We start from the raw sequence: 72,089 nt of genomic DNA, 5'->3' as shown, positions 1-72,089 counted from the left end.
AAATATGTAAAAAATGAAGTGGAAGATATAAAGAAAAGCTGAGTAGAATAGGTAAACCTATTTACTGAGATGAGAAATGATCTAAAGTGGTCACAAAGCTGACTAGACATTGCAGAGGAATGAATTATTGACTTAGAAGACAGGACAATAGAAAGCATCCAATCAGATTGTCTACAAGAGAAACAATTGAATAAAGCATGAGACCTAAGGGATAATAAAAAGCATGCCAATCATGGCATGATAGAAATCCCAGAAGGGGAGAAATGATCAAAGGGGATTGCAAAGGTGTTTGAAGAAATAATGACTGAAAACTTCCCAAACAGATACAAGGAATCAGATATCCAAGTACACTAACCTCAGAGTGTCCCAAACAGGAAGAATGCAAATACCAACACCAAGACATAAAATTAAGATGTCCAGAGTCAAGAATAAAGAAATGATCCTAAAGGCAGCAAGAGAATAGCAAAGAGTGAGTTATAAGGGAATCCCCATAAGGCTCCCAGCTGATTTCACTACATCAATACTAAAGGCCTGAAGGGAGTGGAAAGATATATTCAATGTCCTGAATGAAAAAAAGTTGTATCCTAGGATACTTTAATCAGCATGTTTATCCTTCATGGTAGAAGGATACATAAAGAAATTCACAGACAAGAAAATGCTACAAGAGTTTAGCAACACTAGACCCATGCTAGAAGAAATATTTAAAAGTCTACTCTAAATAGAAAAGCAGCAGGATACAACAAATATGTGAAACTCACAGCAGGAAAAGTGCTAACTCATGAATTACAAATAAAATACACACAAAATTTTAAAACAAGTGATACAAATCATTGAGAATGTGAGAGGGAGGCAGGAAAAGAGAGAATTTTTTTTTTGTTCTTTCTTTTTAAAATATTTTGTTCTCTGTAGGATGGGTTTGAGATCATGTTACTATAAGTTTAATAAAATCACTTATAATAATGGTCTAAAAGACTTATAAAAAAGGGTAACAACAAGACAAAAACTTATCAGGGTGTCAATAAAACTAAATAAAATACATGATAATACAAAGGAAAATGACCAAGCCATAAAAGGAAGATAAAAGGAACAAAGAGGAAATACCAAATCAACTGCAAAAATAATGTCAAAATAGCAATAAACACAAACCTATAATCGATTATTTTAAATGTTAATGGACTAAATGCTCCAGTCGAATGTCATAGAGTGATATGCTGGATAATAAAGCAAGAACTTTCAAAATGCTACATACAAGAGACCCAATTGAGAGAGAAGGACACATAGAGATTGAGAGTGAAAGGATGGAAAAGAGTATTCCATTCAAATGGAAAAGCCAAAAAAGCAGGTGTTACAGTAGTCATTTCAGATAAAGTAGTCTTTAAAACTAAGGCCATAAAGGAAGGTAAAGAAGGACATTTTATTCTGATTGAAGGAGTTATACAAGATGAGGATAGCACACACGTTAATATATATGCACCAAATAGAGGAGCTCCTAAATACATAAAATAATTACTAACAGATATAAATGGGGATACTAATGGGAATCTAAACATATTTGGAGATTTCAACACTGAATTAACATCACAGGACAGATCACTGAGATAAAAAATAAATTAGGCAACAGAGAAGTTAAATAATACAATAGAAATATTACACTTGGTGGATATTTTCAGAGCATTGCACCCCCCACAAAATAGTATATACATTCTTTTCAAGTGCACATGGGACATTTTCCAGGATTCATGATATACTTGGGCACAAAAGAAACCTCAGCAATTTTAAGAAGACAGAAATTACCTCAAGCATGTTTACTGAACACAATGCCATGAAGCTATAAATCAACAACAGAGAAACAAATGATAACAAAAGGAAAACATGGAGATTAAAAAATATATTATTAAAAAACCAATGGGAAAATAAAGAAATCAAAGCTGAAATGAAAAAGTACCTTGAGACAAAAGAAAATGAAAGCAAAACGGCACAAAATTTATGGGACACAGCAAAAGCAGTGCTGATAGGGGAGTTTATAGCGATACAGGCCTTCCTCAAAAAAGAAGGACAATCACAAAAAAATAATTTAACTCACCAGCTGAATGAACTAGAAAAATAAGAACAAAAAATCGCCAAAGACAGCAAAAAGAAGGAAATCATAAATACTGGGGAGGAAATAAAATAGAGATTAAAAAGAGCATAGGAAAAAATTAAACCAATCCAAAAGGTGGTTTTTTAAAAAAGTAAGTAAAATCGACAAACCTCTGGCAAAACTCAAAATGAAGAAAAGAGAGAGAGCACAAATTTGCAAAATAAGATAGGAGAATGGAGAAATTACAACAAATAAAATAGAAATACAGAATATCATATGAGAATATTCTGAAGACTATATGGAATCAAACTGTATGACCTAGACGAGATGGACAAGTTTCTGGAAACATACTGTCCACCAAGACTGAATCTAGAAGAAATTAACCCCTTGAACAAGCAGAGCACTAGAAATGAAATCAAAATAGCAATATAAAACCTCCCTATGAATAACAGCCCAGGACAGGATGGCTTCACTAAGGAATTCTACCAAACATACAAAGAAGGACCCATATCAGTTTTACTCAAACTCTACCAGAAGATTGAAAAGGAAGGAATACTCCCAAAGTCATTCTATGAAGCCACATTCACCCTGATACCACAACCAGGCAAAGACACTACCAAACAAGAGAATTAAAAGCCAATATCACTGATGAACACAGATGCCAAAATCCTCACCAAAATAGTAGCAAATAGAATCCAAAAACACAGAAAAAAGATTATACATCTTGACCAAGTGGGGATCATGCCAGGGACACAGGTGTGGTTCACCATATGCAAATCAATCAATGTAATACAGCACATCAAAAAGAGAAAGGAACAAAACCGCATGATCATCTCAATAGATGCAGATAAAACATTTGCTATAATTCAACACACAAGTATGATAAAAATTTTAACCAAAGTGGACATAGAGGCAACATATTTCTGCATCATGAAAGCTATAGATAACAAATCTACAGACAGCATAGTACTCAACGGTGAGAAAGTCAAAATCTTCCCACTAAAAACTGGGACAAGTCAATGATGCCCACTCTCACCATTTCTATTAAACACAGTATGGGAAGTCCTAGCAACAGAATTCGGACAAGAAATAAAGTTATTCAAGTTGAATAGAATGAAGTAAAACTGTTACTATATTAACTTAGATGACCTGATCATCTATATAGAGAACCCTAAAGATTTTCCAGAACAAAACTACTAAAGCTAATAAAGACAATTCGCCAAGTAGCATGATTCATGATTAATATATAAAAACTGTCACATTTCTTTACCCTAACAGTGAAATATTCCATAATTTTAAAAAATTCATATGAAATCAGGTCAAAAAATGAAAAACCTAAGAAAAACCAAGATAAAAAAATCAATAGGATACTGATAAATAAATTTGAAGATGATGCAAAGAAATGGAATGAAATCTCAAGGTCTAGTTGAGATTAATTAATATTGTTAAAATATGCATACTACAAAAGATGTCTACAGATATAAAGTGATTCAGCTCGAACTACATGATATTTTCCTCATAACTAAAAATACTCCTAAGATTTGTATGGCACTGAAAAAGAACAAGAACTGCAAAAGTAACAATGAGGAAAAAGAAAAATTTGGAGGTATAACCCTAAACCCTCCCAGATCGCAGAATATATTGCAAATATACAGTAATCAAAACAGCACAATACTGGAAAACATACAAGCAACTATATCACTGGAACAGAACACATAGGCAGAAATGAATCATCACATCTATGGTCAACTAAACTATGACAAAGGAAACAAAAATATACAATGCCTAAAAGACCATCTTCAGCAAGTGATATTGATAAAACTAGACAGCTACATGTAAATCAATGAAATTAGAACACTCCCTCACACTGTACACAAATAAACTCAAGATGTTTTAATTATCTGAATCTAATACATGACACAATAAAACTCCTGGAAACTAACATATGCAAAACAAGAGAGAAATTGTAGTAAAATTTTCTTACGTCATTCTTCCAAGCTGAAAACAATAAAAGCAAAATAAATAAAAGCAAAAAAAATAAACTTAAAAGCTTCTACACAGCAAAATAAACAGAATGAAAAGATGAACTTAAATCTAAGAACACATTAGGAAACTACGCAATCAACAAGAGGCTAATTTCTAAAATACACACATCGTTCATTCAACTACATTTCAAAAATCTACAAACAACTCAGACAGAAAATGAGCAGAAGACAATTCTCTAAAGAAGACACACAGATGACAAATAGGAACATAAAAAAACATGTTCACATTGCTAATCATTATACAAAGGCAAGACAAAAATAAAATAATGTTTTACCTCACACTAGTGAGAAGGGCTGTTATCAAAATGTCTCAAATAATAAAGACTGTGGAGGTTGTAGAGAAAAAGGGACTCTCCAACGCTCTTGGTGGGTATGAAAATTGGTGCAATAACTTTGGTAACAGTATGGAAGCTCCTTTAAATAATAAAATTAGACCTATCATATGACCCAGAAATCCCAGTCCTGGGCATATAAAACATAAAACCTGAAAACAAAGAATCCTAGGGTAAAACATAAGAAGTACACTTGACTTAATTTGATACTTTATATGTCTCCTCTGGCAAGGGAAGCAGAAGCAAAAGTAACAAAATATGATTAGATCATTCTAAACAGATTTACACTGAAGAGGAAATGATCAATAAAACGAAAATTCAACCAAAACAATGGGAGAATATATTTTCAAGTGATATTTTCCAATCAACTGTTAATATTCAAAATATATGGCAAACACATACATCACAACAACAAAAAAGACCAAACAATCCAATTTAAAAAAATGTCCATAGGAACTGAATAGATAGATCTGAATCAATTTTCTGAAGAAAACATACAGTTGGCAAAATGACACATGAAAATATGTTCAGAGTTATAAATTTTTAGGAAAGTCATAAACCAAAAATGAGACAAGACCTCACACTTCTCAGAAGGCTCTCATCAAAAAGTAAAGAAATAGATGTTGGAGAGATTGTGGAGAAAAAGAATAACCGAGGACACTGTGTATGCAAAGAATGCAAAGTATTAATTCCATTGCATATAAACATCAAATTTTCTTCATCTAGTTTTTTTCAAGGGATGTTGGGTTTGTAGGCCCCTGTCTGAAGGCTGTAGAGATTAAGCCCATCGGCTGAACTGATAAACAAGCTGTGAGGAATGTCACATATTCAGGCTGGATAAGAAATGGCCTACTCAATGTATCCAGTATAGATGGCTGGATACCCAATGATGGGTAAGTTCCTCAGAGGAGGACAAACTACGGCAGGCACAGCCGCCGGCTGGATAAGAGATGGCCTGCTTAATGAAGTTCCGTGATGAACTTGAAAACAATCCTTGATCATTTAACATCCTGTGCTTTCTGCAGGAGCATCAGGACATAAATAGCTTAAGATTATTAACATTGTTATAACTTAGATGATATATGAGGTATTGTGCATGTCCTATATAAACCCTTTTTCTAATAATCAATGAACAGAGAACTGCTTCGCTTCTCTCCACACAGTGTTTTTGTATATATGTTATCGTGCCACTGACAGGGTTAATTTAATTTGTTGGGAGTGTCTTAAAAGGATGTTGCATTATATACAATGCTCTTTCTGCACCTATTGAGATGATTATGTGAGTTTTGCTTTTCATTCTATTAGTGTGGCATGTCACCTTTATTGATTTGAATATTTTGAAGTCTCCTTAAACCCAGGGATAAATCCCTTTACTCATGTATGTGTATGATACATTAAATGTGTTGTTGAATTCATTTTGCTTGTGTTTTGTTGAGAATTTTGGCACATATTTTCATCAGGGATAATATTCTATATTTTGCATATAATGTCTTTTCTAGCATTGTATTGCAAATAAAGCTGGCACCATAAAATAAGTTTGGAAACTTTCACCCCCTTCAAATTCTTGGAAGATTTGGGGAAGACTTGGTGAAAAATTGTCTTCAAATTTATGACAGAATTCACCAGTAAAGTCATCTAGTATATATTTTCTTGTTTGGGAGGTTTGGATTTCTGATTTACTCATACACACTTTTGCTCTATTTAAATTTCTAATTTTTTCTTGATTCAGTATTGGAAGACATATGATTCTGGGAATTTGTCTTTTGTTCTAGGTCATTCAAATTGTTGGCTAGTGGTAATTTCTTATGATGCTCTGTATCTCTACACATCTACAATATCTTCTCTTTTATTTCTAATTTAATTTCAATCTTTATTTTCTTAGCCAACCTAAATGTTTGTCCAATTTATGTTTAAAAGAAACAGACTTATGTATATTTTATATCTTTTCAATTATTTCTCTTGTTATTTCCCTTACTCTGATTCATTCAATTTTCTCATTATTCTTTCTGTTTTCTCCTAGATTCTTGATGTGTAAAGATAAGTAGTGTGAATATTTGTATTTCTTTTATTATTAAATATTATTTATATAGTTATTATTTATTCATTTACTTACATAATCATTTACTTATTTACTTATTTATTCATTTATTTATCAATGAAGTACTACCATTTACAATGTGTCAATCTATGGTTTATAGCAGAATGTCCAAATTCATGCATATGTTTTTGTGCCTATTAAAATAAACTTCATGATATTTACATACAGCCCTGTGTCATACAAAAGGCATTTTGAAAAAATCTATTGTTATATATAGTTGATAACATATATAACTCTACAGCTCCCAAATACATCGTCTCTTAGCCCCTTTCTTCAGTAACCATGAGATTATTAAGTAGGTCTGCAAGTTTGTTTCACTTTTGTAAATGGAATCATAGTGTTCTCATCCAAAATTTTTTTAATGTTCTACATATGTGATGTCATGTATTATTTTTCTTTCTCTTTCTGGCTCACTTCAATTAGAATGACACTATTTGGGACATCCATTTTGCTGCATTTGTCATTGTTTTATCATTTTTTATGGCAGAATAGAATTCCATTGTGTAAATATGGCATAAATTCTGCATATTGTCATCTCTTGATGGACAATTAGTGTGCTTCCATGTCGTGGCTCTTGTCTATAGCACTGTTAAGAATATTGGGGTGCAGGTGTCTTTTTGAATTAGGGTTCTCTTTGATATATACCCAGATGTGGGATTGCTGGATCATATGTTAAGTCTAGTTTTATTCTTTTGAGGAATCACCGTCCTGTTTTCCACAAAGACTGCAACAAACTCTATTCCTACCAACAGTGTAGGAGTGGTCACTTTCTCTACAGCTTCCCCAGCATTTATTGTTTGTGGAGTTTTGAATGATGGCCATTGTGACTATTGTGAGTTGATACTTCATTAAAGTTTTGAATTTCCCTTCTCTGATAAAGATAGTGAGCAATTTTTTTTCATATTTCTATGTGGTATTTGTATGTCTCTAATGGAGATTTGCTTGCTTAGGGCTTTTGAAAATTTTCATATTGGGTTTCTTGGTTTTTTTTTTATTATTATTAGGTTGTATGAACCCTTTATATTTTAGAAATTTAGCCTTTTTCAGTTGCATCACTTCTAAATATTTTCTTTAATCCTGTAGGTTGTCATTTTGACTTGTTTATGGTTCACTTTACTGTGCAAAAGCTTATAAGTTTAATTAGGTCCCATTTATTAAATTTGCTCTTACATCCATTACCTGGGTAGGCTGTTCTATAAGATAATTGCTGAGATTCATCTCAGAGTGTTTTGCGTATGTTTTCTTCTAGGAGATTTACTGTGTCTTGGCTTATGTTTAAGTCTTCAAGTCATTTTGAGTTTATACTTGTGTATGGAGTGAAGGAGTGTTCCAACTCCATTGCTCTGATGCTGCTATCCAGTTTTCCCAACACCAGTTGGTGAAGAGATGGAATTTTCTCTGTCATATTCTTGGCTACTCTGTCAAATATTAATTGAACATAGGCCTGTAGATTTACTCCTAGGCTCTCTATTCTGTTGCATTTGTCCATATGCCTGTTTCTGTACCAATATCATGTCATTTTGATTATTGTAGCTCTGCAAAAGTGTATGGAGTCCAGGCGGGTTATTCCTCCAGCCTATTTCTTTGTCTTCAATATTGTTTTGGAAATTATGGATTTTTTTTTGATTATATATAAGTCATATAATCATTTGTTTCATTCCTAAAAAGAAATGTTTTGCATAATTTGATAGGAACTCCGATTAAGTCTGTGGATTGCCTTGGGCCATTTAAACAATAGTATTTCTTCAATTATTAGACCATTGGGTATCTTTTCAATTCTTCAAATCTTTCTTGATTACCTTAATCAATGTTTTCTTGTTTTCTATGTATAAGTCATTTGCTTCCTTGGTCAGAGTTTTGATTAAACATTTTATAGTTTTGGGTGAAGTTATAAAAGGGGATGTTTCTATACTTTGTTTTCCTGTTGATTCAATGGTAGTGTAAAGAAATCTAAATGGTTTGTACATTACTCTGTCTACCTTTCCCATTTCCTTTTATTGCCTAAGTTATATTTTGTGAAGCTTTTACAATTTTCTATATATAGTGTCATGTCTGAATATCGTGACAATTTTACCTCTTCTTTCCCAGTCTGAATTTTTATTTCTTTTTCTTGCCTGATCGTTGTGGGTAAGAATTCCAAGACTATATTGAATTGAAAGTGTGAGAATGGGCATCCTTGTCTTGTCTCAGGTTTTTGTGGGAAGTTTTCCAGTTTTTCACCATTGAGTATTTTGCTGGCTATAAGTTTGTGGTAAATAGTTTTCATTATGTTGAAATATGGTCCCTCTATGCCCACTGTGATAAGAACTTTTATTGCAAATAGGTGTTAAATTATATCAAATGCTTTTTCTGCATCTACTGAGATGATCATATCGTTTTTGTCTTCTCTTTTTTTGATATGGTGTTTCATAATTTATTAATTGATTTGCATATGTTAAACCATCCTTGTGTTCCTGGGATGAACCCAACTTGTTCATGGTGAATGATCTTTTTTTTAAATGCTGTTGGATTCTGTTTGTTAATAATTTCTTAAGGACATTTACATCTATGTTTATCAATGATATTGGCCTATAGTATTCTTCTTGGGGTAGTGTCTTTGGTTTTCTTATCGGTTTGATTTTGACCTTATGGTGTGAGTCTGGGAGTACTCCTCCATATCAATCTTTTGGAAGAATTTGAGTTGGAATTGTATGGATTTTTCCTTCTATGTTTGGTCAATTTCCTCAGTGAAGCTATTTGGGTCTGAATTTCGTTTGCAGAGATTTTTTATTTAATTGATAATTCTATTCCAGTTTTGGTGATCTGTCTATTCAAATGGTTAATCTCTTCTTGATGCAATATTGCTGGGATGAATGTTTCCAAAAACTTCTCCATTTCTTCCTGGTTATCCAGTTTGTTTCCATACAGTTGCTTATGGTATTCCCTTATGATGTATTGTAAATTTGTTGTGCACTTTGTAGTTTCTCCATTTCATTTCTTATATTATTTTTGTTCTCTCTCTTTTCTTGCTGGTGAGCCTGTCCAGAGATTTGTCTATTTTGTTTACTACTTCAAAAAAGAGTTTGATTGATTTTTTTTCTATTTTTTAACTTTATTTTATTCTTCCTCCCTTCATCTTTATTTTTTCCTTCTTTCTGCTGACTTTTGGTTTTGTTTGCTCTTCTTTTCTTGATTAGTTTACATAGAAAATTAGATTATTTATTACAAAATGTTCTTCTACTTTTAGGAGGGTCTTGTCACTCTGAACTTCCCTCTTAAGAGTGCTGTTACTGTATTCCATAGACTTTGTGTAGTGTTTTGTCATATTTCTCAAGATATTTTTTAATTTATTCTTTTATTTCATCACCTACCCCCCTTGTTTTAGTACCATGTTTTTAATCTGGATGCTGTTATTTTCCTCCCTGGTTTTCCGTGATTGATTTCTAGTTTCATGCTATTATACTCAGAAAAGCTGCTTGAAATTATTATTATCTTCTTAAATTTGTTGAGGCTTCTTCAGTGCCTGAGTTCATAATCTTTCCTAGAAAATGTTCCATGTGCACAGGAAAAGAATGTATATTCTCTTTTGGGGAGAAGTACTGTTTTGAAAATGTCAACCATCTCTAATTATTTTATAATGACTTTTAGTATCTTTGTTCCCTTATTAATTTTCTGTGTGAAAGACCAGTCCAGTGGTGGTAATGGGAAGCTGTAGTCTCCTACTGTGATTGTGTTCCCAGGGATTTCTCTCTTTTTATCTATTAGTATTTGCTTTTCTTTTAGGTGCTCCTATATTGAGTGCATATATCATAATGAGTATAATATCCTCACGTTGTATTACTTCTTTAATCATTATGTCATGTCCTTGTTTATCTTTCTCTATGGCCTTTCTTGTAAATTCTATTTTGTGTGAAGTCAGTACTGCTAGTCCTGCTTTCCTGTCAAGTGCATTTGCATGGAATATAATTTTCCATCTTCTGATTTTCAATTGATGTGTGTTCCTCTTACTAATGTGGGTCTCTTGTATGCTTCATAATGTAGGGTCTTGTTATATTATCCCATCTGACAATATATATCTTTTTATTGAAGCACTAAGTCCATTAACATTTGTGATAATTATTGATAGACTGGTGTTTATTTCCATTATGAACTTCATTTCCCAGGTGATTTGGTATTTCCTTTTTGTTAATTTTTTTTCTCCTTGTGGCTTGATAAGTTTTCTTTTACTATTTTGGTTTCTTTTTTCTTTGTGACTTCATTGTTAGTATTTGATTTATGGTTACATTGTTTTGTATTTATACTGACCCGTACTATATCTGTTTATTTTAGCTGAAAAGAACACAAACTCAAATCCATCCTACAGAGAACAGAAACAAGAAGAAAACTCCCTGTATTGTCCTGTTTCACTCTGTGACACTTAAAAATTTTAATGTCCTGTTTTACAACATAATATTTATTCTGTTGTAAGTCATTGAATCTATTGCCTTTCTAATTATGCCTTTCTCTTCTTTATACTGTCCTGCTTCTATTTTATTTAGAGTAGATCTTTCATTATTTCTTTTTCTCTTGCTAAATTCTTTTAGTATTTGCTTGTGTGCAAGTTATTTATCTCTCCTTCAATTCTCAAAGATAGCCTTGCTTCATAAAGTATCTTAGAACCCAGTTTTATTTTATTGATGACTTTGAATATGTCTTGTCACTGCCTTCTGCCTGCTGTATTTGTGTAGGAAACTAGTTTACAAATTTTATATATATAATTATATATATTTATGTAAAGAGCACCTAGAAATGAAGTTAATATATAAGGTGAAAACCTATACATAAAAAAACAGAAAACATTGATGAAGAAATTAAAATTTATCCAAAGAAATGAAAAGATCTCTTATGTTAACGAAGTGAAACAATGTGGTTGAAACAACCATACTACCCAAAGGAATCTACATTTAGTGTGATTCATATCAAAATACCCATGAGAATTTTCCATTAAATAGATCAAATAATTTCAAAATTTATATATAATCACAAAGACCATAAGTTGACAAAATAATTTTGAATAAGAGTATTAAATTTAATGGTGTAAATTTCTCTGATGTTAAACACTCCTACAAAGCTTTAGTAATTAAAACAACATGTTACTGGCTCAAAAACAGACACCAATCAAAAGAAGAGAATAGATCAACCAGATATAATTCCTCACACCTATGATCAGTTAACCCATGGTAAAGTAAGCAAGAGTACAAAATGAAGACATTCTCCTCAATAATTAGTGCTGGAGAGATTGAACATGTAAAAGATTGATTAGAATATTTCCTCACATTGTATACAATCCATGAGCAAAGAATATCATTCTATTTATTTTGTTTTCTTTTATTTCTTGCACCTGAAATTTATAGATCTATGTTAAGATCTTTTATTTCACATACCAAATGTATTCCTATATTATTCTATTTGATATAAGTTAACACACAATTGTTTTCCTAATTTCTCTTTCTGATAATGTGTTGTTACTATACAAAAATGCAATGAATATTTGTATATTGATTTTGTATTCTGCAAGTTTACTGAGTTTGTTGGTTATTTCTAACAGTCACTGGAGGTGTCTATGGAGTTTTCTATCTATGCATAATTATGTCATCTGTAAAAATTCACTGCTTTTTTACAAGTAGGATGACTTTTATATTTTTCTTGACTGATTGTTCTGGCTAGGACTTCTAGTAATGTAATTTAGGACTTGTGTAAGTGAGCTAGTTTTTCTTATTACTGGACCAGAGTAAAACATTCCTGTATGCTAATATTGAAATTGATGTTAGTCATGGTTTTTTCATATATGGCTTTTATTATGTTTAGTTACATTCTTTGTAGAGCAAATTTGTAAAGAATATTTTTATAAAATAGTTATGATCAGATCTGTCAATAATTTTCCTACATTTTTTGAGATTGTTATTTTTGAGTTCTTTGTTTTTTAAGGGATGATATCACATATATTGATTTGTGTATGTTAAATAATATTTATGTATCAGGACTAAACACAACTTAACTATAGTTTATAATACTTGTAATATGCCATAAATTCAGGTTGCTAATATTTATTTAGAATGGAATTTATAGATACTGAAGGAAAAATTTTCTTTGTAGCTTGAGTGTACATTTATTTATTTAAAAATTTTATCACTCATTTTGAATTTGGCTTCAGTTTAACGGAATTTATTACTAAATAAAAATATAAAGTTTTGTAGAACAGCATTTACTTCAGTTTACTGATACAGAACATAGCTATTATTTACAATTAGTGAACAAAACACTTGCCTTAAAATGCCGTATTATACTAACAATGCCAACTGTTTCAGAACTGAGAAATGTACTGCTACCTAAAATGAATTGCCTGGTCTTTTTCACCCCAAACCACATATACTGTTGTTTCTTTGTTTTTGATTGTTTATTTCTTTGCCCCTTAATGGAGGCACTGCTTATTGAACCAAGGATCTTGTGCATAAATGTATTTATCAACATCATTTTGGAACACATAACAGAACCCACAAGAGTATGGATAATAAACATGACAAAAAATTTATTTCTTCTAGTGACTGAAAAACCTCTGAGTGAAAGAATGGCAAACATAAACATTTGTAAATATACAATAATATGTTCTCTTTTGTAATTTTAAAGTAGAATATTAAATTACATTTTTTTTACTTATAGCAATGAAATGAAATTTAAAACAAAAATTCCCCACTTTGGGATTTCTTAAATTTGATTGCTTATTTTAACCTAATTTTATTTCATAAATATTTACCATTTATTTATAAACATACCAAATAAAAAGATATTTATTCTGCTAATATTTTGAATATAGAGTTATTTATTGTAAAGTACACAGATAAATACATACTTCCATTTCCAAATCAAATTATTTTTTACCTTAATTACAACTGATCATGAAAGTGTTATAAATTTTATGTAGAGGTTTTAAACAGTTTTCACTGTAAATTCCAAAATTTAAAATTATTTTATATATTTTCTGCATTATTTATACTCTGTTCCCCAATCTGGTGTAAATTTATGTACAAAAGGATGGATATTGGTTTTATTTCATAGACCCCAAAATTAAATTATTAAAAAGATTTTGTGTGGATAATATTTGCAGATCACACTATAAAAATAAACATCCTACATGTTTCATTTTAACTGGATAAATGAGAAGTAAACACTGACTGAACATTACACTTGAGTTGCTAGGAGACCAGTCGTTTTGTGATGTCACAGCTACTCAGGTTGAGAACCATTGTGATGGCCTAGCAGTTTATCTGTGCAGGCCTACCAAAGCAGCATTTGAAGATGCAGTGCTCAAAATCATGCAGAATAAAAAGGTAGCTGTAGATAAAGTTACTTTAGATGGCATATTTTTCTTCAGAAATTCAAGTTGTGTCTCATAAAGATGGACCAATTGGTTCAGGAAACCCCGGTAGATCTCTATTGTGTAATCAAACATTCCTTGTGGACTTGGACTTGAAGACTATGATTGAAGAAAATGCTGTTCAGTATTTGTCTGAAAGATCCTTGATTAAAAGACCATGTTACATACATTGTGTCTCTGAACCAGATGAAGATAATGATTTTCGTTCTCTGTCATTTCCAAGAAAACTCTGGAAAAAAGGTGCGAGTGACAAACTTAAATCCATCTGGTGGGGTGATAATGGACCTTCCATAGTGATTGATGAAGATGTCTTTAAGAAGGAAGTTTTGGAAAGAAAGCCCCCTTTCAGAATATTTCAAATTGGAAGTATGAAAAGTTTAGTTAGACAGCTTAACCTTTATGGGTTTGGTAAAGTGCAGCAGAATTTTCAAAGATCTGCTTGTCTAGTTGACTTTCTGGCAAAAGAAAAAGAAGTCTCTGTTTTAAGAAAGGTATACAGAAATTTTAGATACCACTTGGTAACTTATATATAAAATTTTATTCTGTACATCATCCTATGGTAATATAAATGTTAAGATAGATTTTGAAAATTGTATTAAACTACTAAGGCTAAAATACTTTATTTTTTCTAAAAAATGAGGACAGTACCTTAAGAAGTCAAAATTATGAGAAACTTTGCTTGAAACTCTGAATCTTAACAGAAATCAAAATAAAGGTATTAATGCTGCTTTTAAAACGTGGCATAAACCATTACTGCAAATACTACCTTCTTAAATTTGATGACTATTCTATTTAAATGTGTAGTTTCCAAACAAGAAACTTAAAAATATCGTCAGAAATGTTCATATTTTGATGATATTATCTTTGCATTGTAAACGTGAAATCTGAGGATTTACAGGTTAGGCTAATTTTTGGCTTGTATTTTGATTTAAAATATTACTAAAAATTTTCACCTTTGGTTGTAGCTGCAGTTCTATCATAATCCAAATTTTAAATGAGGCTGTCCCCAGATTTTACTTAGAGTAAATAGAAGAGTTGGGATTAAAAATGATTCTCTGGTATCTTCATTGGCTGAAGATTTCAAAAAGAAGCACTTTAAAGCAGGGGGTAATGTGGATAATCATAATTCTGGTTTTGTGGCTAACGCTAGTGGAGAAAGTGCTTTTTAACCTACTGCAAATTTTAACATGCCTCTAATAAGAAGGCCCTCTACCACCCAGATAATTGGTGATACAACTACCCTTATCAGAGGTGATTTTTCTCCTCCATCATCAAGGTCAGTTAACCAACAGAACAAATTGCAGTGGATCAACGTGCTATTTTAAATGAGTTGACCACTGTCCACTGGCACTATCAATGCAGCTAAATTGAAGCAAATGGCCGTGTTGTGAACTTCATTACAACTAAATATTCTACTTCTCTGTACAGCATATTGTCTCCCATACAGAGCAATTATTTTGGACTGATGGTGGAGCCTTATACTTTTCCAAATACATATCACAACATATCTGCCAATGAAGGTCGTTTTTATAAACTTCAACCTGGGAGCAACCCACGGATTCTAGTGCCAGTGATAGCTGATACATCAGCTACCTCTCTTTCAAGGCCAACTCATCAGCCATCTTCAGTTTATGAACGTCATCCTAATTACAACTGATCTACCACAGGATTACCATATTATACAGGTAACAAAGATTAAAATGATGTTGAAAAATGTCGACAAATATCTGCCAATTTCTTGTTTGAATGATAAACATAGATGTGTAGCTGTATTTTCCTTTTATTTTTTAATAGAATTAAGAGTTAAATGGGGAGTAAGTTACCATTTAAAAAAAAAGAGATATTTGATATGATCATTTGATGAAACAATATGGGAGTAAATTTAAATAATTTCTTGTAAGGAAGAAGAGAAAATGGAAGAATTTGGAATAAGACTAAAACATGGAGAGTGGGAAAAGTACTAAATGGTTTCTGGTTCATACTGGAAAGTATTAAAAGTGTTAAGTTAGGATAGGTTGGAACAGGAGATAAATGCAGGTATCGGCCCAGGGATCATGGTCTCTATTATGTCATCCCTGGAATCATAAAGGTCACATGATGTAGTCTCAGATGGCACATTCAGCACGTGGTAGAATTTAAGAAGTAATTTTATCAATGGTCTTCTTTGCGCTGTTCTCAAAGCATTCGAATGGGTGCTTTCATTCCCTGCCCTCAAGATTCTACACTATATTTTCTAGTCAATAATTTATATTGCTTTTCTGTTCCAGCCAAAGGCCAGCTTACATCCTCAGGGTGGCACTTAATGCTTTTCCAACTCTAAGCCCACAAACTCAACTTAGTTTAGTCAGTTCTTCATAAATTGGCATCTGACTACCTTGGCATATCTTAATGTTTCACTGTATCTGGAGATACATCCAGGCAAATGCTTGTCAACTATTTTAGCTCCAACCTCACCACTTTTGCTCCAGCTCATCCTTGGAAGTTGTGTGTCCTCCTTTTACCTACTTACACTTTTCCAGTCTCAGCACAGAAACCACCTCCTCCAGATGTTTTCTGTCTATCCCACTTTCCTTGTCTAACTTGTATACCAGCAAAGTAAGCACAGCACATGCCAAAGGATGAATTTTACTATTTAGTGAACGAAAAATACATGTTGACTTTAAGCAAAATCTACTTTCCTGAAACAACAAAACTCTCATGGTTTTCAAAATATTTCGTTATGGTCTTTACTCTTCACCACAAACTAGTTCTTTTCATAGTGCAAGGACTAGTAACTCAAGAGAGTAAGTGGAAGTAGGTACAGGAGAAAAAGTATTATTTTCTTCTTAATTCATGCCTCCAGAGGCCTAAAGCATTCCATTCCCATTTGCTGGAATTTTTCCTTTCTCTTCATCACCCACCCACCCCAAAATAGCTGATTCTCTTCCCCTTACCAATAACTATACTGACTTCTAATTAATTTACTTCTTAGAATCAGAAATTTACACAGAAGAGACAGTGCCATTGCAAATATTTAATGTATGTTTATACACCCCACATAAATTGTGCCCCTTCTAACTTTCACACAGGAAGCATCTTAGAGGTACTAGCCCGTTGGTTGGAGTGGTCATATTCAGTAACCCAATTGCAATCTAAAATGTGTGGAGTAGGAGGAAGTGAGGGTAGTGGAATTAAAGATTTATCTAACTGCAAGAACACCAAATTTCTGCAGATATTAGAAATATAAAATATTCATGGAAGACTCTGACTTTTTCCCATTATATTAAAATTAAAGGTGAAGCATTTTCAGAATGTGAAATGCCCTGAAATGCTGGAAAAATTGTAGGCAAGTTCAGGGAGCCTAAGGCTTCTGCTCATAATCATGCAGTCAGTGTCAGCTGATAAGACTGAAATGGCAAGATTCAGTCCTGAAAATGCGTCACCAGTTGTGAAGAAAGCCTTTGATAATCTGGAGAAAAGGCAAATGGGCCAGGGTAAGCTGTAGCAACATCCCACCAATATGAAATTTACCAAGAGAAGAAAATAGCCCACTTGCAGCAGGAGAACTTTGTCTGGACAGCAGTGGTTTTTTCCTACAACAGAAATTTCAAGCTTTTAAGTTTGTGAGCTCAACTCTGATGGTGGCTATGTTTTTGCTTACATTAGCAGTCTGGGGTTCAGATGGGCTGGTTCAGCAGCTAGTTTCCAGCTCTCTTATCAGACAGTGGTTCTTACCACGATCATATTAACAAGGTTCTATAATGAAAAGTGAAAAGCTACAGTTTACTTTCAAAATTAGAAATCCTAAATAAGAATATTGTTTATTTGTCCATCTGTAGTATTCTACCTTGCAAAAGCTAGACTATTGGCAAAAGTAGAAAAGTAGTCTGGTGTTTGAAAACTATTATCTGAGACCTGCCCACTGAATTCTTCCCACTAAGTACAACAAATATGTCTACCATTGTGTGTGTGTGTGTGAAAATGGATTGTTAAGCAGCAACTGTTTGTCTTATTTGAGTCATCAGTGAATTATTCCTCTGCATCTAGCAGAATCTCTGTGAGTTAAGAGTTTCATTGAGCCACCAGATTTCCTTCCATTCAGGGATAGGTAGTTTTTATTTCTCCCAGTATACTAATTGTTACCTGTTCATTGAATCCCAAGCTGATATTAGGGCCATTATAATGAACCCTTGAATTGGACTGAGGTATATACATTTTCCTGTCCCCAGAGCCCAGCACAGGACTGTGTCTCCTTTTTAATTTAAGCTTATGTCTAATTTTTTTGTCTTATTCTCATTGTTGACACAATTTATTATGGCTTTGAACAGCCGTTGTCTTATTTATAGCAACTGAGCCACTGACTTATTCCCGTTCAACTAGAAATTGCAATAACCTTTCTTTCCTTGGACTACCTGGAATAGAGTGAGCGTAGTCATCATTTTGAAAGCAGTCCTCAGTCCTAATAATGGGGAACCTTTACAGTTCTTTGCCCAGCACTTGAGCGAAAATGTTTGTTGTGGATCACAGGGATTATCCTCACATCCCCTGTTGCAACCATGAGAAAACACCACATTGTTATCCAAAATCAAGTCTTAGTCAGTATTGCATTCCCATTGCAAAACAGTTAAGAATTGTAGGAGTTCTGAGATTTTACCATGCTGAGATTTTTAGCAACCCAGCAGGTTCCTTTATTACAGATGCTGTCGTGGAGATGAGACTTTCGGTCAGAGACAGTGAACTTTATCACTCACAGCAAAAGCAGCCAGGGTTACCATTTGTTTCCATTCTCTAATCTTAGATGAATATACAGAGTGATATTTTGTTGCCTACAGAAGCAGTGGGCTTTTAACATGAAGAAAGTTTAAGGCATGACAAAACACTAATTTTATTAGTATCTTTATGTATAATTTATTAGAATCACTTATTTATTAGTATTTTTACCTAGGATAAGTATATCATGACTCAAGATTTCTTGCTGCAAAAACAATCATGAGAAATGACATGGGAAAAAATGACCATTGGTTTTCCATTTTTTCTTCCACTTTTTTTTGAGATATAATTGGCATAAAACATTGTGTAAGTTTAGGTGCACAGGATAGTGATTTGATTTACAAGTATCATGAAATAAATATCATAGCAACTTTAGGGAGAATTCATTATCTCTTTTAGATACAATTTGAAAGAAATACAACTTGTCTTTTGGTTGTGATGAGAAACATTATGGTCTACTCTCTTAACAACATTCATTTAGCACATAAAGCACTATTAGTTGTAATTTTCATTTTACTATGGGACATCCTTACAACACGTTTATTTTATGGCTGGAGGTTTGTAGATTTTGAGTGCATTAATCAAATTCTCCTTTCCCAACCTCTGCCTCTGTTGACTGCAAGTCTAATTTTTTTCTATAAAAATGTTTCCTTGTTTTTGAAGTGTACTTTAATCTAAACACTGTGTTGGTTTCTCTTACACAACATACTGTTTGCAGTTTTTAATACATTTCAAGCTGCTCACCAGAATATACCTAGTTATGACTTGTTGCTATGTAAAGAAGTTTTATTGTTAATTACTAATACCCATACAGTATATTTCTTGTCCCTGACTCATTTAATTTGCAATTGGAAAATTTTCTCTCTCAACTTTTTCTTTTCCTTACCCCATTTCCCTCCTTCTTGTGAACAACCTGTTGCTTTCTATAACTATAACTCCTTTTCTGTGTTGTTTTGTTCATTTGTTTTAAATTCCACATATGAATAAAATCATTCAGCATTTGTCATTCTGTTTCTGACTTATTTCACTTAGCATATTACCCTCTTGATCTACGAATTTGTTGCAAATGACAAGAAATTATTCTTTTTAGAGCTGAGTAATAACTCATTGTATTTTTATGTGTGTGTGTGCATATATATAGTGCATATAAATATATATTGTGTGTATGTATATATAAATATTGATAAATCTGCATTTAAGTTGGGTAGATATATATACTATAAACACACATGTTCTTTATCAATCATCTATTGATGAGCAATAAATATGCTTCTATATCCTGTCTATTGTGAATAATGTTGCAGTAAATATAGGTTTGAATTTATCTTTTCTAATTAGTGTTATCATTTTCTTGAAATAATTATCCAGATATGGAAATGTTGGTATATATTTCATTTTTAATTTTCAGATATATCTCCATGTTGTTTTCCACAGTGGCAGCACATATTTACATTCACTCCAGCAGTGCATCATGGTTGTTTTTCTTACATCCTCATGAACACTTATGTTTGTTATCTTTTTGATAATAGTCATTCTGACAGGAGTGACATAAAATCTCATTGTGTTCTGGACTTGCATTTTTCTGATGGTTAGTGATGTTGATCGGTTTCATATGCCTGTTGGTTGCCTTTCCCCCACTGTATATTCAATTTTTGTAATGGGATAAATGACCATAAGTGTCTGATTTCATTTTGAAGCATTCTTTGTGTTCCATTATTCTGTTTGTTCTGTGCCACTACCATATTCTTTTAATTCTGTAGCTTTTAATTGTAGTTTAAAATGAGGGACAGTGATACACCCTCTTAGTTCTTTGTCAAAGCGTTTGTGTTTTTAGTTTGTTTTCTTTTCTTTCTTTTTTTTAATTGATTTCAACTATTTTGTGTTTACATGTAAATTTTAGATTTATTTATTGTAAATTCTGAAAATGCCCTTGGTATTTTGATAGGCACTGAATTTAATTTGTTTATTTTCTTGGCTAGTACTGTCATTTAAAGAATTTATTTTCTCATCTACCAACACAGTATATCCTTTCATCTGTTTGCATTATCTTCAATTTCTTTTGTAAATATTATACAGTTATCTGAGAACAGGTCTTTTAACTCCTTGGTTGGAAACATTTCTTGATTTTTTTTTTTTTGTAATCCAGCTGTAAAAGTGATATTTCTCTCACTTTCTCTATCTATTAGCTTGTTGTTAGTGTGTAGAAATGCAAGTTTTCTGTATGTTAATTTTACATTCGGAAATTTTACCAAATGCGTTGATAACTCCTAGAAATTTTGTGGCACCATTTTTAGGATTTCTGTTTAAAGTATTTCATCTGCAAACAGATACTTTTACTCCTTTTCTTAATTAGTTATATTTTATTTACTTTTATTTTGGATAGCTATGGCTAGAATTTCCAGTACTATACTGAATAAAAGTGGTAAGAATGAGCATTCTTGTCTTCTTCCTTCTCTTATTGGGGATGCTTTCAGCTTTTAATCAGTGAGTGTCATGTTAGCTGAGTTCTTGTCATATATGACCTTAACTATGTTGAGGTATGTTTCTTTATACCCACTTTGGGGAGAAATATATTCTTAAAAAGATACCAAATTTGTCAAAACATTTTATGACTCTATTGATGTGACCATATAATTTTTATTCTTCAGGTTGTTAGTGTGGTGTATCATACTGATTAATTTGTGGGTATTTAATCAATTTTGCATCCCTAGAAAAAAATGGACTTATTCATATTGTATAATCCTCTGAAAATATTGTTTGATTTGCTAACAATTTAGTGATGATTTTGCATCTATGCTTATCAGTAGTATTTAATCTCTAATTTTTTGAGGTATTTGTTCCAGTTTTACTAGTGGTGTGATACAGAAATGTGGGGTAGAAAGCCTTCCTTCCTCTCGAAATTTTTGGAATACTCTGTGAAGTATAGGTGAAACCTCTTCTCAAAATGTTTGGCAGAAATCACCTGAGAATCTGTGTAGTCCTGTAATTTTGTTTCTTGGAAGATTTGGTTTAATTACATATTCAATTTCATTAGTGATAATCTGTTCATATTTTCTTTCTCATTCCATTCTGGAGATTAGTTCTTTCTAAGAAATTGTCCATTTCTTCTAGGCTTTCCATTTTATTGGCATATAATTTGTTGTATCATCTTATGATGCTTTGTATTTCTTTGAAATAAGATGTAACTTCTCATTCATCTCTGAGCTTATTAATCTGTAACTATCTTTTTTGCTCTTGTGTCTGGTTAAAGTTTATCAACTTTATTTATCTTTCAAAAGGCATTATTTAGTTTGATTATATGTTTCTATTTTAATGTTTATTTTATTTAATTATGTTCTGTCCTTTCAGCTGTCTTTCCTTCTAGCAAAAAGTTTGTTTATTATTTTCTACAACATTTGCTGGTAACTATATTTTATAAGAGAGAGATATTTCCTATTTGTATAAGTGGGATTATTTTGCTATAAGCATCCCTATTAATACTGCTTGTGCTATACCCCATGGATTTTGTTTTGGTTGTCATGTTTTATATATATTTTTTCTTTCAATTATTCAGCAATCCATTTGTTGTTAATATTGCATGATTTATCCTCCACACTTTAGTATTTTTCTCAGGTTTTTTCTTTTAGCAAATTTTCATTCTCACAGAATCCATAAGTTTCTTCAAAAAACAAGGAGAATAATACTAAAATTTATACATAAATCTGAAAGACCCAAATTTTCTAAAAGTATTTCGAAAAATGAACAAAACTGTGGGCATTACCCTCCCTGACTTTATAACATACTACAAAGCTACAGCAATCAATACATCAAAATATGGTACTTAAAGAAACACATAGATCAGTAGAACAAAATAAAGAGTCCAAAAATAAACCCGCACACCTAAGGTCAATTAGTCTACAATGAAGGAGGCAAGAGTATACAATGGATAAAAGGCAGTCTCTTCAACAAGTAGTTCTGAGAAAAGTAGACAGTACATGTAAAATGAAGATGTAAGAGCACTTCCTTCCAAAGTATAAAAAATGAGGTAAAAATGGATTAATTTCCCAAATGTAAACACAAATTTATACAATTTCTGACCAAGAACAGGAGCAGAAGTGACTCTGAGATAAATCATAGCAATGTTTATTTTTGATTTGTCTTCAAATTTCAAGCATAAAGGAAAACTAACAATTACAGTTTTTAGTTTACTGAGGAAAAAATAGATGTAATATGTGACACAGGGATTCTAATTCTTGTATATGTGTGATGTGCAAAACCTTTTCCAGAGCAAAGGAAACCTTCAACAAGACATGATATCAGACAGAATAGAAGGAAAAATTTCAGACAATGAGACCAACAAGATGTTAATATTCATAATATATATATAGCATATTAGACAATATATTTAATAAACAAAGACCCCAACTTAAAAACAGTTGAAGGATCTTCATGGAAACTTTTCAAAAACAGACATGTGGATGATTTTCATGCACATAAAAAGAAACATATTGTTGGTATTCATTAGGAAATTAAAAATCAAAACCAGAATGAAACATAATCTCACAACAACCAAAACGGCTTTTAATAAAAACTCTACAAATGACAAATATTAATAAGAATATCAATAAGAGGGAACCCAGGTGCACTGTTGGTGGAAATATAAATTGATGCATCCACTATTATAAAAGTGTGGACAGTGCTAAGGAAACTAGAAATAGAAACATTATATGTAGCCACAATTCCAGTTTTTGTTATAAATCTGATAAAAATGAAAACATTAACTTTAAAGGATAAATTACCCACAGAGTTCTTAACATCATCATTTATAGTAGCCAAGGATAGAAGCACAACTCAACTGCCTATCAACAGATGATTGGCTCAAGTAGATGTGAGATATAGATAACATAATAAATACTAAGTCATTGTCATATTAAAAAATAAAACTCTACAATTTGGAAATATGTGAGTGGACCCAGAGATTATTGCACATAGTAAAATAAGTCATACAGAGAAAAACACACTATGTTGTCACTTAAATGAGGAAAATAAAGATATAAGAGAAATAATCATAAAAAAACAGAAACAGAATCACGTATATATGTGTAGTGTACCAAGTAGTGGTTTCCTGTGGGGACAGGGAAGAACGATGGAGAAGACAGAAATGTGCAAGATACTGGTAATAAATTAGAAAACCTAAAGGGCTATATTTACAGCACAGAGAAATATTTTAATAATTTAATTGATTTTAAAGATGTTATATGGATATATTATAGTAAAATGTGTATGTGGGTGTAAAAAACATTGAAGAAAAACCCCAGGAAAAACAAAATATTTTGTAGTTCTATGATATTAAGGGATGTGATTTGTTCACTTTCTTTACTGTTCTTATAATGTCCTTAGTAGAATTTAAGCTTTCATTTGAAAAAGTATATACTTTTAAAAGTGACATAAGTTTAAATTATTTTTGTCTCTCCCCTTACATCTACAGTCAGTAAAGCATTCACATCTGAAGAAAAATAACTACAACACAAAGCAATAATCCAGAAGGCATGTGAACAGGTAAAGTTTGATGGACTAAAATACACAAATGAGGCTGAACTAAGGGAAGAGCAGATTTGGTGTCTGCAACCAAGGCCCACTGACTAAGATATCTTAGTCCACAAGTTCAGAGAACCCAGTAGAAACAGAGTCACAGTGGTTCGCACAGATTCGACCTCCAACTTCACCAGTGCTCATGGTCACATGTAATTAGGAGGGACCCACAATGGAGACAGAATTTCCATCCTTCAGACGCTCAGACATTCATGACACTGTCCCTACTCCCCATTCACAGTGGTGGAGACATGTTACCTTGCAATACTGGACATGGCAAAGGCACTTGCCTGATTCCAAATACCCACCTGTCTTTACATGTTTCCTCACTGAGTACACTGAGTTTCAAGGGATATCAAATAAAAGGAAGTGTTCACAGTCCCAGTGACAAGAGTGGCATTAACTACCAGAGAAGTCTAAGAAGTGACAATGAAAACATATCTTTATCCAGAAAATAGTGACTGGAAAGTGCCAGTTTGAAATATTATCACAGGTAGCTCAGGTAAGTAAAACAAAATCTGTGCAATATTGCAAACAACCAGAAAACAAAAACAAGGACTCCAACTCAAAATCTGTTATTTAGTGTCATCAGAGAAATAACTTATCAAGACCATGACAAATCACAGTAACATTATAGGGCATGCACACACACAGATAGACACACAAAGTCACCGACACAGACACAGTCAAACACGCACATGCAACTGCACACACACACACACACAATGTCAACCCTGCAGCAAACAAACTTAAAGTCATGGTATATTGCCACATTACTAATAGAGAATCCAAATAGGTGTCATACAGAATCTCAATACAAAAAACAAAACTAAGAAAGCAGTTTAGTGAGCTCAGGAATAAATGAAATGATGATAAGGAATACATTATCAAAGAGACTGAATCTATAAAATAACCTAATAGTATTGGAGGACCAGGAGAATTTAATAAATGAGATGAAGAAAGCAACAGAAAGCATTGGAAGTAGACTGTCTTTGTGGAAGAGAGATTAGCAAACTCACCAATACAAAACTAGAAATGATAGGAGAGGGCAGAGATTCAAGATATTAAAAAGTGAGGGAATTCTACAATAGCCATCAGACTTCTTCAGGAAGTACACATTAGACTGGAATCCTGGAGGGAGAAGAAATTTAGAAGGCAGCTAATGGTTTATTTAAAGAAGTAATAGTTGATAACTTTCCGAACCTGTGTAAGAAGCTGATATACATGTCCGTGAGCCAACACCAATAACTATAAGAAAAAGGGACCTCCTTCAAGATACGTCATATGCAAATTGGCAAGTCAATGACAGAGTAAAATTTTAAAAGCATCCAAAAAAGTTATGATAATCTACAAATGAACCCCCATTAGGCTATCAGCAGATTTCTGAGAAGAAAACATAGGCCAAGGGTAAATAAAATTACATTTTCAAATACTAAAATACAAAATGTCTCACCCATTAATACTTACACAATTATCACTTAGAGATACAGTGAAAATAAAGACTTTAACAGACAAACAATACCTGAATGAGGTAAAATAAACAACCGAGATAACTTATAATAGGTGTAAAAAAGAAGCTTTCCAAGAAATATAAAATGGCAAAAATATGCAAAACATTGACCAAAATGCTAAGGAGAGACCACGAGAAATTTGCAACTGTTTCTTTGGGTATGTTTTTAAATGCTACTATAATATATGGATTAAAGAGAGAAAAATAGGAAATCAGTTGCAATAAATATAGATACTTCAAACTGGTTACATGTTCATAGCAGTAAAAGAAATAAATTGAAACAGTAATCATAAAAGGTAAAGATTAAAAATAAAATAATATTTAAGGAAGCTTCTATCAGCTGATAAAGGACTAAATTACACATGAGATGTTTTATTTTTAATTGAAGTACAGTAGATGTAGTATATTGTGTAGTTTCAGAAGTAAAGCATAGTTATTTTTACCAGTTTGTAGATTTTATTGCATTATGAATTATTAAAATGATTGTAACATACAATTATTTTAAGCCATTGTGTATAATTCCCTGACCTATGCAGATTATTCTTGTTGCTTCTCTCCTTTATTTATACTAGTTTGTATCTGTCAATGTCCTACCATTAAATTCTCTTTTCCTTCCGCTTTGGTAAACATAAATATTTTCCCATATCTTTGAGCCTGCTTAAGTCTTGTCTATCTAATCTCTTTACCTCTCCATCATGTCTCTGTCTATTTATCCATGTATCTATCTATCTATCTATCTATCTATCTATCTATCTATCTATCTATCTATCTATCTATCTACCATGTATGTATGTATCTGTCCATCTATTTATCTGTCATCTATCAAAAGATAACTATAGATTGATGTAAACTGATAATTGTTATTCTTTATATTCCACATATAAATTATGTTATATTCTTTTGTCTTTTTCTAAGTTACTTCACTAAGCACAATATTTACTAGGTTCATTCATGATGCTGAAATAACATAGTGTTATACTTTTTCATCACTGAGTAATATTCTATGGCATATTTATAGAAACATCCTATCTTCTTAAGTCCATAGTCTACTGTGGACGCTTGGATTGCTTCCCTGTCTTGTATATTATAAACACTGCTATTGGGAACATTGGTTCCTCTCAATTTAGGGTGTTTCCCCAGATTTTTTCTATGAGAGGCATTACTGGGTCATATGGTAGTTAACTTTTTAGGTTTTAAAGAAATCTGAATACTGTTTTCCATAGAAGTTGTAGCAATTTACATTCCTGCCAAGAGTATACAAGAGATTTGTTACCACAACATCATCTCCAACACTTACTATTTGTAGACTTTTTGATAATAGCCATTTGACCTATGTGAAGTGATAACTCATTTCAGTTTTGATTTGCAATTACCTAATAATTAGTTATGTTGAGCAATTTTATCACTTGCCTGTTACTCATCTGTAAGTTTTCTTTGGAAAAATATTAACTCAGGTACTCTGCTCTTGTTATTGATTGGGTTTTTGTTTTTCACCTTGTGTTGTGTAATCTAAATACATCTTACATCTATTAACATACATCTATTAACCCCTGGTCACTTGCATTGTTTGCAAATATGTTCTCCTATTACACAGGCAGTGTTTTCATTTCATTGATATTGTCCTTAGCTGTGCAGAAATTTTCAAGTTTGTTTAGGTCCCACTTGCTTATTTTTGCTTTTATTTCTTTTGCCTTAGGAGATTGATATAAGAAAATATTCCTATGATATATATCCAATAGGGTTTCACCTACATTCCCTTCTAGACGTTTTATATTATCAGGTCTTATATTTAGGTCCTTAATATACTTGGAGTTTATTTTTGTATATGATGTCAGGGAATGCTCTCATTTCACTGTTTTACATGTAGATGTCCAGCTATCCCAACACCATCCATTGATGAGACTGTCTTTTCTCCATTGTGTACTCTTGCCTCATTAATCATAGATTCATTGCTCATAGGTGTGTGGAATTATTTCTAGGCTCTCTATCTGTTTCTAATTGATTATATCTCTTTCCCAATGCCATACTGTTTTTATTACTGTAGGTTTGTAGTATAGTAAGGTGTCCGGCAGGGTTATACCTCCAGATATGTTGTTTTCCTCAAGATCATTTTGGCAATTTTTAATGGTTTCATGTAAAACTTAGAGTTATTTAATTTCTGGTCCTGTAGAAAATACTACAGCTTCGTAACAAGAATTGCACTTGATCTGTAGGTTTCTTTGTGTAGTACGGCCATGTTAACAAGACATCTTTCAATCCAAGAGCACAAGACATCTTTCCATTTCTTTGAAACATTTCAATCCAAGAGCACAAGACATCTTTCCATTTCTTCGAAACATTTTTAATTTCTTTGTCAATGTTGTGTAATTTTCAGTGTGTAGATATTTCACATATGTTGCTACATTTAATCCAAAATATTCTGGGGAATGGGGTTTTAAACATTATTGCTTTCAATGTCCATTTTATGGTATCTCTTCATTAATGTGTAGAAATGCAAGAGACTTTTTTACGTTAATCTTGTACCCTGCTCCCTTAATGAAATTATTTATTGTTCATAATAGTCAGTGTGGAGCCCTTAGGACACTCTATGTAGATTTTTATGCCATCAGTACTGGTGAAAATTTGGCCTCTTTTTCCATTTTGCGTTTCTTTTACTTTTTTTCTTTTCCTCTTCCTTTCTTGTATTAGTGTGGAACACAAGTGGTGACAGTAGGAGCCCTTGTCTTGTTCCCGAATTTACCCAGAAGGCTTTCAGCCTTTCCCCTGAGTATTATAAATTGTTATAAATGGCCTTTAGTATGTTGAGAGATGTTCCCATTTTACTCACTTTCATGAGAGTTCTGAAGGTTAATGTATGTTGAATTTTCATGTGCTTTTTCTTTGTGTATTGACATGGTCTTGTGAATATTGTCCTTCCTTTATTAGATAATTGTCATACTGATTGAATTGTGTATGTTGAACCATCCTTGTGTCTCTGGAAGGAATCCAACTGATCATAATGTATAATCTTTTCTATGTATTGCTGGATTAATTTGTTGATGTTTTTTGAGGATTTTTGAATATATATTCATCTAGGATATTGGATTTTCATTTTCATTTTTTTTTGGTATTTTCTTTGACTGGTTTTGTTATCAGTGTAATGGTGGCCTCATAGAATAACTTTGGGAATTTTCCTTCTATCTTCATTTTTTAAAATAGTTGGGGGGAAAGTGGTTTTAGGGAATGCATCCAGGCATTTTGTTCAAGGGGTGTTTTTAAAATTACAGATTTTATTTAACTTATACTGATTGCTCTTTTCAAGTTCTCAGTTTTCCCTTACTTCACTGTTGGCAGGCTGTACATTTCTAGAAAATTGTGCATTTCTTTTAGGTAGTCCAGTTTGTTGTCATGTAAAAGCTCATAGTGCTTTCATAACCTTTTTTTTTTTGTATTTCTGAAATATCAGATGTTATTTCTACTCTTTCATTTCTTATTTTGTTTTGGTCCAGTCTCTGTATTTCTTGATAAGCCTGGCTAAATGCTTACATGTTTGTTAAATTTTTAAGAAAAATTAAAGATGTTGATGATATGAATTGTAATTTATTTTTCAACTTTTACTTTATTTATTTTCAACTTAATCATTAAAGATTTCTCTTTCTATTGCCTTTGGGTTTTGTTTCTTTTATTTCTTGTTATTTTTGGTGGTATGCTTTGTCCTTTCTATGAGGTTTTTCTTGTTCCTTGTAGAAGCCCTGGCTTCTTCTCAACTTCCCTCTTAGATTTGTCTTTGCTGCAACCCATACATTTTATGAAGCTGTGTTGTCATTGTAATTTGTCTCCAGGTATGATTTTATTACCTCTTTGATTTCATCATTGAACATGTTTTATTTTATTTTTTTAAAGGATGTGGTTTGACCTCATGTTTGTGCTTTTCCTATTCTTCTTTCTACAGTTGATTCATAGTTTCATACTTTTGTGTATGTAAAAATACTTGCTGTAATCTATATTTGCTTAAAGTTCCTGAGGCTCATTTCATGACATAATGTGTGGTTAATTCCTTAGACAACATCCTGTGCACACTTGAAAAGTTTATGTGTTCTGCTTTTCTGATGCAGTGTCTAACATTTCAGTTAGGTTCAAATGATCTAATATGCTATTAAGACCTCTGTTTTCTTACAGATATTCTTTCTGGATGATCTGGCCATCATTATAATAAGATCTTAAACTCATCTGCTATTATTGTTTTATAATGAATTAATTCTTTGTTGTCTACTAAAATTTCTTTTTATACATAGGATCTATGGTGTTGGGTCCATATATAATTTAATGAGTGTAATACCCTATTTTTTTATTGATCTCTTTTTCTTTATATAATCTCATGTTTCTTTCATTTTGGCCCTTATTTTAAAATGTATTTCCTATGAGTTGAGCATTGCAATCTGCACTTTCTTGTCATTTCCAGGGAATATCATTTCCATTTATTTCCAGACTATGTTTATCTTCCACCATAAAGTGAGACATTTTTGGGGGGGAGGCAAAGATGTTAGAGCAGAAGGATGCCCGTAGCTCACCCTTTCACACAAATGCACCAAGACTCACATCCACAGACCCACTCAGCTAACCAGAGGACCTGCAAAACTCTGCCAGAACATTGTCCTCTTCAATAGATAAAGGTGCGAAAACTCTGGTAGGAGAAATGAAGAAAGAAAGAAGAAAAGGCAAAACATAGTGGGACAGATCCCACGGGGAGGGAGCAGCAAAGAAGGACTGGTGCTCATTCACTGTATCTCCCCTCTACAACTTAGAGTTTGGCAGGACGGAAGGGGAGCCTCCAAGGTTTGACCTTTACAAAGTATAATTTGACTGACAATTCTAAGTTAACAGGCACAGAGGATCACTCTGAAACACAGCCAAAAATGCACCCCAGATGCAGGGGGCAGGGCCTTGCTGCCCGAGCTGGGAGGAAGATGGGGATGGCTGCACTGAGGCATCCCAGTGGAATGGAAAAGGCTTTGTGCCATTGCTGTGGGTGCAAAGGGCAGAACAACCTGGGCCTTCCATAAAACGACAGGGCAGATGTGCCCTTTTGGGGGGACGGGTACTATCCCCATCTCTGGAAATCTGCAAAAAGTTCTAGGTGAAGAGAGTTGGGGCTAAGACACAGCCACCATAACCTCTGGTGTTTTGCACCCAGGTGACAGTGGGGGCAAAACCTGCATCTACACCTAAGAACCTAGATGCCTCAAGAGCCAGATGGAGACTTGCCTACAGCCTGAAGCAGATAGGATACTACTGTCCTGGTTTCTCAGAGATCTTGTCCACCAAGACAAACAAGGAGCTGGATTTTGGCCCAGAACAGGGACAGGGCAGATACTCAGTCTACCCTGAGCCCACTTCTGTTGTGCAAACCCGAGGCAGAAAGTACAGTGTCACAGTGCAGCAGAGTGACCGGCACCCTGAGGGTGCATGTGGCCCCCTACATTTTGGGCTGGAATGCAGCCCCTGACCATGGTGTTGGGAAAGGTTGTGATGCCCAATCCTGCCTTGTCAGTCTGCAACATCTGACTGCAGCATCAGGCAGGGCAGTGATAAGCCAGCCCATAGTAAAGAGAGCTGAACCTGACCCAGTGTTGGGTTTAGGATCTATCTGCTTGCCGACATGCCCTGGGAGCACCACAGATGAGGGCTCCAATGGAGGGTCTCAGGAAACAGCAGGCTGAGATTCCAAAACAGGATGAATACAGAAAAATTTCACAGTCTCCAGGAGGACACTGACCACCCCCATGTTTTAATCTGTTTTACCTATTCCATTTTCCATTACCCTCCTAATTTTTACTTCTTATGCAATTATATATACCCCCATTTAAATCCCTTTGAAATTTTCAAAAATATTTTTATTATTATTATTTATCAGATTTCTGCTTCAACTTGTTTTTCTATTATTCATTATACAATGTCTTCAAAGCTTTTGTTCTCCCTTCTTTAAAATTCTTCATCTCTCTCTCTCTTTTTTCCATTTTCTAACTTGTATTACTACATAGGTATTAGGTAGATAAACTCTTTTAGGACCGCAGTAGATAACTGATACTCCATAAATCACAGTGCCAGAGAGGTAGGTGCAAGATGAAGAAGCTGAGAAACCATTCACAATTAAAAGAACAAGAGATATCCCCTGAATTAATGATCAGTGAAATAGACATCAATATCCTACAAGATCAAAATTTCAAAAAAATAGTGATCTTATTATTGAAGGAAATTAAAGATAGTGTTTAGAGATATAAAATATGTTTAAAATGAAATGAAAGGTATAAAGAAGAGCCGAGTAGAATTAGTAAACCCATTGACTGAGATGAGGAATGATATAAAAGCATCACAAAGCTGACTAGACAATGCAGAGGAAAGAATTAGTGACTTAGAAGACAGGACAATAGAAAGCACACAATCAGAATAGCTACAAGAGAAACAATGAGAAACAAATGAAAAATGCATGAGATCTATGGGATATTATAAAGCATGCCAATCTTGGTATGATAGAAGTCCAAGAAGGGGAGGAAATATCAAAGGTGATCGCAAAGCCGTTTGAAGAATTCATGACTGAGAACTTCCCAAACATAAAGAAGGAATCAGATACTCAGGTACAGTAAGCTCAGAGTGTCCAAAACAGGAAGAACACAAATATACCCACACCAAGACATATAATTAAGATGGCCAGAGCCAAGGATAAAGAAATGATCCTAAAGGCAGCAGGAAAATAGCAAAGAGTGAGATACAAGGGAATCCCCATAACTCTCCCAGCTAATTTCACTACACAAGTACTACAGGCCTGAAGGGAGTGGAAAGATATATTCAAAGGCCTGAGTGAAAAAAGATATACCCTAAGATACTTTAATAAGCAAGTCTATCCTTTTTGGTAGAAGGAGACATAAAGAATTTCACAGACAAGAAAATGCTTCAAGAGTTTAGCAACACTAGACCCATGCTAGAAGAAATATTGAAAAGTCTACTCTAAATAGAAAAGAAGCAGGATGCTTCAGAAATGTGAAATTCACAGCTGGAAACGTGATAACTCATGAATTACAAGTAAAATATGCACAAAATTTTAAAATAAGATATCCAAATCATTGAGAGTCGGAGAGGGAAGCAGGAAAATAGAACATTTTTTTTTTTAGTCTTTAAAAATTCTTTTGTTTTTGGTTAAATGGGATTGAGATCATGTTACTATCAGTTTAATAAAAGCAGTTATAATAATGGTCTAAAAGACTTATAATGAAGGGTGACAACAAGACTAAAACATATCAGGGAGTCACTAAAACAAAATAAAATTCATGAAAATACAAAGGAAAATGACCAAACCATAAAAGGAAGGTGATATGAACAAAGAGGAAATAACAAATCAACAGCAAAGATAAGCTAAAAATGGCAATAAACAGAAACCTATCATTGATTACTGTAAATGTTAATGGAATAAATGCTCCAGTAGAAAGTCAAAGAGTGGCATGCTGTATAATGAAGCACAAACCTTCAATATGCTGCATACAAGAGAACCACTTCAGATAGAAGGACACATATACATTGAGAGTGAAAGGATGGAACAGGGAATTACATTCAAATAGGAAATCCAAAAAAGCAGGTGTTACAGTACTGATTTCAGACAAAATATTCTTTAAAACAAAGGCCATAAAGAAAGATAAAAAAGGACATTTTATAATGATTGAAGGAGTGATTAAAAAATGAGAATAGCCCACTCGTTAATACATATGCATGAAAAAAAGGAGCACCTAAGTACATAAAATTATTACTTACAGATATAAAGGGGGATAGTGATGGGAATCTAATCATAGTTGGAGAATTCAACACTGCATTAACATCACTGGAAAGATCACTGAGACAGAAAATGAATAAGGCATCAGAGAAGGTAAATAATACAGTAGAAATATTACACTTGGTGGATATTTTCAGAGCATTGCAACCACAAAAAATAGAATATACAGCCTTTTCAAGTGCACATGGGGCATTTTCCAGGATTCATGATATACTTGGGCACAAAAGAAACCTCAGCAATTTTAAGAAGATAGAAATTATCTCAAGCATCTTTACAGACCACAAACCCATGAAGCTAGAAATCAACAACAGAGAAACAAAGGGGAACAAAAGGAAAACACGGAGATTAAAAAATATGTTAATAAAAAACCAATGGGTCAATGAAGAAATCATAGCTGAAATGAAAAATACTTTGAGACAGAAGAAAATGAAAGCAATACCACACATAATTTATGGGTCACATCAAAAGCAGTGCTCAGAGGGGTGTTTACAGCAATACAGGCCTTCCACAAAAAGAAGAACAATTTCAAAAAAAATTTAAACCACCAGCAGAATGCACTGGAAAAAGAAGAACAAAAAACAACAAAAGGCAGCAGAAAGAAGGAAATAATAAATATTGGGGAGGAAATAAATAAAATAGACATTAAAAACACCATAGAAAAATATCGACAAATCCAAAAGCTGGTTTTTCGAAAAAGTAAGTAAATTCAACAAATCTCTGTCCAAACTCGAAAAGAAGGAAAGAGAGAGACCACAAATTAGCAAAATAAGGAAGGAGAATAGAGAAATAACAACAAATAAAAAATACAGAATATCATACGAAAGTATTATTAAAAGTATATGGATAACCTAGACGAGATGGAAAAGTTTCTGGAAACATACTGTCCACCAACACTGAATCAAGAAGAAACTGACCCCTTGAACAAGGAGAGCACTAGAAATGAAATCAAAATAGCAATATGAAAGCTCCCTACAAATAAAACTCCAGGACAGGACGGATTCACTGCAGAATTCTACCAAACATACAAAGAAGAACTCATACCAGTCCTTCTCAAACTCTTCCAGAAGATTGAAAAGTAAGGAATACTCCCAAAGTCATTCTATGAAGCCACAATCACCCTGATACCACAACCAGGCAAAGACACTACCAAAAAAGAGGATTCTAGATCAATATCACTGATGAACACAGATGCAAAACTCCTCACAAAAATTGTAGCAAATAGAATCCAACAACACAGATGAAAGGTTATACATCATGACAAATTGGGGATTATGCCAGGGACACAGGGGTGGTTCAACATATGCAAATCAATCAGTGTAATACAGCACATCAACAAGAGAAAGGAACAAAACCACATGATCTTCTCAATAGATGCAGGAAAATTATTTGATAAAATTCAACACTCAAGTTTGATAAAAAATCTCACCAACATATCTCAGCATCATGAAAGCTAAAGATAAACCTACAGCCAGCATAGTACTGAATGGTGAGAAAATTAAACCTTCCCACCAAAATCTGAGACAAGACAAGGATGCACACTATCACCACTCCAACTCAATATAATCATGGAATTCCTAGCCACAGCAGTCAAACAAGAGAGAGAAGTAAAAGGGATGCAAATTGGAAAGGAAGAGGTAAAATTCTCACTATATGCAAATAATATGTTACTATAAAGAGAAAACCCTGCAAGATCCAACCAAAAACTACTACAGCTGAACGGAGAATTCAGCAAGGTAGCAGTTTACAAGATTAAGGTTCAAAAATCAGTGACATTTCTTTACGCTAACGATTCAGATAATGCTAAAGAGCTACAGTAAAAATGACAGCACTGTATTGGTAGGAAAACAGACATATAGGCCAGTGGAACATTATAGAGAGCCTAGAAATGAACCCACAAACTTTTAGTCAATTAATCTTTGACAAAGGAGGCAAGAAAATACAATGGAATTGAGACAGTCCCTTCAGGAAATGGTGTTGGGAAAACTGGACAGCAGCAGGAATATCAATGAAGCTAGAACACTCCCAATGAAGCTAGAACACCATACACAAAAATAAACTCAGAATGGGTCAAAGACTTAAACATAAGACAAGATACAAGAAACCTCCTAGAGGAAAATATAGGCAAAACGTTATCTAACTTACGTCTCCAAAATTTTCTTGCAGGTGAAATAAAAACAAGAATAAACATGTGAGACGTAATGAAACTTACAAGTTTCGGCACAGTTAGAAATCGGAAGTGAAACAAAAAGACCACCTACGGAATGGGAAAATAATTTGCATATGAAACCTATAAAGGCTTGATCTCCAAAGTATATAAGCAGTTCATCCAACTGAATAAGAAAAAATAAACAACATAATACAAAAATGGGCAGAAAACCTAAACAAGCGATTCTCCAAGGAAGACATACAAATGACCAAAAGACACATCAGAAAATGCTCAATATCTCTGATTATCAGAGAAATGCAAATCAAAACTACAGTGAGGTATCACCTCACACTACTCAGAATGGCCATCATTCAAAAATCCACAAATGACAAATGCTGGAGGAGCTGTGGATAAAAGGGAACAGTCCTTCACTGCTGGTGGCAATGCAGTATGGTGAAGCCACTGTGGAAAACATGATGGAGATTCTTCAAAAGCCAAGAAATAGACTTATCATATGACACAGGAATCCCGCTCCTGGGCATAAATCCAGAAAAAACCCTATTGTAGGATGACACCTGCACCCCAATGTTCATAGCCAGCATTATTTACAATAGCCAAGATGTGGAAAAGTCCAAAATGTCCATCAACAGTTTATTGAATAAAGACGAGGTGGTATATTTATACAATGGAATGCTATTCAGGCTTATAAACTGACAGCATAATGCCATTATCAGCAACATGGATGCTCCTGGAGAAAATCAGTCTAAGTGAAGTAACCCATATATAGAAAGAGAAATACCATATGAGATGGCTCATCAGTGGAAACTAAAAACAAAACAAAACAAAAAACCAAAAAAAAACAGAAATTCAAAACAGAAATAGACTCATAAATATAGAATACAATGTTTTGGTTGCCAAGGGGGCACAGGGCAGGGAGAGATAGACTGGGAATTCAAAATTGTAGAATTGATAAACAGGATTGTACTATATAGCACAGGGAAATATATAAAACATCTTACGGCAGCTCACTGAGGAAAAAATGGGAAAACAAATGTGTTATGTTCATTGTAACTGAAAGATTGTGCTCTTCGCTGGAATTTGAGTCAACTTTGTAAAATGAATATAAACGAATAAAAAAAGTTAATAATAGAAGAAAACATGATCCTAAATATTACAGGTGTAAATATAAATTAGAGAGCAAAAACACTATGCAAAAGAGTAGTAAAACACCAGATTTTGTTTTATGTTTTCTTTTTAAGGTAAGCAAAATCAAAAAACCTCTAGCCAGGTGCACCAAGAAGAAAAGAGAGATGCTCCAAAGAAATAAAATAAGAAATAAAAAGAGAAATAATAATTGTTACCTCAGATATACAAAAAAAAGGATCATTTTGTCAACACATACATGCCAATAACCTGGACAACTTAGAAGAAATAGGCAAATGTCTAGAAAGAGACAGAGATAAGGAGAAACAAATAATTTGAACAAACTAATTACTAGAAGAAAGTTAGAATCTTCATTTAAAAAAATCGTTAAACATTAGTGCAGATATAAACAGCTGTCGTGGAGTACTGTACAAACATACAAAACAGGACTTATACTGTTCAAACTATTCAAACATAGTGAAGATGTGGGAAACTCCCAAATTAATTCAATGAAGACTTCATCAATGTGATAGCAAAGCCAACAAAGTACAGGCAAAGAGAATTTCAAGCCAATATATTTGATTGATTTAGTTGCAAAAGTTCTACCAAATATCATTAGCAAACTGCATGCAACAATAGCTAAAATGAATCATGCACTATGATCAACTTGGATTTATTGCAGGGTCACAAGAGAGGTTCAACATACACAAATCAGTTTGATACACCAAATTAACAAAAGAAAAAGTGAAAATGATGTGGTCACCCCAATAAATCCATAAAAAGCATTTCAAAAAATTCAAAATTTATTCATTAAAACAACAACAACAGCAACAACAACAACAGCAACAACAACAACAACAGCAACAACAACAACAGAAACCTCTTACAAAAGTAGGATTCAGGAAATAAATCTCAACATAACTAAAGTCATTAATTACAGACCCACAGAAAATATAATATGTAAAAGTGAAAAACTGAAAGCCAAAATAAGAAATAAGACAAGGATGCCCACTCTCAAGATTTCTATTAAACACAGTATGGGATGCCCTAGCAACAACAATTGGAATAGAAAAAAAATGTATTCAAATTGGATTGAATGTAGTACAACAGTCATTATTTTAGATGACATAATAATCTATATAGAGAACTCTAAAGATTCTCCACATCAGAACAACTAAAACTAATAAAGACATTTACCAATGTTGCATGATTCATGATTAATATAAAATACTGTCACATTTCTTTAACAATGAAATATTCCATAATTTAAAAAACCATATGAAATCAGATGAAAAATGAAAAACCTATTAAAAATCAAGATAAAAAATCATTAGGACACTGATAAAGAAAATTGAAGATGATGCAAGAAATGGAAAGAAATCTCAAGGTCCTAGCTTAGAGGAAATAATATTGCTATAATATACATACTACAAAAATGTCTACAGATATAAAGTGATTCAGATCGAAATACATGATATTTTCCATAGAAATAAAAACAGTCCTAAGATTTGTAAGGAACTGCAAGAGAACCAGAACTGCAAAAGGAACAATGTGGGAAAAGAACAAAGTTGGAAGCATAACCCATAACCCTCCCAGATCTCAGACAATATTACAAAAATACAGTAATCAAAACAGCACAATACTGGAAAACAAACATCTATATCACTGGAACGGAACACAGAGGTAGAAATAAAACATCACACCCATGGTCAACTAAACAATGACAAAGGAAACAAAAATATACAATGCCTAAAAGACAGTTTTCAGCAAGTGATGTTGAGGCAATTAGACAGCTACATGTAAATCAATGAAATTTGAACACTCCCTCATACAGTACAAAAATAAACTCAAAATGATTTAATTATCTGAATCTAACACATGACACAATAAATCTCCTGTAAACTAACATAAGGAAAACAATAGATAAATTGTACTGAGATTTTCTTATCTCACTCTCCCAAGCTGAAAACAATAAAAGCAAAATAATCAAATTAGTCTGAATTAAAATTAAAAGCTTATACACAGCAAAATAAACAGAATGAAAACATGAAATTCCAAATGGGAGAAAACATTTGGAAAAAATGCAATCAACAAGAGGCTAATTTCTAAAATACACACATCGTTTATAAAACTCCATTTCAAAAATCTACAAACAACCCAGCCAGAAAATGAGCAGAAGACAATTCTCCAAAGAAGACACACAGATGACCAACAGGAACATAAAAACATGCTCATATTGCTAATCATTATACAAAGGCAAGACAAAAATAAAATAATGTTTTACCTCACACTAGTGAGAAGGGTTGTCATCAAAATGTCTACAAATAATAAAGACTGTGGAGGTTGTAGAGAATAAGGGACTCTCCAACGCTGTTGGTGGGAATGAAAATTAGTGCAACCACTTTGGAAACAGTACGGAAGTTCCTTTTAATAATAAAAATAGACCTATCTTATGACACAGTAATCCCACTCCTGGGCATATAAAACATAAAACCTGAAAACAACGAATCCTAGGGTAAAACAAAAGAAGTACACTTGACTTAATTTGATTTTTCATATGTCTCCTCTGGCAGGGGAAGCAGAAGCAAAATTAACAAAAGATGATTGTATCAGTCTAAACAGATTTACACTGAAGAAGAAATGATCAATAAAATGAACAGTCAACCAAGACAATGGGAGAAAATATATGCAAGTGATATTTTCCTATCAAGTGTTAATATCCAAAATATATGGCAAACTCATACACCACAACAAAATAAAGACCAAACAATTCAATTAAAAAAAGTCCATAGGTACTGAATAGATAGATCTGAATCAATTTTCTGTAGAAAACATACAGTTTGCTAAATGACACATGAAAATATGTTCAGAGTTATAAATTATTAGGAAAGTCATAAACCAAAAATGAGACAACACCTCACACTTGTCAGAAGGCTCTCAACAAAAGGAAAAGAAATAGATATTGGTGAGATTGTGGAGAAAAGGGAACACCATGGAAACTGTTGATAGGAATGCAAAGTATTGATTCCATAACATATAAACATCAAATATTCTTCATCCAGTTTTCTGTCAAGGGATGTTTGGTTCGTAGGCCCCTGTCTGAAGGCTCTAGAGAATAAGCCCATGGGCTGAACTAATAAACAAGCTGTGAGGAGTGTTACATATCCAGGCTGGAAAAGAAATGGCCTATTCAATGTATCCTGTATGGTTGGCTGGATAGCCTATGCTGGATAAGATACTCATAGGAGGACAACGTAAGACAGGCAGAGCCGGCTGGATAAGAGATGGCCTACTTAATGAAGTTCTGTGATGAACTTTAAAACAATCCTTGATCATTTAACATCCTATGCTTACTGCAGGAGCATGGGGACATAAATAGCTTACGATTATTAACATTGTTATAACTTAGATGATATGTGAGGCATTGTGCATGATGTATATAAACCCTTTTCCTAAGAATCAATAAACAGAGAACTGCTTCGCTTATCTCCACACAGTGTTTGTGTGTATATTATATCGTGCCTCTGACAGGTTTAATTTAATTTGTTGGGAGTAACTTAAAAAGATGTTGCATTATATACAATACTCTTTCTGCACCTATTGAGATGATTATGTGAGTTTTATTTCTCATTCTATTAGTGTGGCATGTCATCTTTATTGATTTGAATATTTTGAAGTTTCCTTAAACCCAGGGATAAATCCCTTTACTCATGTATGTGTATGATACATTAAAAGTTTTATTGAATCCATTTTGCTTGTGTTTTCTTGAGAATTTTGGCTTATATGTTCATGAGGGTTATATTATATATATTGCATATAATGTCCTTTCTAGCATTTTATGCAAATATAGCTGGCATCATAAATCTAGTTTGGAAACTTTCACCCCATCAAATTCTTGGAAGATTTGGGGAAGAATTGGTGAAAAATTGTCTTCAAATATATGACAGAATATACCGGTAAAGACTTTTTGTAAATATTTTCTGGTTTCAGAGGTTTGGATTACTGATTTGCTCATACACAGTTTTGCTATATTTAACTTTCTAATTACTTCTTGATTCAGTATTGGAAGACATATTTCTGGGAATTTGTCTTTTGTTCTAGGTCATTCAAATTGTTATCTAGTGGTCATTTTTTATGATGCTATGCATCTCTACAACATCAGTGTTAATATCTTCTCTTCTATTTCAAATTTTATTTGTCTTTATTTTCTTAGCCAACCTAAACTTTTGTCCAGTTTATGTTTAAAAGAATCACACTTAGGTATATTTTTTGTTATCTTTTCAATTATTTCTCTTGTTATTTGCCTTACTCTCATTCATTCAATTTTCTTCTTCATTCTTTCTGTTTTCTCCTAGGTTCTTGATGTGTAAAGTTAAGTAGCGTGAATCTTTGTATTACATTCATTATTAAATATTATTTATTTATTTATTTATTTAATTTGTCTATTTATTTACTTATTTATTTTCTTATTTACTTATATATTCATTTATTTATCATTGAACTACTTCCATTTACAACGTGTCAATCTGTGGTGCATAACACAGTGACCCACTTCATGCATATGTTTGCATGCCTATTAAATTTAACTTCACGATATTTAACATACTGCCCTGTGTCATACAATAGACATTTTGAAAATATTTATTTTTATATATAGTGGATAACATTTATAAATCTACAGCTCCCAAATATATCCTATCCTTGACCATTTCGGCAGTTACCATAAGATTATTATGTAGATCTGCAAGTGTGTTTCATAGTTGTAGATGAAATCATAGTGTTCTCATCCAAATTTTTTTTTTAGGTTTCTCCATGTGTCATGCCATGTATAATTTTTCTTTCTCTTTCTGGCTTACTTCAATTAGAATGACACATTTTGGGAGATATATTTTGCTGCAAATGTCATTGTTTTATCAATTTTTATGGCAGAATATTATTCCATTTTGTAAATAAGGCATAAATTCTGTATACTGTCATCTGTTGATGGACATTTAGGGTGCTTCCATGTCATGGCTTTTGTATATAGCACTGCTAAGAACATTTGTGTGCAGGTGACATTTTGAATTAGGGTCCTCTTTTATATATACCCAGGAGTTGGATTGCTGGATAAGTTAAATATACTTTTATTCTTTTGAGGAATACCCATCCTGGTTTCCACAATGACTTCAACAAACTACATTCCTACCAACAGTGTAAGAGGGTTCCATTTCATCATAGCTTCCCCAGCATTTATTGTTTTTGGACTTTTTATTGACGGCCATTGTGACTAATGTGAGGTGATAATTCATTATAGTTTTGAATTGCCCTTCTCTGATAATGAGAGTTAGCAATTTTTTTTTCATATTTCTATGTGGCATTTGTATGTCTCTAATGGATAATGTATTGTTTAGGGCTTCTGTGCATTTTCAGATTGGGTTTCTTTTGTTTTGTATTATTATTAGGTTGTATGAACTCTATATTTTGGAAATTTAGCCTTTGTCAGTTGCATCATTTCTAAATATTTTCCTTAATCCTGTAGTTAGTCATTTTGCTTTGTTTATGGTTCCCTTTGCTGTGCAAAAGCTTATAAGTTTAATTAGGTCCAATTTTAATAATTTTGCTCTTACATCCATTACTTGGGTAGACTGTACTAGGAGATCATTGCTGAGATTTATCTCAGAGTGTTTTGCCTATGTTTTCTTCTTGGAGATTTACTCTGTCTTGCCTTACATTTAAGTATTCAAGCCATTTTGAGTTTATTCTTGTGTATGGAGCGAAGGAGTGTTCTAACTCCATTGCCCTGCTTGCTGCTATCCTGTTTTCCCAACACCAGTTGGTGAAGAGATGGTCTTTTCTCAGTCATATTCTTGGCTACTCTGTCAAAGATTAATTGAACATAGGCCTGTAGATTTATTCCTAGTCTCTCAATTCTGTTGCATTGGCCATATGTCTGTTTCTGTACCAATATCATGTCGTTTTCATTATTGTAGGTCTGCAATAGTGTATGGAGACCAGGAGGGTTATTCCTCCAGCCTCTTTCTTTGTCTTCAATATTGTTTGGAAAATTATAGATCTTTAGTGTATCTATATAATTCTTATGATCATTTGTTTCAGTCCTAAAAAGAAATGTTTTGAATAATTTGATAGGAAATCACATTAAGCCTGGGGATTGCCTTGGGCAGTATGGCCATTTTAACAATATTATTTCTTCCATTACAAGACCATTGGTTATCTTTTCAATTCTTAAAATCCTTTTTGATTTCCTGAAACAATGATTTCCTGTTCTCCATGTATAAGTCATTCACCTACTTGGTCAGAGTTATTTTTAAGCATTTTATAGTTTTGGGTGCAGTTATAAAAGGGGTTGTTTCTATACTTTTTTTTTCCTGTTGATTCAATGGTAGTGTAATGAAATCTAATTGGTTTTTGTACATTACACTGGCTACCTTGCCCAATTCCTTTTTTACCCTAAGTATTTTTTGTGAAGCTTTTACAGTTTTCTATATATAGTGTCATATCTGCATATCATGACAGTTTTAACTCTTCTTTTACAGTCTGAATCATTTTATTTATTTTTCTTGCTTGATCGTTGTGGCTAGGAATTCCAAGACTATATTGAAATTGTGAGAATGTGCATCCTTGTATTGTCTCAGGCTTTTGTGGAAAGGGTTCCAGTTTTTCACCATTGAGTATTTGCTGGCTAAATATTTGTCATAAATAGCTTTCATTATGTTGAGATATGGTCCTTCTATGCCCACTGTGATAAGAACTTTTATCACAAATAGGTGTTAAATTTTATCAAATGCTTTTTCTGCATCTACTGAGATGATCATATCATTTTTGTCTTCTCTTTTGTTGATATGGTGTATCACAATTGTTTGATTGATTTGCAAATGGTAAACCATCCTTGTGTTCCTGGGATGAACCTAAAGTGTAAATGGTGCATGATCTTTTTTTACATGCTGTTGGATTCTGTTTATTAATAATTTCTTAAGGACATTTACATCTATGTTTATCAATGATATTGGCCTATAGTTTTCTTTTTGGGGTAGTGTCTTTTTCTGCTTTTGGTATCAGTTTGATATTGGCCTATGGTGTCAGTTTGGGAGTACTCTCTCCATATCAATCTTTTGGAAGAGTTTGAGGAGGACTGGTATGGATTTTTCTTTGTATGTTTGATCAAATTCCCCAGTGAAGGTAATTGGGTCTGGATTTTGTTTGCAGAGAATTTTATTTTATTGATATTTCTATTCGATTTCTGGTGATCTGTCTGTTCAAATGGTTAATTTCTTCTTGATGCAATATTGGTGGGCTGAATGTTTCCAAAAACTTCTCCATTTCTTCCTGGTGGCCCAGTTTGTTTACATACAGTTGCTCATGGTAATCCCTTATGATATTTTGCAAATTTGTTGTACTCTTTGTATTTTCTCCATTTTCATTTCTTATATTATTTGTGTTCTCTCTCTTTTCTTGTTGGTGAGCCTGTACAGAGATTTGTCAATTTTGTTTACTATTTTAAAAAATAATTAGATTAATTTTTTTCTATTTTTTAATCTCTATTCCAAATCTTCCTTCCATGGTCTTTATTTTTTACATCATTCTGTTGACTTTTGGTTTTGTTTGCTCTTCTTTTCTTGATTAGTTTACATAGAATGTTAGATTATTTATTTGAAATTGTTCTTCTTCTTTGACGAAGACCTTTTCACTATGAACTTCCCTCTTAAGCCTGCTTTAAGTTTTCCATAGAATTTGTGCTGTGTTTTGTCATATTTCTCAAGATATTTTGTAATTTCTTCTTTTACTTCATCAACTCTCCCCCTTGTTTTAGTACCATGTTTTTTATCCTGGATGGTGTCATTTTTTCTCCCTGTTTTTCTGTTTCATGGTATTATACTCAGAAAAGATGCTTGAAATATTTTTTATCTTCTTAAATTTATTGAGGCTTTTTCAGAGCCTGAGTTCATAATCTTTCCTAGAAGATGTTCCATGTGCACAGAAAAGAGTGCATATTCTGTTTTGGGGAGAATTACTGTTTTAAAAATATCAACCATCTCCAATTATTTTATAATGTCTTTTAGTATCTTTGTTCCCTTATTAATTTTCTGTGTGAAAGACCAGTCCAGTGATGTAATGGGGAGTTATAGTCTCCAACTCTGATTGTGTTCCCAGGGATTTCTGTCTTTTTATCTATTTGCATTTGCTTTATATATTTAGGGGCTACTATATTGAGTGCATATACATTAATGAGTATAATACCCCCATTTTGCATTGTTCCTTTAATCATTATATCATGTCCTTGTTTATCTTTCTCTATGGCCTTTCTTGTAAAGTCTCTATTGTGTGAAGTCAGTACTGCTAGTCCTGCATTCTTCATATGTACATTTGAATGGAATATATTTTTCCATCTTCTGACATAAATTTGATGTGTGTTCCTCTCGCAAAAGTGGTTCTCTTGTATTTGTCATAATGTAGGGTCTTGTTATATTATCCCATCTGACAATATATATCTTTTGATTGAAGTACTAAATCCATTAACATTTGCGATAATTATTAATAGACTAGTGCTTATTTCCATTTTTAACTTCATTTTCCAGTTGATTGGTATTTCCTTTTTGTTCATTTCTTTTTCTTTTTGTGGCTTGATAAGTATTCTTTTATAATCTTGGTTTCTTTTTTGCTTTGTGAATTCATTGTAAGCTTTTGACTTATTATTACATTGTTTTATATTTATATTGACCTATGATATTTCTGTTTATTTTAACTGATAAGAATATAACTCAAACCCATCCTGCAGAGAAGAGAAACAAGAAGAAAACACTCTGTATTTTCATGTTTCAGTCAGTGACGCATAAAATTTTGACGTCCTGTTTTACAACATCATATTTATTCTGTTGTAAGTCATTGTAGCTATTTCCTTTCTAATTATACCTTTCTCTTTTCTATAGCTTCCTGCTTGTTTTTTATTTAGAGTAGATCTTTCATTATTTCTTTTTCTCTTGCTTAATTCTTTTAGTATTTGCTTGTGTGGAAGCTATTTATCTCGCCTTCTACACTAAAAGGTAGCCTTGCTTGATAAAGTATCTTAGATTACAGCTATTTTCATTCAGGACTTTGAATATGACTTGCCACTGCCTTCTGCCTGTTGTATTTGTGCAGGAAATGTATTTACAAATACAATGTATTTAATTATATATATGTAAAGAAAACCTACAAATAAGTTAACAAATAAGGAGAAAACCTATACATTAAAAAACAGAAAATATTGATGAATGAAATTAAAACTGGTCCAAAGAAATGAAAAAAATCTCTTGTGTTAATAATGTGAAACAATGTGGTTGCAACAACCCTACTACCCAAAGCAATCTACATTTAGTGTGATTCATGTCAAAATACCCATGATATTTTTCCATTTAATAGAACAAATAATTTCAAAATTTATATGTAACCACAAAGATCATGAGTTGCCAAAATAATCTTCAAAAAGTGTATTAAATATAATGGTGTAAAGTTCTCTGACGTTAAATAGTCCTACAAAGCTTTAGTATTTAAAACAACATGATACTGGCTCAAAAACAGACACCAATGAATTGAAGAGAATAGAGCAACCAAATATAATCCCTCACACCTATGATCTTTTAACCCATGATAAAGGAAGCAAGAGTATAAAATGAAGAAAAGACATTCTCCTCAATAATTAGTGCTGGGAGATTGAACATGTAAAAGATAGATTAGAATATTTCCTCACAATGTATACAATCCATGAGCACAGAATATCTTTGTATTTATTTTGTTTGCTTTTATTTCTTGCACCTGTAATTTATACATCTATGCTTAGATCTTTTATTTCACTTATCAAATTTATTCGTATTTTAATATTTTTGGTATTAATTTACACACAATTGTTTCCCTAATTTCTCTTTCTGATAATGTGTTTTTAGTATACATAAATGCAACGGATATTTGTATATTGATTTTGTATTCTGCAAGTTTACTAAGTTTGTTCATTATTTCTAACAGTCACTGGAGGAGTATATGGAGTTTTCTATCTATGCATAATTATGTCATCTGTAAAAATTTTACTGCATTTTTACAAGTTGGATGCCTTTTATAATTTTTCTTGACTACTTGTTCTGGCTAGGACATCTAGTACTGTAATTTAGGACTTCTGAAAATGAGCTACTTCTTCTTATTACTGGGCCAGATGAAAACATTACTGTATGTTAATATTGAACTTGATGTTAGTCATGGGTTTCCCATATATGGCTTTTATTATGTTTAGTTACATTCAATCTAGAGCAAATTTGTTAAGAATATTTTTATAAAAAAAGGTAATATCCAATCTGTGAATAATTTTCCTACATATTTTCAGATTGTTATTTTTGAATTCTTTGTTTTCTAATGGACGGTATCACATATATTCATTTACATATGTTAAGTAATATTTATGAATGAGGACTAAACCCAACTTAACTATAATTTCTAATACTTATAACGTGCAATAAATTCAGGTTGCTATTATTTATTTAGAATGGAATTTACAGATACTGAAGGAAAATTTTACATTGTAGCTTGAGGGTACATTTATTTATTTAAAAATTTTATCTCCCATTTTGAATTTGGCTTATGTTTAACGGAATTTATTTCTAAATAAGTATATAAGTATTGGTAGAACTGGATTTACTACAGTTTACTGATACAGAACATAGCTATTATTACAATTAGTTCACAAGACACTTGCCTTAAAATGCCGTATTATACTTACAATGACAAATGTTTCAGGACTGAGAAATATGTTGCTTCCTAAAATGCATTACCTGGTCTTTTCCACCCCAACCCACATACACTGTTATTTCTTTGTTTTTTGATTGTTTGTTTCCCCCTTAATGGAGGCACATTTATTGAACCCAGGATATTGTGCATAAGAGTATTAATCAACATCATTTTGGAACACATAACAGAAGCCACAAGGGTATGTATTATATAAATGACAAGAAAATTTATTAGTTCTATGCACTGAGAAACCTCTGAGTGAAAGAATGGCAAAAACAAACATTTGTAAATATACAATAAGATTGTCTCTCTTGTAATTTTAAAGTAGTATATTAAATTACATTTGTTTTACTTATAGCACTGAATTACAATTTAAAACAAAAATGCCACCCTTTGGGATTTCTTAAATTTTAATGATTATTTTAATCTAATTTTATTTCATAAATATTTATCATTTATTTATAAACATAAAAAATAAACATATTTATTCTTCACATGTTTTGAATATAGAGATACATATTGTAAAGTACACAGATAAATAACTACTTCCATTTCCAAATCAAACTAAGTTTCACTTTAATTACAAATGATGATGAAATCATTATACCATTTCTTTACAGTTTTTACACAAATTTCACTTTAAATTCCAAAACTTTAAAATTACTATAGATATTTTGTGCATTATTTATACTCTGTTCACCAATCTGGTATAAATTTGTGTACAAAAGGATGGAGATTGGTTTTATTTCATAGACCCCAAAATTAAATTATTTAAAAAGATTTTGTGGGAATAAGATTTGCAGATAACACTATAAACATAAGCATCCTATATGTTTCATTTTAACTGGATGAATGAGAAGTAAACAGTGGCTGAATGTTACTCTTGGGTTGGTAGGAGATCAGTCGCTTTGTGATGTGACAGCTACTCAGGTTGAGAACCATTGTGATGGCCTAGCAGTTTATCTGTGCAAGACTGCCAAAGCTGCATTTGTAGCTGCAGTGCTCAAAATCATGCTGATTAGAAAAGTAGCTGTGGAAAAATTTATTTGAGATGGCACATGTTTCTTCAGAAATTCAAGATGTGTCTCGTAAAGATGAACAAACTGGTTCAGGAAACCCCGGTAGATCTCTATTGTGTGATCAAACATTCTCTGGGGACTTGGACTTGAGGTCTATGATTGAGGAAAATATTTTCCAGACTTTCTCTGAAGAATCCATGATAAAAAGACCATGTTACACACATTGTGTCTCTGAACCAGATGAAGATAATAATTTTCGTTCTCTGACATTTCCCAGAATACTCTGGAAAATGACTGGGAGTGACCAATTTAAATCCATCTGTTGGGATGATAATGGAACCTCTGTAGTGATTGATGAAGATGTCTTTAAGAAGGAAGTTTTGGAAAGAAAGTCCCCTTTCACTATATTTGAAACTGGAAGTATGAAAAGTTTAGTTAGAGAGCTTAAGCTTTATGGGTTTAGTAAAGAGTGGCAGAATTTTCAAAGATCTGCTTGTCTAGCTGACATTCTGGCAGAAGAAAAATTAGTCTCTGTTTTAAGCAAGATATTCAGAAATATTAGTTACGACTTGGTAACTTATATATAAAAGTTTATTTTGTACATCAATCTATGGTAATATAAATGTAAAGCTAGATTTTGAAAATTGTATAGAACTACTAAGACTAAAATCCTTTAGTTTTTCAAAAAAATGAGGACAGTGCCTTAAGTAGTCAAGATTATGAGAAACTTTGCTTGCAACTATGAATCACACCAGAAATCTAAATAAAGGTATTAAAGTTGCTTTAAAAATTGGAATTCACCGTTGCTGCAAATGTTAACTTCTTAAATTTGATGACTACAAAATTTAAATTTGTATTTTCCAAATAAGGAACTTCAAAATATCATCAGCATTGTTTATATTTTGATGATATTTTCTATGCACAGTAAACGTGAAATCTGAGGTTTTATTAGTTAGGCTTATTGTAGTCTTGTATTTTGGTTTAAAATATTACTAAAATTTTTCTCCTTTGGTTGTAGCTGCAATTCTATCATTATCCAAATTTTAAACGAGTCTGTCCCCAGCTTTTAGTGAGAATAAAAAGAAGAGTTGGGATTAAAAATGCCTCTCTGGTATCTTCATTGGATGAAGATTTCAAAAAGAAGCACTTTAAATCAGGTGGTAATGTGGATAATCTTAATTCTGGTTTTGTGGCTGACACTAGTGGAGAAAGTCCATTTTTATCTCCTGCAAATTTAAATATGAATCTAATAAGTAAGCCCCCTACTAGCCACATTATTGGTGATACAAATACCCCGATCAGAGGTGATTTTTCTCCTCCATCATCAATATCAGTTAGACCACGAGTGCAAATTGCAGTGGATCAACGTGCTATTTTAAGTCAGTTTACCACTGTCCACGGGCACTCTCAAAGCAGCTTCAATGAAGCAAATGACACTGTTGTGAACTTCATTACAACTACAACTTCTAATTCTCAATACAGCATCTTGTCTCCCATACAGAGCAATTGTTATGGACTGATGTTGGAGCCTTCTACTTTTCCAAATAGATATCACAACAAATCTGCCAGTGAAGGTCGTTTTTCTAAACTTCAACCAGGGAGCAACCCACGGTTTCCAGTGCCAGGGATAGCTGATACATCAACTACCTCTCTTTCAAAGCCAACTCATCAACCATCTTCAGTTTATCAACGTCATCCTAATTAAAACTGATCTACCAGAGGACTACCAGATTATGCAAGATAACAAAGATTAAAATTGATGTTGTCAAATGTCCACAAATATCTGCAAATTTCTTATTTGAACAATAAACATAGATTTGTACCTGTATTTTCCTTATTTGTTTTAAATGGAGTTAAAATTTAAATGTGAGACTAAGTAACCATTTAAGAAAAAAAATATTTGATTGATTTGATCATTTGATGGAACAATATGTAAGTAAATTTAAATAATTTCTTGTAAGGAAGAAGAGAAAATGGAAGAATTTGGAAAAAAACTAACACATGGAGAGAGACAAATGTACTAAATGGTTTCTGGTTCATCCTTGAAAGTATTAATAGTGTTAAGTTAGGATAGGTTGGAACAGAAGGTAAATGTAGGACAAGCCCAGGGATCATGGTCTCTATTGTGTCACTCCTGGAACCATAAAGTTCACATAATGTAGTCTCAGATGGCATATTAAGCATGTGGTAGAATTTAAGAAGCAATTTTATCTATGGTCTTTTTGTGCTGTTCTCAAAACATTCCAATTGGTGGTTTCATTTCCTGAACTAAAGAGTCTACAGTATATTAACAAGTCAATAATTTATGTTGCTTTTACATTCCAGCTAAAGACAAGCTTATGTCCTCAGGTTGGCACTTAATGCCTATCCATCTCTAAGCCCAGAAACTCAACTTAGTTTAGTCATTCCTTAATAAATCTGGTATCTGACTTCCTTGGAATATCTTTATGTTTCACAGTATCTGGAGATATATCCAGGCAAATGCTTGTCAACAATGTAAGCTCCAACCTTACCACTTTTGTTCCAGCTCATCCATGGACTTTAGGTATCCTCCTTTTACCTTCTTAGACTTTCCCAGTCTCAGCATGAAACCACCTCCTCCAGATGTTTTCTGTCTATGCCCCTTTCATTGTCTAACTTGGATACCAGCACTGTAAGCACAGCACATGCCACAGGATGCAATTTAATATTTAGTGAATGAAAGATACATGTTGACTTTAAGGAAAATCTACTTTCCTGAAACAACAAATCTCTCATGCTTTTCAAACTATTTCGTTATGGTGTTTACTCTTCCCCACAAACTAGCTCTTTTCATAGCCCAAGGACTAGTCACTCAAAACAGTAAGTGGAAGTAGGTAAAGTAGACAAAGTATTATTTTCTTCTTAATTCATGCCTCAAGAGGCATAAAGTATTCCATTCTCATTTGCTGGATTTCTTCCTATCTCTTCATCACACACCCACCCAAAATAGCTGATTCTCTTCCCCATACCAATAACTATACTGCCTTCTAATTAATTTACTTCTTAGAATCAGAGCTTTGTCCAGAAGAGACAGTGCCATTTCAAACTTTTAATGTAGATTTATACACCCCACAAAATTTGTGCCCCTTCTAACCTTAACACAGGAAGTATCTAAGAGGTACTAAACCCTTGGTTGTGGTGGTCATATTCAGTAACGAAATTGCAATCTAATATGTGTGGAATAGTAGGAGGTGAGGGTGGTGGAATTAAAATTTGTCCAACTGCAAGATTACCAAATTTCTGCAGATATTAGGAAATATAATATATTCCTGGAAGACTTTGAGTATTTCCCATTTATTTAAAATAAAAGGTGAAGCATTTTCAGAATGTGAAATGCCCTGAAAGGCTGGAAAAATTGTAGGCAAGGTCAGGGTGTCTAAGGCTTCTGGTCATAATCATGCAGCCAGTGTCAGCTGATAAGACTGGAATGGTAAAATTGAGTCCTGAAAATGTGTCACCAGTTGTGAAGAAAGTATTTGATTATCTGGAGAATGGGCAAATGGTCCAGGGTAAGCTCTTGGAACATCCCACCAATATGACCTTTATCAAGAGAAGAAAGAGACCACTTGCAGTAGGAGATCTGTGTATTGACAGCAGTGGTTTTTCCTACAACAGAAACATCACGCTTTTAAGTTTGTCAGCTCAAATCTGATGGTGGCTATGTTTTTGCTTACATTAGCAGTCTGGGGTTCAGATGGGCTGGTTCAGCAGCTAGTTTCCAGCTCTCTTATCAGACAGTGGGTCTTACCGTAATCATCTTAACAAGGTTCTATACTTATAAGCCAAAAGCTACAGTTTACTTTCAAAATTCAAAATCCTAAAGAAGAATATTGTTTGTTTGTCCATGTGTAGTTTTCTCCCTGGTAAAATCTAGACCATTGGCAAAAGTACAAAAGTTGGCTGGTGCTTTGAAAACTATTCTCTGTGCACTGCCCACTGAATTCTTCCCAGTAAATACTGCAAATCTGTCTACCACTGTGTGTGTGTGAAGATGGATTGTTAAGTTTGTCTTAGCTGAGTCATCAGTGAAATATTCCTCTGCATTTGGCAGAATATCTGTGTATTAAGAGTTTCATTGAGCCACCAGATTTTCTACCGATCAGGGAGAGGTAGATTATATTTCTTCCAGTATACTAATTGTTAACTGTTCATTGAATCCCGAGCTGAAGCTAGGGCCAAGCCTCTGAACCCTTGAATTGGACTGAGGCAGGTACATTCTTCAGTCCACAGAGCCCAGAACAGGATTGTGTCTCCTTTTTAATTTAAGCTTACATCTAAGTTATTTTTCTTTTAATTCTCATTGTTGTCACAACTTATTTTGGCTTTGAACACCCGTTGACTAATTTATAGAGACTGAACCACTGACTTATTCCTGTTCACCTAGAAATTGCAATAATCTTTCTTTCCTTGGACTACATGGAGTAGAGTTTGCATTGTCATCATTTTGAAAGCAGTCCTCAGTCCTAATAATGCAGAACATTTACAGTTCTTTGCCCAGCTCTTGAGCGAGAATATTTGTTGTGGGTCTCAATGATTATCCTCACATTCTCTAATGCAACCATGAGAAAACACCACATTGTTATCCAAAATCAAGTCTTTGTCAGTATTGACTTCCCATTGCAAAACAGTTAAGAATTGTAGGGGTTCTGAGATTTTCCCATGCTGAGATTTTTAGCAACCTAGCATGTTCCTTTCTTACTGATGCTGTCATGGAGATGAGACCATCGGTCAGAGACAGTGAACTTTATCACTCAGCAGAAGAGCATCCATTTCCTAATCTCAGATGAATACACAGAGTGAAATTTTGATGCCTACAGAAGCAGTGGGCTGTTAACATGAACAATGTTTAAGGCATGGTAAAACTAATTATATTAGTATCTTTATGTATTATTTATTAGAATCACATATTTATTAGTATCTTTACCTAGGATAAGTATATCATAACTCAAATTTACTTGCTGCAGAAACAATCATGAGAAATATCATGGGAAAAATGAATATTGTCTTTCCATTTTTCCTTCTGCATCTATTGAGATATAAATGGCATAGAACATTGTGTAAGTTTAGGTGTCCAGGATATTGGCTTGATTAACAAGTATCTTGAAACAAATATCATAGCAACATTAGGGAGAATTCATTATCTCATTTAGATTCAATATTAAAGAAATACGATTTGCCTTTTGGTTGTGATATAAAACCTTATTGTCTACTTCCTTAACAACATTCATATATAACATAAAGCAGTATTTATTGTAATTTTCATATTACTACGGGGCATCCCTTGAACACGTTTATTTTATGGCTGAAGGTTTATAGCATTTGAGTGCATTAATCAAATTCTCCTTTCCCAACCCCTGCCCCTGTTAACTACAAATCTAATTTCTTTCTAAATGTATGTTTCTTTACGAAGTGAACATTAATTTATAAACTGTGTTAGTATCTCTTAAACATCAAACTCTTTGCAACTTTTAGTACACTTCAAACTGATAACCAGAATATATCTAGATATGATATGTTGCTATTTAAAGATATTTCGTAGTTATTTACTATTCCCCATACAGCACATTTCTTGACCCTGACTCATTTAATTTGCAACTGGAAAATTTTCTCTCTTAATTTTCATGAAATATTTCTTTTTCCTCACCCCATTTCCCCCATTCTTGTGAACAACCTGTTTCTTTGTATATCTATATCTCCTTTTCTGCTGTGTTATTTTCATTTGTTTTAAATTACAAATATGAGTAAAATCATATATCATATGTCATTCTATTTCTGAATTATTTCACTTAACATATTACCCTTTTGGTCTACAAATTTGTTGCAAATGAAAAAATTATTCTTTTTATAGCTGAGTAATAACCCATTGGAATTTTATCTGTGTGTGTGCATATATATATACATATATATTTATATATACATGTAAATATAGATTAATCAATAAAATCAAAGATAAAAATATAGCTGTGTAGATATATATATTATAAACACACATTATCTTTATCCATCATCTATTGATGAGCAATTAATTTGCTTCTATATCCTGTCTATTGTATATAATGCTGCAGGGAATATATGTTTGAATTTATCTTTTCTGGTTAGTGTTTTTATTTTCTTGGAATAAGTATCCAGATATGGAAATGTTGGATTATATTTCATTTTTAATTTTTCAAGAAAACTGCATACTGTTTTCCACAGTGGCAGCACAAATTTACATTCACTCCAGCAGTGCATCAGGTTTGTTTTTCTTACATACTCACCAACACTTATATTTGTTATCTTTTTGATTATATTCTTTCTGACAGGGCTGACATAAACTCTCATTGTGTTTTGGACTTGCATTCTTCTGATGATTAGTGATGTTGACCGGTTTCATATGCCTGTTGATTACCTTTTCCCCACTGTATATTCATTTTTTGTAATGGTCTAAATGACCATAACTGTCTGATTTCATTTTTAGGCATTCTTTGTGTGCCATTATTCCCTTTGTTCTGTGCCACTACCAAATTCTTTTTATTACTGTAGCTTTGTATTATAGTTTTAAATCAGGGAAAGTGATACATCCTCTTTGTTGTTTATAAAATAAATTTGTATTTATGGTTTGTTTTTTTCTTTTGTTATTTGTTTTAGTGATTTCAACAATTTTGTGTTTACATGTAAATTTTAGAATTATTTATTGTAAATTATGAAAATGCCCTTGGTATTTTGATAGGCACTGAATTTAATTAGTGTATTTTCTTTGCTAATACTGTCATTGAAACAATATTATTACCTCATCAATGAACACAATATATACTTTCATCTGTTTGCATTATCTTCAATTTCTTTTATAAATATTTCATAGTTTTCTGTGTACAGTTCTTTTACCTCCTTGATTGGATATATTTCCAGGTTTATTTTTTTTGTAATGCAACTCTAAGTGAGACAGTTCCCTCACTTTCTCTATCTGTTAGCTTGTTGTTAGTGTGCAGAAATGCAAGATTTCTGTATGTTAATTTTACAATATGAAATTTTATCAAATGCATTGATAAGCCCTAGTAGTTTTGAGGTGCCATCTTAAGGATTTCTGTTTAAAGTATGTCATCTGCAATCAGATACTTTTATTCCTATTCTAAATTAGCCATATTTTATTTACATTTATTTTGGATAACTATGGCAAGAATTTCCAATACTATTCAGAATAAAAGTTGAAAGAGTGTGCATTCTTGTCTTTTTCCTGTCCATAAAGGAGATGATTTCAGCTTTTAATCAGTGAGTGTCATGTTAGCTGAGTTCTTGTAATATATGATCTTATCTGTGTTGAGGTATGTTTCCTCATGCCCAATTTGAGGAGAAACTTACTCATAAATAGATACTGAATATTTCAAAACATTTTATGACTCTTTTGAAGTGAGCATATTATTTTTTTCTTCAATTTGTTAGTGTGGTGTATCATATTAATTAATTTGTGGGTAATGAATCGCTTTTGCATCCCTTGAATAAAATGGACTAATCATACTGTATAATCCTTTTACTGTATTTTTTTCATTGCTAACATTTTAGTGATGATTTTTACACCTATGCTTATCAGTAGTATTTAACCTGTAATTTTTTGAGGTATTTGTTCCAGTTTTAATAGTAGTGTGATACAGAAAGTTGGGGTAGGAAGCCTTCCTTCCTCTGCAAATTTTTGGAATTCTCTGAGAAGTATAGGTGATAGCTCTTCTCTAATTGTTTGTCAGAATTCACCTGTGAAGCTGTCTAGGCCTGGAATTTTGTTTCTTGGAAGATTTTGTTTAATAACTTATTCAAATTCATTAGTGATAATCTGTTCATATTTTCTCTTTCTCATTCCATCCTGGAGATTATGTCTTTTTAAGAAATTGTCCATTTCTTCTTGGGTTTCCATTTTATTGACATATAATTTGTTGTATCTTCTTATAATGTTTTGTATTTCTTTGATATAAACTGTAACTTCCATTTATTTATGAGCTTATTTATCTGTATTCTGGTTTTACTCATGAGTCTGGTTAAATTTTATCAATTTTATCTATCTTTCAATAGCCATTATTTAGTATGATTGAATGGTTCTATTTTTAATCTTTTTATTCGTGTATCTTATGATCTTTCAGCTGTCTTTCCTTCTACTAACAAGTTTGTTTCATATTTTGCTACATCATCTGTTTGTACGATTATGTTATAAGAGAGAGATAATTCTTATTTGAATAAGTGGGATTATTTTGCTATATTCATCCCTATTAATACTGCTTTTGCTATACCCCATGGACTTTGTTTTTGTTGTCATTTTCTTTATATATATTTCCTTTGATTTATACAGCAATCCATTGGTTGTTTAATATTGTATGATTTATAATCTAAATTTTAGTATTTTTCTTTTGTTTTTTCCTTTAGAAAATTTCTATTCTCCCAGAATCCATATGTTTCTTCACAAAACAAGGAGAAAAATAATAATATTCAAAATCAGAAGACACAAATTTCCTAAAATTATTTTTGAAAAATGAACAAAGCTGTGGGTATTACCCTCCCTGACTTTAGAACATATTACAAAGCTACAGTATTCAAAACATCAAAATTTATCACTAAAAGACACACATAGATCAATGGAACAATATAAAAAGTCCAGAAATAAACCCACACACATATGGTCAATTAGTCCACAATGAAGGAGGCAAGAGTATACAATGGAAAATTGGCAATCCCTTCAACAAGTAGTTCTGGGAAAACAGGACAGTACATGTAAAAAGAAGATGTATGAGCATTTCCTTCCATAGAATACAAAAAAAAGGATTAATTTCCTTAATGTAAAACCTGAAACTATACAATTTCTGACCAAGAACATGAGGAGAACTGACTTTGAGATAAATCATAGCAATATTTATTTTTGATATGTCTCCTAATTAAAAAAAGGAAAATTAATAATAGTTTTAAGTTTACTAAGGAAAAATTAGATTTTCTACGTGATACAGGGATTCTAATTCTTGTATAAGTGTGAAGTGCAAAACCGTTTTCAGAGCAAAGGAAACCTTCTACAAGAAATATGACAACACATAGAATAGAAGGAAAAACTTCAGACAATGAGACCAAGATGGTGTTAATAGCCATAATATATATGTAGCATATTAGACCCAATATTTTAAAACACATGCCCCATCTTAAAAACACTTTAAGGGTCTTCATGTAAACTTTTCAAAAACAAACATGTGGATGATTTTCATGCACATAAAAAGAAACATAATTTTGCTATTCATAAGGGAATCATAAATCAAAACCAGAATGAAAGATAATCTCACAGCAACCAAAATGGCTATTAGAAAAGTCTTCAAATGACAACCATCAAAGGATAAAATGGAGCCCAGGTACACTGTTGGTGGAAATAAAAATTGATGCATCCACTTATATAAAAGTATAAACAGTGCACAAATAACTAGAAATAGAAGCATTATATGTTGCAGCAATTCCAGTTTTTGGTATAAATCTGTAAAAACATGAAAACATTAACTTTAAAGGATATTTTACCCCCAATGTTCTTTACATCATCATTTATAATAGCCAAGGATAGATGCACAAATCAACTTCCCATCAAGAGATGATTGGCTGAAGTAGATGTGAGATATAGGTAACATAATAAATAGTCATTGCCATATCAAAAAATAAAATTCTTCAAATTGGAACAATGTGACTGGACCCAGAGAGTGTTGTATATATGAAAATAAATCATACAGACAAAAACACTTTAAGTTATAACTTACATGAGAAAATTAAAGATATAAGTGTAATAATCATAAAGAAACAGTAACATAATCACATATATATGTGTACTGTTCCAAGTAGTGGTTTCCTTTGGGGACAGACAAGAAGGATGGGGAAGACAGAAATATGCAAGCTACTAGTTATAAATTAGAGGAGCAACAGTGCTATATTTACAGCACAGAAATATTTTAATAATTTAAATGATTTTAAAGAAATTATAGGCATATATTTTAGTAAAATGTGCGTGTATGTGGGAAAAATATTGAAGAAAAGAACCCAGGAAAATAAAATATTTTGTAGTACTATGACATTAAGGGGGGTGATTTGTTCAATTTCTTTATTCTTCTTATAATGTCCTTATTATAATTTAAGCATTTAAATGAAAAAGTATATACTTTGAAAAAAGTGACATAAGTTTAAATTATTTCTGTCTCTCCCCTTAAATCTACAGTCAGTAAAACGTTCACATCTCAACAAAAATAACTACAACACAAAACAATACTCCAGAACGCATATGTACAGCTGACGTTTGGTGGGCTAAAACACATAAAGGAGGCTCTACTGAGGGAAGAGAAGATTTGGTGCCTGCAACCAAGGACCACTGACTAGGGTATCTGAGCCTACAGGTTCAGAGAACCCAGTAGAAACAGGGTCTCAGTGGTTCACACAGCTTCAGCCTCAAACTGCACCAGTACTCATGGTCACAGGTAACTAGGAGGGAGCCACAATGGAGACAGGAATTCCATCCTTCAGACACTCAGACATTCATGACATTGTCCTAACTCCCAATTCATATTGGTGGAGACAAGTTACCTTGCAAAACTTGTCATGGGAAAGGCACTTGCCTGATTCCAATTACCCACCTGTCTTTGCATGTTTCCTCAATGTGTACACTGAGTCTCAAGGCATATCAGATAAAAGGAAGTGTTCACCATACCAGTGACAAGAGTGGCATTAACTACCGGAGAATTCTAAGAAGTGACAATGAAAGCACATCTTTTATCCAGACAGTAACGACTGGAAAGTGCCATTTTGAAATATTATCAGAGGTAGCTCAGGTAAGTAAAACCAAAAATTGTGCAATATTGCAAACTACCAGAAAACAAAAGCAAGGTCTTCAACTCCCAATCTGTTATTTAGTGTCATCAGAGCAGTAAATTACCAAGACCATGACCAATCACAGTAAAATTATAGGGCATGGTAACATACAGATACACAGACACAGACACCAAAACAGACACAGTCACACACGAGCACACACACGCACACACACACAATGTCAACCCTGCAGCAAACTTAAAGTCATGGTATATTGCCATATAATTTAGACTCCAAATAGGTGTCATACAGAATCTCAATACATAAAACAAAACTCAGATATAAGTTTAATGAGCTTAGGAATAAATTAAATGCTGATAAGCAATACATTACCAAAGAGACTGAAACTATAAAATAACCAAACATAATTGGAGGACGAGATGAACTCAAAAACTGAGACGAAGAATGCAACAGAAAGCACTGGAAGCAGACTGCCTATGTGGAAGAGAATTTACCAAGCTGACCAATACAAAACTAGAAATGATAGAAGAGGGCAGAGATACAAGATATTAAAAAGTGAGGAAATTCTACAATAGCCATCAGACTTCTTCAGGAAATGCACTTTAGTGTGACATCCTGGAGGGAGAAGAAAGTTAGAATGTAGCTGATGGTTTATTTAAAGAAGTAATAGTTGATAACTTCCCAAACCTGTGTAAGGAACTGATATACAAGTCCGTGAGCCAACAAAACACCAATAACTTTAAGGCAAAGAGACATTCAAGATACGTCAGATGCAAATTGACAACTCAATGACAAAGGAAAATTTTAAACGCAGCCAAAAATTATTATAATAATCTACAAAGGAACCTCATTAGGCTTTCAGCAGATTTCTCAGCAGAAAACATTGGCCAAGGGTAAATAAAATGACATTTTCAAACTCCTGAAATAATAAACCTCTCACCCAAGAATACCCTACCTTGCACAGTTATCACTTAGGTATAAAGTGAAAATAAAGTCTTTACCAGACAAAAAAAACCTGAATGAGATGAAAAAACAAAACTGAGACACCTTATACGGGGTGCAGAAAAGAGCTCTACTAAGAAAAATAAGAGAGCAAAAATATGCAAAACATTGAACAAAATGCTAAGTAGACACCATGAGAAATTTGCAACTGTTTCTTTGGGTATGTTTTTAAAAGCTTCTCTACTATATGTATTCAAGGAAGAAAAATAGGAAATCAGGGGCAATAAATATATATACATCAATCTGGTAACAACTTCACAAGAATAAATGAACTAATTTGAGACAGTAATATTAAAAGTTAAAGAGTAAAAATAAATCAATATTAAAGGAGCTGCTATCAGCGGAAAAAGGGCTAAATTATACATGAGATGTTTTATTTTTAATTGAAGTACAGTTGATGTAGTATATTGTGCAGTTTCAGATGTACAGTTAAGGGATACCAACCTCTTTGTGGATAATATTGCATTATAAATTATGACAATATTTTTAACATTAAATTATTCTAAGTTATTGTGTATAATTCCCTGATCTATACAGATTATCTTGTTGCTTCTCTCCTTTATGTATTCTGCATTATATCCCTCAATATCATACCATAAAATTGCACTTCCCTTCCACTTTGGTAAAGATAAATGTTTTCCCATATATTTCAGTCTGCTTCAGTCTTGTCTATCTAATCTCTCTTTCTTTCTACCATATCTCTATCAATCATTCAATCAATCAATCAATCTGTCTATCTGTCTATCTATCTATCTATCTATCTATCTATCTATCTATCTATCTATCTTTCTATCTATCATCTATCTATATATCTATCTCTCTATCCTTTATTATCCTTCTATCTATTTATCTGCCATCTATCAATAGATAGCTATAGATAGATTTACATAGATATCTGTTATTCTTTAGATTCCAAACATAAATTATATTATATAGTTTTGTCTTTGTATAAGTTACTTCACTAAGCACATTATTTACTAGGTCCTTTCATGACGTTGAAATAGCAATGTGTTATACTATTTCATGGCTGCATTTTATACCATTGCATATTTATAGAAATATCATATCTTCTTAATTCCATAGTCTACTGTGGACACTTGGATTGCTTCCCTGTCTTGCATATAATAAACAGTGCTGTTTTGAACATTGATTCTTCTCAATTTATGGTGTTTTCCCCAGATTTTTCTGAGGAGAGTTATTAATGTTTCATATGGTATTTGTCTTTTAGGTTTAAAGAAATCTGACTATTGTTTTCCATAGAAGTTGTTCAAATTTACATTCCTACCAAGAGAATTCAAGAGAATTCTTACTTCCACATGGTCTCCAACACTTTCTATTTGTAGACTTTTAGATAATAGCCATTTGAGAAGTGTGAAGTGATACCTCTTTGTTGTTTTGTTTTGTAATTACCTAATAATTAGTAATGTTGAGCAATTTTATCACTTGCTTGTTGCTCATCTTTATGTTTTCATTGGAAAAATATTAGCTCAGTTACTCTGCCCTTGTTTTTGATTGGGTTTTTGCCTTTCACATTGAGTTGTGTAACCTAAATGTATGTTGCATCTATTTACCTACATCTATTAAACCCTGGTCATTTGCATTGTTTACCGATATGTTCTCCAATTACACAGGCAGCGTTTTCATTTCATTGATTGTGTCCTTAGCTGTGCAGAAGTTTTCAAGTTTGTTTAGGTCCCACTTGCTTATGTTTGCTTTTATTTCTTTTACCTATGGAGACTGATATAAGAAAATATTCCTATGATATATATCCAATAGGGTATCACCTATATTCCCTTCTAGCAGTTTTATAGTATCAGGTCTTATATTTAGGTCCTTAATACACTTGGAGTATATTTTTGTTTATGATGTCAGGGAATGCTCTAATTTCACTGTTTTACATGTAGATGTCCAGCTTTCCCAACACCATCCATTGACGTGACATTTTATCCATTGTGTACTCTTGCCTCTTTTATCATAGATTCATTACTCATAGGTGTGTTGAATTATTTCTAGACTGTTTTTATTGATTATATCTCTGTGCCAATTCCATGCTGTTTTTATTCCTGTAGGTTTGTAGTATAGTAAGGTATCTTGGAGGGTAATATCTACAGATTTGTTGTTTTTCTCAAGATCATTTTGGCAATTTTTTAATGGTTTCATGTAAAACAGTTATTTTTTTCTACTTCTACGGAAAACACTATAGCTATCTAACAGGAATTTGCTTAAATCTGCAGGTTTCTTTGTGTAGTACAACTATGTTAACAATACAAACTCTTTCAATCCAAGAGCACAAGACATATTTCCATTTCTTTGAATAATTTTTAATTTCTTTGTCAATGTTTTATAATTTTCAGTGTGTAGACCTTTCCCATATGTGGTTACATTTATTCCAAGATATTCGAGGGGATGGATTTTAAATAGTATTGCTTTCAACGTCCATTTTAGGGTATCTCATGATTAATGTGTAGAAATGCAAGAGACTTCTTTACATTAATCTTGTACCCTGCTCCTTTGTTGAAATTATTTATTATTCATAATAGGCAGTGTGGATCCATTAGGACTCTCTATGCAGATTGTTATGTCATCAGTACTGGCGACAGTTTTGCCTCTTTCTTTCCATTTTGCATTTCTTTTACTTCCTTTTCTTTTCCTCTTCCTTTATTGTTTTACTGTGGAACAGAAATGGTGAGAGTAGGAGCCCTTATATTTTACCCTAATTTACCCAGAAGGCTTTCAGCTTTTCCCCCTGAGAATTATAAATTGTTTTAAATGGCCTTTATTATGCTGGGAGATGTTCCCATTATACTCACATCCATGAGAGTTCTGATCATGAATGTATGTTGAATTTTGTCAAATGCTTTTTCTGTGTGTATTGACATGGTCCTGTGAATTTTGTCCTTCTTTTGTTAGATATGTGTCATGCTGATTGACCTGTGTATGTTGAACCATCCTTGTGATTCTGGAAGGAATCCAACTGATCATCGTGTATAATCCTTTCTATGTATTGCTGGATTAATTTGTTGATGTTCTTTTAAGGATTTTTGAATGTATATTCATCAAGGATATTGGATTTTCATTTTTTTTTTGGTAGTGTCTTTGGTTTTGTTATCAGGGTAATGGTGGCCTTATAGAATAAATCTGGGAATTTTCCTTCCTCCTGCATTTTTTGAAAGAGTTGGTGGGAAAGAGGTTTCAGTGAAGGCACCCAGGCATTTTGTTCAAGGGGTGTTTTTAAAATTAAAGATTTTATTTAACTTATACTGATTCTGCTTTTCAAGTTTTCTTTTTTGTCTTTATAAAGTGTTTGTAGGCTACACGTTTCTAGAAATGTATCCATTTCTTTAAGGTCGTCCAGTTTTTGTCACATAACTTCTCACAGTGCTTTCATAATCTTTTTTTGTATTTCTGTAATATCAAATGTTATTTCTACTCTTTCATTTCTTATTTTGTTTGGGTCCATTCTGTGTATTTCTTGATAAGCCTGGCTAAATGCTTACCAGTTTGTTAATATTTTTAAGAAAAAAACTCTTGATTTTAGGACATTTAATTTATTTTTTGATTTTTATTTCATTTATTTTCAAAGTACTCATTAAAGAATTCTTATTCTAATGCCTTTGGGTTTTGCTTGTTTTTATATCAAGTAATTTTGGGTGTTATGCTTGGTCCTTTGTGTCAGGTTTTTCTTGTTCCTTGTAAAAGGCCTTAATTGTTCTAAACTTACTTGATAGATTTGTCTTTGCTGCATCCCATACATTTTATGAAGCTGTGTTTTCATTGTAATTTGTCTCTAGGTATGATTTTATTACCCCTTTGATTTCATAATTGACGTTGTTTTATTTTTTTAAAGGGTGTGGTTTAATCTCATGTTTGTGCTTTTCCTGTTCTTTCTAGAGTTGATGCATTTTTTCATAATTATGAGTATGAAAAAATACTTGCTGTAATCTATATTTGCTTAAAGTTCCTGAGGCACTTTTCATGACATAATTTGTGGTTAATTCCTTAGATAACATCCTGTGCACACTTGAAAAGTTTATGTGTTCTGATTTTCTGATGCTATGACCAATAAACCAGTTAGGTTCAAATGATCTAATATACTATTAAGACCTCTGTTTCCTTACAGATATTCTTTCTGGTTGAACTGGCCTTCAGAATAAAGAGGTGTTAAATTCATCTACTATTATTGTTTTATAATCAGTTAATTCCTTCATGTCTACTAATATGTCTTTATATAATTTGGATCTGTGGTGTTGGGTCCATATATAATTTAATGAGTGTAATACCCTATTTTAATATTGATCTCTTTTTCATTATATAATCTCATATTTATCTTTCATTGTGGCCCTTATTTTGAAACGTATTTTGTATGAGTTTATCATTGCAATGTGCACTTTCTTGTAATTTCCATGAAATATCTCTTCCATCTATTTCCAGGCTGTGTTTATCTTCCACCATAAAGTGAAACTTTTTGGGGGCAGAGGCCAAGATGGTGGATTAGAAGGATGCTCGTTACTCACCATTTCCCACAAATGCACCAAGACTCACACACACAGACCTACTCAGCTAAGCAGAGAACATGCAGAACTCTGCCAGAACATTGTCCTCTTCACTATGTAAACATGTGGAAAAGCTGGTAGGAGAAAAGGAAGAAAGAAAGAAGAAAAGGCAAAACAGAGGGGGTCAGGTCCCCCAGGGAGGGAGCTGCAAAGAAGGGCTGGTGCTCATTCACTGGGTCTCCCCTCTCCAACTGAGAATTCGGAAGGATGGAGGGTGAGCCTCCAAGGCTTGGGTCTGTTCAGAGTATAAGTAGGCTGACAGAACTAAGTTAAACAAGCAGAGACACCCAGATCAAAATGCAGCCCGGAAGCTGCGGGCAGGGCCATGCTGCACAAGCTGGGTGGTAGATGGGAATGGCTGCACTGTGGCAGCCAGGGGAAATGGAGGGGGCTGTGTGCCATGGCTGTGGGTGCACAGGGCAGAAAAATCTGGGCCCTCCATAAAACAATAGGGCAGATGTGCCCTGTGTGGGGAAGGGTGCATAACCATGTCTGAAAACCCACAAAAGTTTCTAGGTGAAGATAACTGGGGATCAGATACAGCCACCATACCCTCTGGTACTTTGCACCCAGGCAGCAGTGGGGGAAAAATCTGCATGCACCTCTGAGGACATAGCAACCTTAAGGGCCAGACGGAGACTTCTTTACAGCCTGAGGCAGATAGGACACTCCTGTCCTGTTTCCTCAGAAAACTTGATTCACCAAGACAAACAAGGAGCTGGGATTTGGGCCAGACCAGGGACAGGGCTGTTCCTCTGTCTTCCTGGAGCCAACTTCTGGTGTGCAAACCCGAGGCAGACAGTACAGTGACACAGAGCAGCGATGTGACCAGCACCCTGAGGGGGAGTGTGGCCCCTCACTTTTTGGGCTGGACCGCAGCCCCTGAACATGGTGCCAGGAGATGGTGTGATGCCCACTTCTGCCTGGTCAGTCTGGAACAGCTGACTGCAGCATCTGGCAGGAGAGTGACAAACAAGCCCAAGTCAAAGAGAGCTGCTCCAGATGCAATGTTGGGGGTAAGAGCGATCAGCTTGCCGACAGACACTGGTAGCAGCAGAGTGAGGGCTCCAATGGAGGGCCTCTGATAAAATGAAGATGAGATTCCAAAACAGGATGAATACAGAAAGATTTCACATTAAATATACACAGTCACCAGGAGGACACGGACCACTCCAAAGTTTTAATCTGTTTTTAACTGTTCCATTTTTTATTAACCTCTTAATTTTTACTTCTAAGGCAATTATATACACACCCATTTTAATCCCTTTGAAATTTTTAAAAAATAATTTTATTATTATTGTTTTTCAAAACTCTGCTTCAACTTGATCTTCTATTATGAATTATACAATGTCTTCAAACTTTTGTTTATCCCTTCTTTAAAATTCTCTGTCTCTCTCTCTCTTTTTTTTTCTAAGTTGTATTACCACATAGACATTAGGTAGACAAACTCCTTTAAGACCACATTAGATAACTGATACTCCATACACCACAGTGCCAGAGAGGTAGGAGCAAGATGAACAAGCAGAGAAACCATTCCCAATTAAAAGAACAAAAGAAATTCCCTGAAAGAATGATCAGTGAAATAGACATCGATATCCTACTAGATCAGGAGTTCAGAAGAGGAGTGATCAAATGACTGAAGGAAATAAAGTATTTAGAGATACAAAATATGTCAAAAATGAAATGGAAGCTATAAAGAAGAAATGAGTAGAATAGGTAAACTCATTGACTGAGATGAGGATTGATCTAAAGGTGTTGCAATGTTGACTAGATAATGCAGAGGAAAGAATTAGTGACTTAGAGGACAGGACAATTGACAGCACCCAATTAGAAGAGCTACAAGAGAAACAATGAGAAAAAAATGAAAAACGCATAAGGAATATATGGGATAATAGAAAGCATGCCAATCTTGGCATGATACAAGTTCCAGAATGGGGGAAAGATTAAAGGGTATTGCTAAGGTGTTCATAGAAATAATGACCGAGAACTTCCCAAATTTAAATAAGGAATCAGATATCCAAGTAAAGGAAGCTCAGAGTGTCCCAAAAAGGAAGAACCCAAATACACCCACACCAAGACATATAATTAAGTTGGCCATAGAAAAGGATAAAGGAATGATCCTAAAGGCAGTAAGAGAATAGCAAAGAGTGAGTTACAAGGGAATCCCCATAAGGCTCCCAGCTGATTTCACTACAGAAATACTACAGGCCAGAAGGTACTGGCAAGTTATATTCATAGTCCTGAATGAAAAAAATGATATATTGTAGGCTACTTTAACCAGCAATGGTATCCTTCCTGGTAGAAGGAGATATAAAGATTTCACAGACAAGAAAAAGCTACAAGATTTTAGCAATACTAGACCCATGCTAAAAGAAATATTGAAAGGTATACTCTAAAATCAAAAGAAGTAGGATACTGCAGGAATGTTAAACACACAGCTGGAAAGGTGATAACTCATTAATCATAACTAAATTAAACATAAAATTTTTAAAAAAGACATATAAATAATTGAGGGTGGGAGAGAGAGGCAGGAAAATAGAGAATTTTTTGTCTTTCTTTTAAAATTTTTCTTTCTCAGTAGAATGGGTTTGAGATCTTGTTACTATCAGTTTAATAAAAGCAGTTATAATAATGGTATAAAAGACTTCTATAAAAGGGTAACAAAAAGACAAAAACATATCAGGGAGTCAGTGAAACTAAATAAAATTCATGATAATTCAAAGGAAAATGACCAAACCATAAAAGGAAGATGAAACGAACAAAGAGGAAATATCAAATCAACTGCAAAGATAAGGTCAAAATGGCAATAAATAAAAACATATCATCGATTATTGTAAATTTAATGGACTAAATGCTCCAGTCAAATGTCATTGAGTGGCAGGCTGCATAATAAAGCAAGAACCTTCAATATGCTGCATACAAGAGACCCACTTCAGGGAGAAGTATACATATAGATTGAGAGTGAAAGGATGGAAAAGGGTATTCCATACAAATGGAAAAGCCAAAAAAGCAGGTGTTGCAGTACTGATTTCTGACAAAAGAGTCTTTAAAACATAGGCCATAAAGAAAGATAAAGTAGGACATTTTATAATGATTGAAGGAGTGATACAAGATGAGGATAGCACACCCGTTAATACATATGCACCAAATAGAAGAGCACCTAAGTACATAAAATAATTACTAACAGATGTAAAGGGGGATTGTGATGGGAATCTAATCATAGTTGGAATTTACAACACTGAATTAACATCACTGGACCTATCACTGAGACAGAAAATGAATAAGGCAACAGAGAAGTTAAAAAATACAATAGAAATATTACACTTTGTGGATATTTTCAGAGCATTGCCCCCCCACAAATTAGTATATACAATCTTTTCAAGTACACATGGGACATATTCCAGGATTCATGATGTACTTGGGCACAAAAGAATCCTCAGCAATTTTAAGAAGATAGAAATTACCTCAAGCATCTTTTCTGAACACAATGCCATGAAGCTAGAAATCAACAACAGAGAAACAAATGAGAACAAACGGAAAACATGGGGAGTTAACAATATGTTACTAAAAAACGAATGAGTCAAAGAAGAAATCAAAGCTGAAATGAAAAAGAACCTTGAGACAAAAGAAAAGGAAAGCAATACCACACAAAATTTATGGGACACAGCAGAAGCAGTGCTGAGAGGGGAGTTTATAGCCATACAGGCCTTCCTCAAAAAAGAAGAACAATCACAAATTAACAATTTAACCCACCAGCAGAATGAACTAGAAAAAGAAGAACAAGAAACCCCAAAGGGCAGCAGAAGGAAGGAAATCATAAATATTAGGGAGGAAATAAACAAAATAGAGATTCGAAAAATAATTGGAAAAAAATCAACCATTCCAAAAGCTGGTTTTTTGAAAAAGTAAGTAAAAGCAACAATCCTCTGTCCAAACTCAAATAGAAGAAAAGAGAGGGAGCACAAATTATCAAAATAAGATAGAATGGAGAAATTACAACAAATAAAATACAAATACAGTATGTCATACGAGAATATTATGAAAAGTTTATGGAAACAAACTGGATAACCTAGAGGAGATGGAAAGTTTTCTGGAAACATACTGTCCACCAAGACTGATTCAAGACATAACTGATCCCTTGAAAATGCAGAGAACTAGAAATTAAATCAAAATAGCAATATAAAGCCTCCCTAAAAATAACAGTCCAGGACCGGATGGCTTCACCGAGGAATTCTACCAAATATAGAAAGAAGAACTCATACCAGTTTTTCCCAAACTCTTCCAGAATAATGAAAAAGAAGGAGTACACCCAAAGTCATTCTGTGAAGCCACAATCACCCTGATACCACAACAAGGCAAAGACACTACCAAACAAGAGAATTATAGGTCAATATCACTGATGAACACAGACACCAAAATCCTCACCAAAATAGTAGCAAGCAGAATCCAACAACACAGAAAAAAGATTATACATCATGACCAAGTTGGGATCATGCCAGGGACACAGGGGTGGTTCAACATATGCAAATTAATCAATGAACACAGCGCATCAACAAAAGAAAGTAGCAAATCCACATGATCATCTCAATAGATGCAGGAAAATCATTTGATAGGATTCAACACACACTTATGATAAAAACTCTCGCCAAAGTGGGCATAGAGGCAACATAACTCAGCATCATGAAAGCTATAGATAACAAACCTACAGCTAGTATAGTACTCAATGATGAGAAAGTTAAAAACTTCCCACTAAAATCTGGGACAAGGATGCACAGTAACACCACTCCAACTCAATATAAACTTGGAAGACCTAGCCACAGCAATCAAACTAGAGAGAGAAGTAAAAGGGATGCAAATTGGAAGGGAAGTGGTAAAATTATAACTATATGCAGATAATATGTTATTATATATCGAAAACCCTGCAAGATCCAGACAAAAATTACTACAACTGATGGAATAATTCAGCAAGGTAGCAGGTTACAAGATTAAGGTTCAAAAATCAGTGATATTTCTTTATGCTAATGATTCAGATAATACTATAGAGCTACAGTCAACATGACAGCACTGTATTGGTAGGAAAACAGACATATAGGCCAATGGAATAGAACAGAGAGTCCAGAAATAAACCCACAAAATTTTGGTCAATTAATCTTTGACAAAGGAGGCAAGAAAATACAATGGAAAGGAGACAGACTCTTCAGCAAATGATGTTGGGAAAACTGGACAGCAGTATGTAAATCAATGAAGCTAGAACACTCTCAATGAAGCTAGAACACCATACACAAAAATCTCAGAATGGATCAAAGACTTAAACATAAGACTAAATAAATAAACTTCCTAGAGGGAAATATAGGCAAAACACTATCTGATATAAGTCTCGAAAATTTTCTCATAGAAAAAATAAAAGCAAGAATAATCAAATGAGACCTAATGAAACTTACAAGCTTCTGCACAGTAATGAAACCAGAAGTAAAACAAAAACACAACCTACGGAATGGGAAATAAAATTTGCATATGAAACCAACAAAGGCTTGATCTTTAGAGTATATACGCAGCTCATCCAACTGAATAAGAAAAAATAAAAAAAACAATCAAAATGGGCAGAAAACCTAAACAAGCAATTCTCCAAGGAAGACATACAAATAATCAAAAGGAACATCAAAAAATGCTCAATATCACTGATTATCAGAGAAATGAAAATCAAAACTACAGTGAGGTATCACCTCACACCAACAACTACAAGAACAACATTAAAAACGACAGAATCCTCTTAGCAAATTAGGATTCAGGAAATATATGTCAACATAACTAAAGTCATTAATTACAGACCCACAGACAACATAACATGCAAAAGTGAAATACTGGAAGCCAAATTAAGGAATAAGATAAGGATGCCCACTCTCACCATTTGTATTAAACACAGTACGTGAAGACCTAGCAACAGAATTCGGACAAGAAAAAAAGTTATTCATGTTGGATTCAATGTCGTAAGTCTGTTATTATTTTAGATGACATGATAATCTATATAGAGAACCCTAAAGATTCTCCACACCAAAACAACTAAAACTAATAAAGACATTTAGCAAAGTAGCATGATTCATGATTAATATACAATAACTGTCACATTTCTTTACACTAAGAATGAAATATTCCATAATTTTAAAAAATCCATATGAAATCAGATCAAAAAATGATAAACCTATGAAAAAACCAAGATAATAAAATCAATAGGACACTGATAAAGAAATTTGAAGATGATGCAAAGAAATGTAAAAAAATCTCATGGTCTTAGTTTAAAGGAATTTATATTGTTAAAATATTCATACTACAAAAGATGTCTACATATATAGAGATTCAGATTGAACTACATGATATTTTCCACAGAACTAAAAACAGTCCTATGATTTGTATGGAACTGCAAAAGAACCAGAACTGCAAAAGTAACAATGAGGGAAAAGAACAAAGTTGGAGGCATAGCCCATAACCCTCCCAGATCTCAGACTATATTACAAAAATACAGTAATCAAAAGAGCACAATGCTGGAAAACAAAGAAATATCTATATCACTGGAATGGAACACAGAGACAGAAATAAAAATCACACCTATGGTCAACTAAACTATGACAAAGGAAACAAAATTATACAATGCCTAAAAGACAGTCATCATCAAGTGATGTTAAGAAAGCTAGACAGCTACATGTAAATCAATGAAATTAGAACACTCCCAGAAGAGGCAAGATGGCGGAGTAGAAGGACGCTCGTAAGTCACCATCTCCCACAAATACAGCAATACCCACATCTACAGACCCACTCAACCAACCAGAGTGCCTGCGGAAATCTGACAGAACATCGCCCTCTTCAAAAGATATAGACGCCAAAAATCTGGTAGGGGAAAAGGAAAAAAGAAAGAACAAAAGGCAAAGCAGCACGGGACGGGTCCCGCGGGGAGGGAGCGGCAAAGGAGGGCAGGAGCTCGCTCACTGGGTCTCCCCTCTCCAACTGAGAGGCCAGCGGGACGGAGGGGGAGCCTCTGAGGCTCGGACCTGTACAGAGTAGACCTTGTCTGACAGA

General features: G+C 33.2%; 1 long non-coding RNA gene across 3 annotated transcripts; it reads left to right on the top strand.

The window, feature by feature from the left end:
- Positions 1 to 13,791: 13,791 nt before the first annotated feature.
- LOC140693305 (uncharacterized) lies at positions 13,792 to 50,464 on the top strand. Of its 3 annotated transcripts, none has more exons than XR_012069025.1 (4): positions 13,792 to 13,901; positions 15,377 to 15,633; positions 24,165 to 24,235; positions 50,138 to 50,464. It is a non-coding gene; the product is annotated as an uncharacterized lncRNA (long non-coding RNA). The 3 variants fall into 3 exon arrangements; XR_012069026.1 differs by lacking the exon at positions 13,792 to 13,901 and adding an exon at positions 13,916 to 14,188; XR_012069027.1 differs by lacking the exon at positions 13,792 to 13,901 and adding an exon at positions 14,181 to 14,439.
- Positions 50,465 to 72,089: the final 21,625 nt, after the last annotated feature.

The sequence above is a fragment of the Vicugna pacos genome, unplaced genomic scaffold (assembly GCF_048564905.1).
Source record: "Vicugna pacos unplaced genomic scaffold, VicPac4 scaffold_19, whole genome shotgun sequence".
Lineage (NCBI taxonomy): Eukaryota > Metazoa > Chordata > Mammalia > Artiodactyla > Camelidae > Vicugna > Vicugna pacos.
Note: the sequence above shows the minus strand (reverse complement) of the source record. Positions and strands in the feature narration are given on the sequence as shown.